General features: G+C 38.5%; 2 protein-coding genes across 2 annotated transcripts; one reads left to right on the forward strand and one right to left on the reverse strand.

The window, feature by feature from the left end:
* The first annotated feature begins 3,046 nt into the window (after positions 1-3,046).
* col28a1a (collagen, type XXVIII, alpha 1a) lies at positions 3,047-56,995 on the forward strand. Its single transcript, XM_028461226.1, has 35 exons — positions 3,047-3,108; positions 3,703-3,833; positions 4,725-5,290; positions 8,956-8,976; positions 9,270-9,329; positions 11,016-11,069; positions 11,160-11,204; positions 16,748-16,774; positions 16,992-17,036; positions 17,114-17,158; positions 24,643-24,696; positions 24,764-24,832; positions 24,915-24,983; positions 30,252-30,320; positions 30,424-30,492; positions 30,576-30,644; positions 30,736-30,804; positions 31,263-31,331; positions 31,404-31,475; positions 32,701-32,769; positions 44,559-44,630; positions 46,045-46,113; positions 46,215-46,283; positions 46,417-46,485; positions 46,576-46,644; positions 47,121-47,189; positions 49,191-49,259; positions 49,405-49,473; positions 49,556-49,636; positions 49,963-49,998; positions 50,085-50,121; positions 50,350-50,904; positions 52,820-52,950; positions 53,203-53,449; positions 56,138-56,995. The coding sequence occupies exons 2-35, from the start codon at positions 3,716-3,718 to the stop codon at positions 56,308-56,310; spliced, it is 3,474 nt and encodes a 1,157-aa protein (XP_028317027.1). The 5' UTR covers positions 3,047-3,108; positions 3,703-3,715; the 3' UTR covers positions 56,311-56,995.
* Positions 25,852-26,487, reverse strand: LOC114472120 (5-azacytidine-induced protein 2-like). Its single transcript, XM_028461228.1, is given in 3 exon segments — positions 25,852-26,088; positions 26,090-26,187; positions 26,190-26,487. Coding segments are annotated over 3 exon segments (495 nt in total). The 3' UTR covers positions 25,852-25,989.
* Positions 56,996-72,089: the final 15,094 nt, after the last annotated feature.

Raw genomic sequence — 72,089 nt, forward strand, 5'->3', positions numbered from 1 at the left:
ACATCCAAAGGCAGCATAGAGAGCTGCCTTTTTACGTAAATGGTTCTCATCTTGGGGAACTGACATAAAAACACGCTATGGGGCCAGAGGCAGAGCAGCAATGTTCCTTTGGGAGGGGGTGTGGCCTCCTCCTGCCTTACAGCGGAGTGAGACTGTGCGGCGTCTCTGCCGTACCAGGAAATAGCGATATTTAGTCATTTGGGCTATGAAAAGCACAAAATGCTGACACTTTCAAACTTATAGGTACTGTAGGCTATTGGAAATGGAAAAATAAATAATTTATATCTATATTATAATTAAAGCAATTAATCAAAATATCAATTCACCCTTGGGTGGGCACTGCCTACCTTGCTTACCCTGACTGCATGTCCCTTTACTATCCTAACACAAGTCATTATGCACTCTTTATTCTGCCTTTGCCACCTCTACCTTTACCCTGCATCTCCCTGTACTCCTGTCTACCCTCTTCAGGCCCCTAAGGGTGCATTCACAATGGTTTAGTCCAATGGGTGGAGGACAGGTGATATTTTTATTACCTTAGTTCGGCTCGGTTTGCTTTCAAAGTATAACTTCTCATCCACACCAAACAGCCTCTGGTGCAGTTACATGAGCTAACCACTTGAGTGGTGCGTTACTGGAGTAGGAACTTCTCTATGCTCCATTTGTTGTTACACAACATTCAACAATGGAGCAGCAACACGTTGCCATGCTTTTGGTAGTTTTAAAGCCCTGTTTTGCACCGTTGCCGGCTAACCACCCACAATGTTGTGCGCTGTACATCATCACCAATACTTGTGTTTGATCCACTCCAAAAATGGTTGTGCTCACACCGCTCCTCACATCGCTTTAGACTTCGTTTTAAAATGCGTCGACATTGACCGAAACAATCACTCCAGAATTTGCCTGTTTGATCTGCTCTAGACTTTGTTTGCATGTTCACACCACCCAAACAAGGACTATCTAAGCAAACAAATCTTAGAGCATTTTAAAGGTGCAGTCTGTAACTCTTAGAAAAGTAATTTTTAGTCATATTTGCGAAACCTGTCACTATGTAAGAACAGCCCTACATCAAACTAGTTGTTTGCGTGAAAAAAACAGACTCATTGAGTCGCCCCTGTTGCTCCTGCAGCCTTTGGCAGATTGCCAGAATGCACCACGACTGAGCAAAAAGAACCAATTGGAACCAGCTGTTGCTCACAGGCCCCGCCCCTTTCTCGGGCTGGAGCGCCGTCTTTTTTACAGTGTATGGTCTGGAGGAGTAGAAGATTGAATTGGTGACTTTTCTGCTTGAAAGGTAATTACTGCTGCTTGATTTACATTATGTTTGATTTGTAATTGTTACACTAGAACTCTGTAGTGCATGTGTTGTTTGTGTGAGCACAACAGCATCCGTTTGGGCTGTTGTATGTGCCACTGTGTTGTTGCGGCTGCTGCTGAGGTGTGTACACATAGAGAGAAGCGCTGCAATAATATGCATTTAACAGAGCATGTTATATTACTGTGATGATGCTGTCGAACTAACGTTAGCTTGTTAGCTCCTCTGAGGAAGGGACTTTGGAAAGTTTGGAGGCAGGGCAAGAGAGCAGCGGGGAGGGAGGAGGACAGAGGGATCTGAGAGTTGCGGACTGCACCTTTAAACGCTTTAGGATTTGAGTGTCCCACTTCTTCTCCACAAACCTCTTTCTCTGTATGCAGTCCTGCACTTCCTCATTCTACCACCAAGTCTCTATTTTTTCCACGTTATTTATTTTGTTCATTTGTATTTGTGATCATTTTGTGCAACTTACATTGGTGTTTACAGTTCATTTATTTATCTTACTTTGAAAATGTTTTCCTCTATATAATAAAATAATATAAATAACATGTTTTTGTGTTTGTACATTTTGTGGGGGTTGATGGTGGCGTTTTGGGTTTGGAGGAAAGGGGGCGATGAGGGATGATTTGTCCAGGGCGTAAAAATTACCAGGACCGCCTCTGCTCACCACACACTACAAGCATCCATTTACACATGTTTCCAAAGTATAGACCAGTGAGATAAAAGCAGAACAACATTCATCAATCCAGAAATGTATCACATTAAATTTCTCTTACAACGGCTTCCTGCACATTTCAATTAATTTGTAATTTTAAAGGTTTTTATTTTTTTTAATATTTGATAGCGTGCATTACTATTGCTTCATTCAAACTGCTCTTTTTTTCTTGACACCACAAAACATTTTTTGCAAAGGCTGCACTCCAAAACAGGAAACATAAAATGTGGCAGGTTTGTTTAGGCTAGGTGGTGTCTGTGTTTGACCTTGGAATGAAGCAGTTGCAAGACACGAGAAAGAGTAAAAAGCGAAATACAAACAATTTACAATCTATTTCACAGTAATTCCTCTTTTGTTGATTAAAACGCAACAACATCAAAGAAATTAGCGAACCAGAAGAATCAACCAATAAACAGAACTAGAGTCACTCACTCCTACTCAGTATTATGGGCAAACACTCAACAAGAACGACATAATCAAATTACCAATATCAGAGATTATCAATGTAAAGATGAATAGACTAGATATTCAATGTGGGGGTATTGTACAACTACCGCAAACATCGCACAGGATGTGTACATGATCAGTTACCATGAAGACTATGTTAAACCATATGTAACACATTAAAAAACTTGACAAAAATGAAATTTTGACAATGTAAGTGATACATTAAAAACATTTATAAAACATGTAATGACATTATTGCATGTAAAAAAATATGGATGTCCATAACGTGGTACACATTTGGAAATATATTTTCAACACCACAAAAAATGTTGGACCACAAAACTATTTGTTAAATGAATTGAACCATAGGAACAATTTGGGAAAAATTCAATCAAATTCAAAGTATATGCTAATAATTTAACATGTACCGTATATGGGTTCTGAAATATTTTAACTGGCACTTGAATTAAAATTAAAAAAAATGTGTGTGTGTGTGTGTGTGTGTGTGTGTGTGTGTTAGCAGTGGGAGTGGTTGCTCTCGGAGCCTCTGGAGTGGAAGCAGCTGCAGTCAGACGCAGGAGCATTCTGACCCTCACTTATTGAATCAACTGGAGCTTTGACCAACTCACAGGTATGCAATGCTGTTATTTGTTATTCATATGCATTATTGCTTTAACTTTACAAATGTTTGGCAAAAGGTATGCCCATACATTCAGATAGATTCTACAAATCATACAATCTCAAAGTGCAAAGTGCAAAATTCAAAACATTGAGACAATTTCCAAAATGAATCGGTAAACTTCATCAGTTAAGTTATGAGTTAAAGAAGTTATCTAACTAAAGATTGCTGATTTGATGTTGCTAAGAATTAATGTTAATTAACTGTATTTTTGTAGAAGTTTTTCTAACCCTGTGTTTTCCAGCAGTGACTAACACAACAGGGAAAGAATGGTCATCATACAAAATAAACAATGACACAAAGCGACATTTGTTATGTTGAGTGGGGGACAAAATAAAGATCATATAGATAATTTTGTACCAAAACATAAAAATGAATTCAAATTAAATTGAATAAATCACGCATGCATAAATTAAAATGTGAGCAAGGCAGCACATGATAAATGGTGTAGATTTAAATATCTAAGGGTCTTCTCCAGTGGTCTCCAGATTATAGATCAATAACCACACAGTCTAATTCAGTTCTGATCTTTTCTTCAAACTGTAGGTGGGATTCAACAATGTGCCTCATACAGCTTTTCTTGTTCATCCTGATGTTGTCTGGACCAACCAGATGTCAAACCCGGCGGCGGAAGGGACACAGGGATGAGAATCAGGTCCTCCACAGAGAGGCCAAAAGTAAGCACCCTCTCATTCCCACTGATATGCTTCAGCCTGTTCAAAGGTATGCTGCTTGTGGTCGTGATCTCCTCGTCTGAGATAGATAAGTGGAATCTCTTGTCCCTAAAACTTTGGAGATCCATAAAAATATTAGGTTTTGGGTACAAGTCTCAGTAAGAAACCAAATATCTAATACATTTTACCAGTACACCTTGTGAGGTCAGTGTATGTTTTGGTCATTAGATTTTCAGTTAAAAAAAAAGAATATATAAAAAGAATCTTCATAAGGTTCAAGAAGGGATAAAATGTTCTGTTTCTAAAAACAATAACTGATTGTTAGAAAACAAAAACAAAAAACAAATGCACTCATGTTTATATTTGTGCAATTGGAAGCGGTAAGTAAGAAACGTTTGGGGACAGTGCTTGGGGAAGTTGATGGACATGGATCAGCACATTGTTTTTCAAAACAATAAAAGAGTGTGTCTCAGGGAAGAGAACATGATTGCAGAAAAAACTCCTCTTTTTTTCTGCAGATGACAAGCCTTGTGTTGCCTTGTCAAAAGAGAAAAGTTCTAAACATTTTAGCCTGAGCTAGGGAAACCACAGGTCGAACTCAAACATGCTCTTATGTTGAAAACAACCAAAACATACACTGGGGATCTGGAGGCGAGAGAACCTATAAACAAATTACCAAAGGAAGGTTTAGCTCCAGATCCCACAACATTTTTAAAGCCTGTATATAAAAAATGTTTTCCCAATGTCTTCATAAACAGGCGAAGAAGCTACATACACCATAGGCTGATCATTTCCTAGAGAAAGAAATATGCTTTCCATAATGTGACAGGAGTTTAATATCATGTCGTAAAAGTTCAAATGGATAAGACAATGAATCTTTCGTTTACTCCTTAGTGATGGTCTGTCCGGTGGAGATCATGTTCATCATCGACAGTTCAGAGAAGGCCAAGTCTTTGCTCTTTGAGCAGCAGAAAGCATTTGTCCTGCGCTTCAGCACGAGGCTCATGCAGCTGCACTCCCCAGGCTGGCGTCTGCGTGTCCGCCTTGCTGCTCTGCAGTACAGCAGCATTGTGTCTGTAGAGCACAACTTCAGGGACTGGCAAGACCTGGATGTCTTTCAGAGCAGAGTGGACTCCATGGTCTTCATTGGCCATGGCACTTACACTGCACATGCCATTACCAACGCCACAAAGGTGTTCACCAGAGAAACGTCTTCCAACAGCCTGAGGGTGGCGCTGCTGCTGATTGATGGAGTGGACCATCCACGAAGCCCTAATGCTGTTACAGCTGCTGCTGAGGCCAAACAGCAGAACATCAGGGTGTTCACCATCAGGCTGTTTGGACTGCCCAGAGACAGCGCCATGGAAACCAAGTTGCGATCCATTGCTAGTGCACCTCCAAATCAGCATGTCTTCACCCTCACTGACAGCCAGATGGAGGACAGGCTCTTCAATGAACTGGTCAGTGAAATGATCTGCTCTGATGTATCAATATAACTGTAGGCCAATGATGTGCGGTGAGGTTTATGGCTGGTGAGGCACTAAATTTTAAGGAAATGTGATTTAAAAATGCTGGCCCATGAACATGACAGAAGCTCAGTAACCAACAAATTGGTTTGATTTTATAAAAAAAAGAAAAAACATTTTTTACGATGTTATTTATTCTTGTTTCTTATTCGTAGCATGCGAATGATGGAAAGTAAGGCTCTGTGTTACCTGTCTTTTCTGACTACATGTCACTGTATAGACTGAACATTTTCAATTTGTCTATGATAAAAAAAAAGGATGATTCCTAACTGGTTACAGTCAAAAGGGTTCATAACATGTTACATGACTACAAACAGTTTAGCATGTAATAGATGCTCTGTCACAACAATAAACATGCAACCCCAGGGATCTGTTCATGGAAGAAGAGTGGATGATACGCATAAATAAATAATAATTATGTGAACACACCTGTAAGCAGAGGTGGACAAAGTACTCCACTTCATTAATTAAGTTAAAGTACAGGTTCTCCTTGTCAGAAAAGACTCCAATACAAGTAGAAGTAGCTTAGTCAAGATAGTGTATCAATATTATATCATTTTATTTAAAAAAATAAAAAAATAAAAAATTTAAATATTGAAAGAAAGAAATGGAAATTTTAGGTGCTAATAGAAAAACACTAATGCACAATTTGCAACATGTTTACCATAAGATTGCAACCATACCACACAGAATTTTGTGACATTGTCACAAAATTTTGGCTGACTGCCTGGCACAAAATACACTTTGGTTGGAAAAAAGGTCAAATAGAGATTTGACCCTAGATGCTGCTGTGTAAGACAGAAGCTTTAAAGGTCCAATGCCATGCTATTTTTCACCCATCCCCATTGGTTCTAAGAACAAACTCGCCTGTTTTCCATAGTTTTAGCCTCTGAAAAGTCACTTTCTGAACAACTCTACATAAACAGGCTGATTTGCGGCTTACTTATGCATATTCATGAGTGGGCATGTCTATAGACGGGACACTGACTTCCTCCTCCCCGCACGGTGACGTAGGGCCAGAGGATGGCCCACCCTCCTCCCACCCACTCCGTAGCCGAGCTCATGCTGCTTTATAAACACGAGACAGAGTGTGGGGGCTAATATTTTAGTTATTCTTATATAGTTATTTCTTTTGCAATCTGATTACTGTTGGGTTTGGTGTTTTGATATAAATAAGTGTCTATTTGTACGGTTGCCGTACAGACAACCCCCAGTGCTATTGGCACAGTTACCGAAGTACAAGTACGTAGAGCCTTAGGGTTAGGGTTAGAGTTAGGGTTAGGGTTAGGATATAACCCAATTTTGCAACAATTTTTAGATTTAGGTTTAGGGTTAAGGTCAGGTTTAGGGTAAGGTTTAGTCTTAGTCACGCGACCAAACTGGCCAATGGCTGATCAATCACGTGAGCTAAACTGGCGAAATAGGGCCGCTGCGTACGGACAGAATATTGGTATATTGATACGACAACCGTACGGATAGCCACTGCCAATAAATAAAGAAAATAGTGACACATTTGTTTGGTTACTTTATAGACTCATGCCTTGTTTAAAAGTGTAAGTAGCCACAAAGTGGGAAAAGAAAAAAGATGCATAAAAAAATTGTGATAATTGTTGATTAATCGAATTGTAGCACCCTAAATCTTAATCAAATCTAATCTTGAGGTTTTCGGCCTATTTGGGACTTTTCTTTATCTCGACAGTGCCATCAATATTTCAAATAAGGTGTGTTTTGCTGCTCGTTGTTGGAAATGTGAGAGGCAATGGGTGGCTTTGAGTTACTGTTACTTTTATTTTCACAGCTTTGTGATAAATAGAATAAGATTAGCGTAAAAAGGTGATTTTTTTAATCATGAGGGAAAGGCTAGATAGATTGGGGTCTGCTCATTGAGTTCAGTAAATTTAAAGTTTTAATTAGTAGGATGATGTTATTTGGTCAGTGTTATTTTCAGTACCCTGGGGTGCTTTTGACTTTTTTTTTATTTCACTATTTCTCAATGAGCTCTGCAACCCCTGCAAACCTGTGCAGGATAATCAGGTATAGAAGATTCAACGAGACTTCACATTATCGTTTTCCAAAATCTGGGGTTATTTACTTATAGTCAAGTGATAAATGGTTTATCACAGGGGCCTATACTTCAAAGCTGGATACATATATCCAGAATATATCTCTGTTAAAAGGCTTCACATAACCAAACATTCACAATCCCAGAGCAGCTGTACTATGAAACAGGTTATCAACACGTTAACTTAAGCCAGGTGCACCCATCTTGGCTGCCTGCACATTCACACAAAAGGGGTGGAGTTTGTTGCATCTGACCAATCATAAACATGGAGATCTCAGCTCCAAAGCAACCTACCTTAAGTGCTTTGGAGGAACAGGAAGGAATGCTGGCAGACGATTGCAGACTGTTATTATACCATATTATTTAATTGGTTAATAAATAGACAGCGCTCTGATCTGTCACTTTAATTTTATTACAGCACCTACGTGTTACTATTCATGTAGTCTGCCCTAATTTTCTTTTCCAGTGATAGCAGCACAGGGTGCATTCTTGCTGATGCTCTCAGCATCGCCAACTGCGTGTGAGAATGAAGGAATTCATCAATCCACGGTCACAAAGTGCACCAATAGAAATGATGTCTTTCTGATAGGATGTCATCGGTAAATGGAGAGGATTGCATCTATCCATAAAAAGTATTTCGCTCCACACATCCGATCCAACCTGCCCATTCTCCAAGGGAAATTATTTGTCTGGAGGCAGTGCTGTTAAACTTGCTCATATCCCAGCCAGAACTTAACCTGGTGCCGACCAGGTTAGCCAGTCAGCGTAAGTTGCCATGGTAATTTACCCTGGTCACCAGGAAGAAATTAACCACCTTCATAGTATACAGAATAAATCCCAGAAGCTTCAGTCCAGGCCAATAAGGTGACATTTTCTTGTAGTTATTTGTTTCCTATTTTATATTGTCACAGTCTGGGATTGTGGGTGTTTTTCTGGTTCATTTGTCATGTTTATGTTGGTCGGATTCTGCTTAATGTAAATTTGCCTTTGACCTGCTCAGTTGGTATTTTGGCAATTTGAGTTTGTCTCAGAGTTTAAAATGGTCTCATTTTTTAAACTACATGTGGTTTCTTCTTTCAGTTTATGTTTTTAGTCAGTTTATGTTTTTAGACAGTTTTGTTTTAGGTAGGTTAAGTGTGTCCCGATCCGATATATCGGTTAGTACCGACATCAGAAAAAAAGAGATATCAGACTATATTGGAATGCTTCTAAAATTTCTAATATAAGCACATTGAAAAAAAGCAGTTCATTCTTAACAATGCTCTAGCCTCTTCTATCCTACTGTTGCTGACTGTTGTTCTCTGTTTAAGTAATATCACTTGATCAAGTCTTTACTAACATTCCACACTACAAAATAAGTAATAAAAGAAAGTATGATTTGTATTGGATCAGTGTCGTATCCAAAGTAAATAGTTGTATCGCGACACCCTTGGTAGAAACCAATAAATTGTCAAACTAACAGGTTTTAATGACAACTGACTGTACTGTTTTGTTGAGGTGAAAAAATTCAACTCACCCCTCTTTTTGATTCTTTCAGAACACAGTGGTTAAATATGGGGTAAGTAACTCAGCACTTTGTCTCTATTATGTTTCTGGGATTATGTCACATTTGCTTATCCCTACTTGACATTGTGTATATAGCATCTGCAGTTATAATTTATGATATATTGCAATGCATTGTGTATTTACTCGTGTTAGTCTTTATAGCACTACTTTGTGACTGATTATGTAAACTACATCAATCACTAAATGACAAGAATTGAATTGAAATATGTTTTTGAATTGAAATATATTTTCCCCCCCAAAAAAATCAAAATGTTTTATATGGTCTGTTCTCATCTTATGTTTCAGTGCCCACAACCAAAGACTTGTTATTGTCAACACGGAGAGAGGGGTCACCCAGGAAACCCGGTAGGCCCCTGGATGGAATTTGACTCATTACAACATTCTCTGTCAAGGTCTTCCATAATATGCATTTGCTCATTTTGACATAATGCACTTAAAATCGTTTCATTCATTCATTCATTCATTCATTCATTCATTCATTCATTCATTCATTCATTCATATCCTGGACCACTTTATCCTAAACTGACAAGCATTGGGCAGAAGTGCTCACTACTACACCACTGCAATGTTTTTCCTGTGACTTTTCTCTAGGCCGTTTGCATGTTCTCCCTCTGTCTGCATTGGCTTTTTTAGGATAGTTCTCCCCCATGGTCCGAACACATACATTTTGAAGTTGATTTGGAGTCTTTAAATCGCTTGTAGAAGTGAATCGATGAGAGAAAGTGATGTTTGTCTCTATAGCTACAAGTCAGAGTTGAACAGACTGCAGAGAAAATCACATGGTTAAAGAAATAAACATTACATTTAAAAAGAATGTAGAGAGAGTGAACTGCTCAGTGCACCAGAATATGTTTTCCAGCAGCATGAACCTAGTGCAGCATAACTATTAAAATGCTAAAATTGACACCTTTCGTACAGAAACTGGTAGCTGGTTTCACCAGTGAGGAGCACGACAGCTGAATGCTAATCCTACACACTATAGGAACATTTATTAAACCTCTGGGAAATTAGGGCACTAACAGGTCTTTAAGATACTGTATGATTTGATTTCAATTAAAAAACTTGATTAATATTTTGCTGTTTAGAGTGCAAAACATTTTTTTAAAACATTTTCTATAATTGAATAATCACAATTAACACAATAAAGTCCAATCACTAATTTGAATTACTCTTAGCCAAGGTGTTTCAGCAAATTTTCTGCAGAAGTTTGAATCGGAGAACTCCAGCCAACTTCAGTTCCCCTTGTTCCATAACCTGTTTCAACTCTATTCATTTCCTGGACCACAGACAGTCACATTGTTGCCTTTAGTAATGACTACATTGATTGAAAATCTTGAAGGTTTTCTTGCTTGAACAAATCAACATTTAGGACATGGTCACTTTTTAGGTGCTTGTTACTATAACCTGTTAACTAATTGGTTAACTAAATCCGGTAAGTGGTAAAAATGTAAATCTGAAAGTATTGTCTGAATGAGATGCTGCAGTAAGGCCAGCTCTTTGGCTGACTCATCATTCTTGCAGTCAGTCACTCAAGCAACTCTGGTTCTCTAAAGTCTAAAGCGTCCCAACATCTGTTACTGGTATTATTGTGACTGCTGACCTATGTTCCCAGGATCACAGATAAGACTTGTAGTGGTTTTGTTATCTTAACTAAGCTACAGCCTCTACTAACAGGTGCAATGGGTCTCTTTCTAAAGCATGACAGACTAAAGATGTGAAAAGCAGGAAATGTTTCCCACAATGCAAGTGTAACAGGTGGTGAGATGGCTGGTGTTCTAACAGCCCAACTAATGCCAGTCCCTCAAAAAGCAGTAAAGGTCAAGAATGGAAGATTAGACATAAGCAAACAGTCAGGCTGTGATGCGCTGAGAATCTGCTGCAGTGAGGTCCAGGTTGATGTAGGATGGAGGTTACAGACAGGGCACACCAAGAATGACTGACCTCATATCTCCCTTTTCACACACCCATTCAAACTGAAGAGGGCCCCAAACACTCCCGATCAGAAAATCTATCCCTTCGCTTTCATCCAGGGAAAACAGGGCGAGCTGGGGACTCATGGAACTCCAGGTCCAAAGGGATCTCGCGTAAGTCTCTTTTGTCTGATAATCCATTGGTGGTTACAGGAAGAATCCATGAAGTGTTTGATGTGTTTTGTCTGTGTCTGGTCACTGTAGGGGGAAGCTGGCATCAACGGACGTCCAGGAATGGAGGGTCTCGAGGTAATCATCAAATGCTTTTCTCTGATCTTTGCAGTCTTTTATGTATTCAGCTTTCTGTTTGAATGGCCTAATGCAGTCCTTCAAAATGTGGTTGTCTCAATGGAATGGCAGATGGGACATAGAAGATCATTTGGAATGAATACGCAAGTATTTAGCAGTCACTTCTGCAATAATACAAACTATAAATGTCAATTTTTAAGGGTAATTAAAACTAACTAAATCTCACCAAGTTTCAATCATCTTGGTGTATATTGATTTAACTGGAGATGGAATGGACAATTTTTTTTAAATAAACAATTTCTGAGTTGATTGTGGCTAAGTTGAAGAAGCTGGAGACATTTTTTGTAGGCCTCATAGATGAATTTAAAATAAATGGTTACCAAAAAAACATGTTAATAAAGACTGAAATTGTTGCTCAAAAGTTTGTTTTCTTCTCTACTGTAAACAATCTCTTATTGACAGTGTCGGAAATGTTTGACGCATTGCATTTTGGTAGATGGAGTCCCATAGACAGATGCTTAGAAGTGTTTTTACGTCATTCTTATTGTGAGTTCTTCTGTTTCTTCACCAGACATGGAGGGCAGTGATTGGCTTGACTCCATTGTTTGTTCTAATTTGTTCCTGGTATTCACCATGATATCACCTCACTCCGTAAGACATTCCATTTTTGTCGGATTCTGATCTTTCTGTGTAAGCCCTAAAATAATCAAACATTGATTTGCTGCAACTTTCTATGAAAACACCAGAAATGTGTTGGGAAGTCACTTAGGCACTGAATTCGGAGGCAAACACAAAAAAATCACAGTAAGAATCAAGTAAAAACACTTCACGCAATGCAATGCACAAAATGTTTTCGACAATGTTGATAAGAAAGGGTTTACAGCGGAGATTCAAACAGGCAGTTTTAAACTTTCTCATCTTTTTCTGAGCACATTTATTTCACTATGGGCTCTATTTTCCCCTTGGCGTAAGTCAGAAAAGCCATGCAGTAGCACCGTTTTTAACTGCACAATATTCTCTCCCTGTACTTAATTCAGTCGTTGCGTGCCTTGATCCCAGTTACGCACTCTGGGTGGAGCGACCCTGAAATGTGGGCGTTCCCATTCAAATCTGGCCTCACAAGCATTCTCTGGGAGGCTTAAGTTCTTTTCCTCTTACGCGCTTCTGAACCTAGAATATGTGCAACGCCCGAGGAAGGTGAAACATATTGCACTAGAAGTCTGGACTCAGTTACAATTGAAGCCACATGAATTCTATTGGCAAAAAGACTCCCAGAAATAATCTATCCAAACTGACACTGTCACGCTGTCACAGAGGCAGCTAGAAGCACGCCAAAAGATTGACCATCAGCATTTCTAATATGTAAATGGTAAATGGACTTGATTTATATAGCGCTTTATCACCACATTGAAGCAGTCTCAAAGCGCTTTACATATCAGCTCATTCACCCAGTCACTCTCACACACCAGTGGGACAGAACTGCCATGCAAGGCACTAGTCGACCACTGGGAGCAACTTAGGGTTCAGTGTCTTGCCCAAGGACACTTCGACACATAGTCAGGTACTGGGATCGAACCCCCAACCTCTCGATCAGAAGACAACCCTCTACCACCTGAGCAAGACAAAATGTGTTACATTTCAGTATATTTTTTCCGTGTCGTCCACTCCTTTTCCTGGGAGGGCCGTAAGTGCTGCGTCGCAAAGCTGAACAGTTGTGTGCACCCGAGGTGTGCACGTCGGCTGCAGCTGCTTGTTACGATGAAACTCTGACAGACATTAGAATGATGTCCAACTATTTTAATACTGTGTACAAGGTAGAGCCATAATTTGATCCAGTGACGTGCCATGGCTACTAGGATTGGGTAGGTACATCAAGACCACCAATGACAATTTCATATGTTTCGGCTCGCAAGTGTTAATCAAACACAATCAACATCATAAAACAATATTAAAGAAACATAAACAATGATTTAATAGCAGCCTCCATACTCTCCCAACAAGATATATCTCATGACACGGCAGCGCATCCATTGTTTGTGTTGGAAACACAGAAACAGAGAAAATGACAACAACAACAACAACAACAACAGCAACTCAGAACAGCCTCAGTGAGGAGCATCCACAAAGCCAATCCTTCCTTTTGTATCATTCACTGTGGAAAATACCAACAATTTTCTGACCTTACCTTTGCTGAAGGTCTGGTAGCTCAGGTGTTGGTCTCCCATCTTTTAAAAGCTTTTGTTTTTCCTCAAAAGAAAGTTTCTTTCTCGTCTCTAGCGCTGTCATCCTTCCTGTAGTGTTATCTCGCCCACTTGCTACGTATAGCATTTAGCATCGCACGGTTACGTCCAAAGGCAGCGTAGAGAGCTGCCTTTTTACGTAAATGGTTTTCATCTTGGGGAACTGACAGTGCATGCGCAAACACATAAAAACATGATATGAAGCCAGAGGCAGAGCAGCAATGTGCTTTTGGAAGAGGGTGTGGCCTCCTCCTGCCTTACAGGGGAGTGAGATTGTGCAGCGTCTCTGCCGTACCAGGAAATAGTTTAGTCATTTGGTCTATGAAACGCACAAAATGTTGACACTTTTAAACTTATAGGTACTTGAAATTTAAAATTAAATCATTTATAATTATATTATAATTAAAACAAATAATCAAAATATCAATTCACCCTTGGGTAGGCACTGCCTACCCTGACTGCACGTCACTGGTTTGATCACACGACAAGAGTAAATAACAAGTGAAACATTAATGACAGATGATGATAACGACTAATGCACGCTGATCATTTCTGAATGCAAGGATGTAAGAAGTTGATGAAATCAGGCTTTCCACACAAACACACATTAATCTGTTATGAGGGGGCGAAAGGAGATATTTTAACTGGTTCGGACAGAAGATTGTGGCCGATCTTCACTCTGCAATAATCTGATTAAATCCACCTGTTACATTGTTTATCAACAAAGGTTTTTCAAATTACGTTTACAAGTGTTGGGGAAACTCCAAGCTCCGTGATTTCTAGACAGTCCAAAAAAAATGATATCATGTCTCAGTCCTCTTCCTTTACTTCAGACCTCCTTCATTCACAGACTACGCAATTTTGGTCGATTTACGCGGAGTGGGTGTGTCAGGAACCTGGACCGGAGAATACGCGCAGTAGATAGGCGCATAAAAGCGCTTAAGTCCATACCGGAGAATACAGCTCTGTCTATTCCTGTTTAAAAAAATTATCATCTTCAGCAGCTGTAAAGTTTGATGACTGCAAGTTTAGGCTTTAAAGAGATTTAGCATATGTTAAATCACATTCTTTAAAGTATTTTCCATATCAGAATGAAATTTAAAGGCCTTCCATAAATGAGAAGTGTCTGAGATGTGACTTGATTTAATAGATTACAAGGACATACCATTACGAAACATCATTATATTTAGAAAATACTGGATTATGCATTATTTTACTAAAGAAGGCATCTCAGAGAGGCTGACATGCTGCACGGCTTCTTTAAATGAGTGCCTTTAGAGGTTTCATAGTAAGTCATGTGCTTCCTTCTCTTCCTATCATTTATATCAACCATGCAAACACCAATCATTTTTATATACATCCTCATCTTGTAACTTCCTTTGTCTGCTCACCTGGCAGCTCCATCTGCAACAATACTGTATGTCCACAATCTGTCCTCTGCACATGTTGAAACCATCTGAATCTGAGCTCTCTGACATTTGCTCAACTAGCTGTCTCTGATGTTGTTTTTAATCCTGTCCATTCTTGTCCCTCCCAAAACTCAGCCTGTCTCTAAAGCAAACTTAATGATACCCTCGCAATTATCGTACACATCTTCCCTTTTCATTTGAGTTATTCACCACATCAGCCACCTGCCCCATGCACAAATATGTAAATGTTCAGCATTATATAGCTCATTTCCTAAATCCCCCGGTTGACCAACACTGACCAAATTAAACTCATATACAGTATATATAATAGTAATAATGCATTGGATTTTATATAGTGCTTTATCATAGACACTCAAAGCACTTTACAGAATTAAGGCATTATTCTATCATTCAACACTTAGTGGTGGTAAACTGCCCTGGGGCAGACTAACAGAAGTGAGGCTGCTATAGTGCGTCATCGGCCCTTCCGACCACCACAAGGACACAATGACAGATGCCACTGGAGCGACTGTCCCCCACTGTGACACCTGGAATTCTCAGTGGTTTCCCATCCAACTACTAATCAGGCCCACACCTGCTTAGCTTCTGAGATTAAACGAGATCAGGCAATGACAGGCTGGTGTGTGCGTGTGCGTGTGTGTGTGTGTGTGTGTGTGTGTGTGTGTATACATACTGTATATATATATATACTATTACATTTTTACACAACAGTGAAGTTATCAACAGAAGGTGATTTTGGAATCAAAACGGTAAAGCAGAAATACAGAATGTTAAATTAATGCTAAAGTGCATCAACTAGCAAAAGTGCATAATTAAATTGCAGGGTGCACAAATGATGTTATTCCACAATTCTCTATTGTTAGAAATATTTTAAATTAGATTGTTGCAAATTTTCCTATTCAATAGTTTTACTGTTATTCTCTAAAAAAAAGAAAAAGGGAATTTTAAAGACAATTAAATAGTAATCATAGGTAACCTAATGCTTATGTGTGCATTTATCTCATTAAAGAGTAACTAAACCCCAAAACTAAAGTATAAGGGTTTGAAGTGTTGTTGATTGATCCGAGCCCAACTCTTGACATTTCAGTCAAAGTATTTCAATTTGTTGTAAAAATGTAAGCGTGACTGCTTTCTATGTGTTTAACTCAGCTATTACAATTACATTTTGTTAATGGCTGAGAATGATAGTTTGTGATGTTTTGGTGGCTTCTCACGTCACTGTTAGCCCTGCCCTGCATATAAAAACTAGCACATGTGGACTCTGCAATCTGTGAATAGAAAGGTATAGTGAGAATTGAGTAGGTAGTTAGCATAGCATAGATTATTTTTTGGAGATTTTATAGTATCGACTAGACTGCTCTGGGAGTCCTGCCCATTATTAAGGCAGTTTTTGAAGTTCCTCCTAGTGGCAGGTCAGCCAAAACCATGGGTTTAGTTACTCTTTAAATGGAGACCTTCAAGATTCAAAGGTACATGGAAAACAGATATAGGACTATAAATTAAAAAATCACCCCATAAAGAAAATTAAAAACATATATCTTGATTTTCTTGGTCCTTACTTGTCAGGACCAGGCTTACAGTTCTGCAAAGTCAAGAACAGAACGTCATCAAGATGCATTTGGTTTTTCTCTGGATAATAACTAAAAGCATGTGGAAATGTTCTAAACTAAATTGTTCTGGGTTGATTTAAATGTTACTGCTGTGGGAATCTGTACTTGAGGAATATTGGTTATTTCATGTAAATCTGATAAAATGAGAAACACATGTTTAAAAAACACTTAAAATCACCATATTATCCTACTTAGAATAATCACGTGCAAGTTTGCTTGTGATCGTGTTGTAGTAAGCATTAATGCAATCTTTATTTCGGCAGGGCCCACCAGGTAACAAAGGAGAGAAGGTATGATTTCATTTTTTTTTGTTTAATGTTTTTATACCTTAAATCACTACAAAGCAAATTCATAATATTGATATGTATCAGTAATCATCAAAGCAATATTGTATGTATTTAGCTATTTATTTATTTACTCTGTATTTTAGTGGAGAATAATGTCCTCTACTGGGTTTAAAAGACACTAATTGATAGTTAATGTAATCTTTTGGGCTGAATTTTCCAGGGGGAACAAGGTGAATGTGGGGCCCCGGGGACAAAGGGAGAACAGGTATGTGTTTTATTGTTCTGTTTGTCCTTGACAAATCAATGTTTCTTTATTTCATTTTAATTTCAAATCCTTTTTAGGGTGTGAAAGGATCAGCAGGCCCTCAAGGTCCGAAAGGAGAACAGGTGAAGTTTGTACCTTTGTCATTTAAATCTAGAGACGTAACATGGACATAACTACCTATGCTTTTTTACAAACTGTATATACACAATTTTGTATTACTTGTAGTTTAAGGTATACAAATATGAATAGTCTGTTCAACTGTAGGTCCATATTTTGTACAATTCAGTTTGTAAATGTTGTACAACTCAGCACAATCTAATTCAGGAGGGCAAATATCATTATGTAGTTTATCTCACTTTCATTCATCAGCCTCATTTGCAACCTCTTCCAATGGTACTGGTAAAAAAGTAATTATTATTACCAGAGCCATGAGATTGTTAACAGTTAACCTTAATATAAACCATAAATATTCTACTATCTCTATCTGATGAAATTAAAATAAGTGGGCAGAGAGATTTGAATACCATCTCTACTCAACACTCTACAATTTCTACCTTTGATGTTTGTTTTGCTTGTAAATCCCTTTTGAAAACAACATTTGGATGATATACAGCCAGTTACAGGGTTAAGCAGGTTTAACTACCAAATTACATAACCTTATTAGTTATGAGCAGTAACACTGACATATCTGAGCCATTCCTCCTTTTACTACCACGTGTAGAGAATGAAAAGACATGTATGACATGTGTGACACTGTAATACTACCACCAATCAGGAACCTGATCATAAAAGCAGGTCTGGACCAAAGAATGTCAGCAGAACAACACACTACCAGTAGAGGATGACTCGCCATATCTTTCTCCCATCACCCCCAATCAAAAGGTGAAATGTTGTTTGTAGTCTAGCCTATCTAGGCTCAGTTCATGTCCAGTGAAGGTGTTCTTTAAGGTCGCTGCACAAAACAGTCTATAGGTGTTTCTTGGTTAGAAGGAGGCCTCTCGGGCACCAGACATATCAAGCAGTGCTTTGGGCAACAGGACAAAAACAGGAAAGGCTCAACCATAGTTTCCTTCCAGCATCATAGATCTTTTTCAACAGTTTATAGCATAATGCATTAAAAGTAGTGTAATGTGTCTCACTTCTGCCTAACCTTCAACATAATCTGAAGCAACTGAGTAAATTTAATTTTTATCAAATTTCTTTAGACATACTGTATATCAGGGGTCACCTTTCTGAAACGGCAAGCTATTTTAAAGGTAGTAAACAGTCCGAAGGGTTACCAGTTTAAACATTAGATTTTTAGTGTTTCACTTTAGTTAGAGGTGACTAGCAGTATCTTAAAAAGACAAAACATGTTTAAGTTTCAACATGCAGCACTTTATTTTTCTAAGTGTGCGCAATTAATTTTTATTGCATTTCATAAAAAAATCATTGTGTTCCATTTACTATTTTAGAAAAATCCACATTGCAATTTTTCAATGAAAATAAACATTTAAAGATGGTTAATTAAATACAAAAACAGCAGTATTTAGCTCTAATAAGGCTCTCATTACATCTGTCATCTGTATTTATCTCTGAATTTGAAACCTGGCAACTGAGTTAGATTTAGATGAAGCTCATTGGTGACTAGTGCTCTTGTTTGTTAAATTGTCTACTTAAAACTTTCCAAATTGGTTCTAAACTCCTGCACAGCACTGAAACTGTTCTTTTTAAATGATACGTCTTGGGCTTTTAGATTTAACTGCAGTTTTTGACACTGTATACCATAACATCCTGATTGCACGCTTAGAGCATTGTGTAGGGGTTAAAGGAAAAGCTCTCAAGTAGTTCTGGTCTCAACTGACAAACAGAACCTTTAACGTTAGCCATGGCGATTGTGTCCTCCACTGCCTTTTTATCATGTGGAGTCCCACAGGGTTCAGTTTTAGCCCCTCTTCTATTTGCCCTTTTACCTCCTACCCCTCTGCTCTATATTCACAAAACATTGTTATTCGGACGACACACAGATATAAATCCCTGTCAGGACTGAATCATACCAATCTGATCACTAGAGCGAACATGGGCTCGTCTGTAAATGGTCACATTTTCTGGTTCAATAAACAGGAAGAGATTCAAATTCTGATGTAGCTGGTTATGATTTACAGTCCTTATAAACAGGACTGAATCATAACATAACCTAACCACTACAGCAGACATGGGCTCGTCTGTGAACGGTCGCATTTACAGACTTTGGAGTTGCTGTTAGCTTACCAATAAACAGAAAGAGATTTGTCACTTTTATAATAAGTGTTGACTAGGCCACTGGGAGTGAGGCCCAAGGCCGAGGCGAGCTGACTTGATAATACTGTATCACGTTTTTCTGCAGTCAGTTCCTTCTCCTCGCCCTTCTCTGTTTTCTCTATTTCTGGTGTCGTGAAGCTGATGATGGCAGTTCCTGATCTGTGGTTCAAGGCTCAACCAGTCTGGGACACTCTGATGTTCAATCTTTCTATCCTGTTCTGTTTGTCCTTCTGTCCACTAACCCCATCCAGTCGAGGCAGATGGCTGCCACCCCTGAACCTGGTTCTGCTGGAGATTTCTTCCTGTTAAAAGGGGGTTGTTTCTTCCCACTGTCGCTAAATGCTTGTTCATGTGGATCTTGTTGGGTTCTCTCTTTCTTATTATGAATTTTATATTTTGATAGGCGCATTGAGATGACTTTGTTGTAAATTGCGCTATACAAATAAAGTTGAACTGAATTGAATTGAATAGGTAAAACTCCTAGTCTTTTAAACCCCTAACAGACTGCCTTGAGGATATAATGGCCTGGATGTCCTTAAATTTGTTACATTTTAATCATAAGAAAACTGAAGTAATTGCTTTTGGCTGTGCCACTGACCTTGACCTGAATTCCTTTGGTGATTATGTAAAAACAAAACGTCACAGATCTTGGTTTTAAATTAGACGACACCCTCATTTTTGACAGTCAGATCGTAGCTGTTGTCAAATCAAGCTTTTTTCATTTGTGACAACTGGCCAAAATTAAACCTCAACTCAGTCAGCAACATTTTAAAACGGTGATCCATGCTTTTATTTCCTCACGGCTGGATTAATGTAACACATTGTACATGGGGATAAGTAAATTCTACAATCGCTCGTAGTCAGATGGTACAAAACGCTGCTGCACGTTTTTTAACTGGCTCAAGGACATTTGAGCAAATTTCCCCAGTTTTGAGCACTCTGTTCTGGCTGCCTGATCATTTTAGGATTGATTTTAAAGGTCCAGTATTATGCTATTTTTCACCCATCTCCATTTGTTCTAAGAACCTCAAAAACATAGTATTTGAGGTTTATTTTCCCAAAGTCACCTGTTTTCCAGAGTTTTAGCCTTCTGAAAAGTCAATTTCATGACGCCACTAAAAACAGGCTGTTTTGGGGCCTTCATACATATGCATAAGGGGGCGTGTCTGTAGACAAAATAAAATTGTATTAAGAGGGAAATTGGGTCCTGGGATCACGGCATAAGGGGAGGGGCAGACCTGGGAGCTCATTGCCCTGCTAATCAATGCATCGGTCCCTCTCCGTGTGAGCACAAGCGACGAGTGTGAGAAGCGCTGCTACCTGCTAGAATCAATTGCGGCAGACAAACAATGGAGCGAACAAATCATGCAATAATACAAGGCTGTGAAAGGCGCTTTAATCTGACTGAGCACTCTGCTATTACGTTACGTTGTGCCAGAAAAGTACACGTATTTGCGGTCAAGTCCACCACAAACATTATCTCTGCACGATCAGTCAGAATCAGAATAGTTTTATTGCCAAGTAGAGTTTAAAACAATACAAGGAATGTGACTTGGTGGATGGTGCGAAAAAACTAAAACAAACCAGAAACACGATAATAATAACAATAATAATAAACATAAGCCGGTAGCTTCTTATTAAATCAATGTCGTTAAAAATACAGAGAATATATCTCCTTCCTCTCTGTCTGTTGAAGACACTTTCAGGCTTCTTAAAAGTCCCCCTCACTCCTGCTAATGGTTTTTCACCTTAGGAGCTCTCTTAGGCCCCGTCTACACAGAGACGGGGTTTAACACTAGAAGTCCCACAGAGGTGTCAAATGAACTTTTTACCTATAAAACCCAGAGAGGGGTCATTCGACCCAAAGGATTTGAGCTAACGCCTGTCCTCAGCTGCTTTTGTTATGTCAATGAGGCAGTAAGTGTCGCACCACAGGAGGGGTTCCTGGGTTCAGGAAGAATTTCAGTTAATATATAGTTATATACAGTTGCATTGATATTTTAACTCTTTTTGGTTTTTTTGTTACATGTGTTAATGAACTATGTAAGAAATATATATTTAAAATTCTCATAAGGTGGAGGCTTTAACCCTCTATGACACAGCAACCTTTTTTCCTGATTTTGTCATTTTTTGTATAACATCTACAATTTTTCTGGTTACTTTTTTTATTTTTAAATGCCAACTTTCCAACACAAGCTTCATTCAAAAAGAACACAAAAAATATTTATTTTTAATGACTGTTTGGTGGAAGCAGTCAGCTATTTATTCCCCACAGCACAAAAGGCTGCATGAAAATAGGCTATTCCTATAGGTATGGAAATGATCCCAGCTCCTCCCTACCCCACCCCAACCTGTGAACATACTCTGAACACATTCTGAACATGCTATGATTTCATCAAAGTTCATAAATTCTGATGCACATCAGTGTCTTGACCAGGTTGTGAAGGGATTGTGATAATAAAAAAATATATATATATATAATTTTACACTATGGCCCTTATTATACAGTTTATTGTTGAGAGGCACACCCAGGTTCTTGAAGTGCTCAGTAACAATGTCCTTACTGGATTTGTCTCAGGCCCCATTTACACTACACATTAAATCTGATGTTTTTTTGCCCTCAAGTGACTCTGTTTCTTTCAATGTTTGTAGTCTGTGTTTGTTCTCCCCCAGCATCAAGCAGAACGAGTTAATAAATGGGGCATTGTGACTTTAGCTTCCAGGGCACTTCCCCCTAACATTCCAGACTTCCATTGTTAGAGTCAGGCTCTCCCCCCTGCTGATTTCTCAGGTGATTCATTTACAAATGAATAGATGCAAATTGTAGCCATCAGAGTCGTCAGTTTGGTCCTAGAGTTCATTTGACCCTGCTCTGGGACATCTGGGGGGATATAGAAATCCCTGGGACTTCTAGTGTGAATATAAACGGTCAAGTTTTTTATTGTTTACGCCTTGAGTTCACACGGCTACGACAATTTGGAAGCCGAATACGATAACTTCTGATAACGGGTCCAAAGTCTGTGAATGCCATCCACTGAGGCGCCATGCCGAAGGCGTACTCGCATACTCTGCAAACAATGACAACAACAGTAACAATGGCCACAAAGCAGCAGCTCTACCTTGTCGTCGGCCCACAAGCAAATCTCCTGTCTTATCTTTGTCTCAATCCTTTTCCTCTTTTCTTTTGTATGTCCTCATTAAGACCTACTTTTAGCCTTAGGGTGCTTTGTGAATATGGGCACATGGTGCTCTGTAATGGTGACATTAGGTCAGGTTGCAAAACTATGTGAGACGGTGTGTTCACTTGTCCTACACTGTCATGATGGCAGCTTACTTAACTCTCTGCTGCAGTGATGTTGCTAGGTACGCGTTCTGCGTCCCTGACTCATAAAAATCTAAAAGGACACAGTAAATCCACTATCCATGCATCCCAGGGACGCACCTCATTTTTCCCATGAAAAACGACACATTGTGAACAACAACTTATGTTTAAAATCACAGTAACTAGCAAAACAAACCTAGCCATCAGCGGACCCCTTTACGCATTAAATCAGCGCAGACATGATCCCCTTGAGTACATGCTAGTTTAGCCGCTACAACACCTAGCTGCTTACAATACACCACAAACATATCTGCATCATTTTATTTTTCCCAACAGACTTTGCACTGTGTTAGTTAAGTTACATTTTTGTGCTAAAAGTTTCATAGTGATTGACTCAGTTCATTTGATTTAGTTGATCTTCAGACAAGAAGATTTTGGTCTTATTTTGGTGACAGTTTATTTTTTGACTGTCATGGTGATGAGAATGTTTTGTTTGAGTTAAAATCAGCACTTTTATTGATAATTTATTTTTGTACAAAAGACACCATTTTGTTTTCATTTGAATTGTTTTTGTTCAATTTCAGATACATTTTGAACATCCATGAATATATCTGCTAATTATAGCCATATCATACCACCATTAAGAGAGTTTAACACTACAATTTAGAAAATAGAAGAATATAAGAAATAGAAAGAAAATCATTTTTTTATTGGGGAGCCATTGAATTTCTCAGAGACCCACTCAAATCACCACCTGTGGGTCCCGGGGACTCACTACATTGAAAACCTCACTGCTGCTGTCAAGATGGTCTGTGAATTTCTAGAGACATTGCACTGAAACATTATCTGCAAATGTCTACTTATCATAGGAAATATATAGATTCCCCTTTCAATCTAAGACTCCAGGATCATAAGAACCCCAGCTAGTATGTAAAATAGTCCAGTCAAGCTCCTTTAACCTCTCTTCCTAAACAAGGCTTCCTGTTATATTAGTGCTTTACTCTACAAAATAACTTTGTCAATGTATAATACAGGTGGCCTTATTTGTACCAGTTTTCTATAAATAAAAAATAATAATAAAACAAATTAAAAAAAGCTGGCCATGCTATTTCCTGAGCTGAAAAGGGCAGTATTATTCTTTAATTTATCTTACATTTGACAGAGGTTGTTTATCAAAATATTTCCTATATGCTACAAACCAAAAACACTTGCAGTCTTTCTGTGACTGTACTCTCTATTCACTGACCAGAGGAAAGGGGCAGATCCACAGCAGGTATGTCAGATGTGCAGCCAGCAGCTTTTAAAAGTAATAGGAGTGTGTTTGAATTTAAAACATGCTTGTGTAACTCTAGTTCATCCTGAAACAATCAGTCCAGCATTGAGACCTGGACTCTCCGAGTCCATCCGTTGCTCTGCACATGTGGAATGTGAGCTGTGGATTAGGTCTTATCCCTCTTCAATTGTAGCCCTTCCACAGCAGGGGGATCCAAGCTTACTGTCTTTGGTTGTAGTCTCTGAGTCATTGTTGTTGGGGAGGATTAGCATTTTGACTCATGTTATCTATTGCTTTTCCACTTTAACACTTGGTGCTCCCCTCAGCCAGGGGAGAATGACAGCAGTAGAAAGATGTTCACAAAGATGTCACATTAGCACTAGAAAAAAAACATGCACCTACATCCAAATTCACTGCAAATAAGTATATGCAGCTCATCCTGAGAGGATTGCTGCCTGTTAGTATCATGCTGGAATCAAGTCATTCCAAAAAGTTAGTACACCTCTACACCCAGTCCATCTTAGGCAAAGTGAAAAAGTATGGAATACAAGAGATTCAAGAGGTAAACTATCCATAGCGTAATCAACAGTAGGTGATGCTACTATTTAACAACTTTCATGAAACATTTTCTATATTGAGTATAAAAGGTCAAGGTTGCAGGTTCATGATAAGTTCTTCAGTATCTCTATATTCAAATGTTGTGTTGCCTTTTCTGTTTTGTTTGATTTTAGGGATCCAAAGGGTCACCCGGGGATCAAGGCAGTGAGGGGGCACCTGGATCTAAGGTAAGGTCGCCCTACAAAGTGGTCCCCAATATGTAGGTGTTTCTGTTTAAATGTCTTTCTTTTAAAGGGAGACCGTGGACCAGGAGGTGCACCTGGGCCACCGGGAGACAATTGCATTGGGTATCCTGGTCCAAAGGTAAGGTCATGCCGAAATGATGTATATGTTGCAGAGATTATTCTGCACCAACATGCCCATATCATTTGTAATCCATTAATAGGGGGACAAGGGGAACCAAGGAAGGACAGGACCACCTGGACCAGTGGGGAGGGGTGAACCTGGGACTTCTGTGAGTTTTTCGCAACAAATCAGGGCAGACAGGCCCTTTTGAAAATGTTCAGGTGCAGATGAAATCCTGAATGGCTCTTATACCTCTCGTACGGTGTGATAAATGTGGTGAGCGAGGACTAATTCAGGGTGTAGAGGTATCTGGAAGAATCCTACAGTTGCATCCAGTTTTGTAAAAACAAAGCTTAGCCAGAGTTTTGTTGACTGCAAGCAAAATGTGTCTCTCCCGGCAGTATTTATATTTATATATTTAAATGGGACATAGTTTAGTTTATTTGAGCAATTTACTTTCATATTTTTTTTATAAAACACAAGATAATTTTTTTTAATTCCTGTAGACTAGCAGCACTTTTTAGGTTTTCACCTGAACTATTCCATAGGTTGACACCTTTTCGTGTGATACGATGACTCTTCAGGGTAGTTCAACCATGCTGTACCTTCTGATTAAATGTTCCCCTAGGTAGTATCTCCCCTCTCTATTAGCAAACTTTAGTTGAATGTTTAGAGGAATTTACTTATTTCTGGCCTTATATCATAATAATGGAAATTTCTTTTTATCAAGTCATCATGTTGAGTGATATTAGGAACAGTGAGTTTGTATGGTCCAGAGCAGTTGTCACTGTCTGCTGAGTAGCTCTGTGAGGGCCATGGCCCATTGTACCAGCAGTCCTCCTTCAGACTGTCTGGCAGCATGTTGCTTGACAGGTTGCTGACAGGGCGGCATCAGGTGGAGGATGGGAGAGGGCTGGGGAGAGGAGGTCGAGCTACTGATGCTCGAGAGATTTGGTGGTTGTTGTTCTTTTCCATGTCATCCAAACACTGGACTGTAACTTGCCACCTCTCAGTGACTGATGGCTTGAGTATCTTGATGAGGACTAATTGGAGCTTGAGCTCTGCATATAGAGGGTGGGCTTCACAGCACAGAGCTTTATAACTCTGCTGCATGCTTCTCTCTCTTGTATTATAGTATGCATCACTGGACTGGTCATAAATCTGGTCCGTTAAGGTCATTGGGTTCCTCCACGCTTTTCTCTAGCAGTTAACTGTTTTCCAGTCACTCTCTCCAGCTCCTCTTGTAGTTTGTTGATCTTAAGCTCAGTGTCGGCCCAGGTCCACCTGCCAGTAGTCATGAATGCTGTTCATGCTTCTCATCACTTGGGTGATATCCATCTCTGTCCTTAGCTGAAGCAGCTGTTCAGTTAGCAGATGTAGATACCTTGGTAACCACTAAAGGCTTTGTTTAGGTACTGGGGGCCCTCAGATGGAGGAGCATCTGGTTTAAAAAGCTTTTCTTCAAGCTGCTTAACCCTCTTCCTCAGCAGCGTATTTTCTCGTTCAGTGTCTCTGAGCGTCTTCTTGATGTCCTCATAGGCTGTGATCAGGGCAAAGTGGGAAGCAACAGACTCGTCTCCAGCACACACCGACACAGGACTCTCACCAGGGGCTGTGTAGGCTGCCTCATGTTTAAGGATGCAAATGCCATCAACCAGTGCTAGAGGGTCCATGTCTGCATAGGCCTATGCTGTAGCAGATAGAGGGCCATGTTAAGATAGTCTTAAATTAGATGTTGAAAACCTACATAGGGTTATCATTTACTCTTGAGAAACAAAGAGCTATGTCATGGAGAAAACAAAGACATTGGCAACAACATTTTCAAGTGAAAAAGCAAATGTTTTGTTGCGTTTTGGCCATCCGTTTACACGGTAACAGTGTTTTGGTGCTTAGGACCCTTAGTGGTTACAGATAATGTGAAATTTTGTAAATATATGATACTGAGTGACAAAAAACCGTATTTTAAATATAGAACTCCGTAGTCCGAGATTTACATCAAATATAAAGTCAATTCTCATTAACTAAGGCTATACAAGCAGAAATAATAATAATTAATGTATGGACATCAACTGCAGCAAGTTTGGTGATAATAATAAAAATTAGGCCAAAGGTACACGTTTTTGTACAAAAAAGTTCAGGCGGAAGCCCACTTTGCCACAACTGTGCCAAAGTTTTTCACAAGCTTGGGAACAAGTTTGTAACTATAATATGTCAGTGAAATTGATTACAATCATTGTTAGTCTTATGTTTGACCACTTTGTGTTGCAATTTGGCTTCAAATAAACACCATACGCCATACGTAATGCTATTTTTAGTTCCACTCTTTGAAGCCATTACGCATGGCTCTTATTCAGCAATACTTTGACCAATTAAAAAGATCGACACAGCGTTGGAAAGCTGAGAGCCTGTAGAAATTGGTGATATAAAGCACTATAGGATAGGACCAGGCTTTAGCCCAGACAAATCAGAGCTGGATAAAGGTCATTTTACACACAGGCGCTGTGCACTCATTGGATGGGATTCTTGACTTTGAAATGGCTGGCTATGTGTAATGGTGGTGTTTATCTGATGACACAATTTGTCATTGTGTCATCAGACACAAAATAAGGAGTTTCATGCACATTAAAGGAACTTTTGATAAGAAACAACAAAGGTAAGACACCATTTGTCTTCATTGCTGACTTTTTTCGCAGTTAAGTTTGTGGCCTTGTTTTGGTACGTAACATACCCGACCTGTATACCAATGGATTCGCCTGTAGTTTCACGCATGCTCTGTGTTTATTTTGTGACTCACAGTAGTGGAACAAGGCCGAGTTGTCGACTTTTCCCTCTTTGAACATAATGACCGGGTGTGTGTGGTCTTTTCTTCTGAATGTGGGTTAACTACAGTTGTAGCTGAGTTTCTTAGAATTGCGGAGAGGTCTAGAATGTGCAATTTCATTCATTCTTTACAACATTTAGACCCGTGGGAGTCACGGAAGCTGACGCTGCCTCGCCCCTGGGTCCGTAGGGGTTGAAGGGGAAAATGGGCTCCAGAGTGGAAGTTTTTGAAAATGTCTCCGTGTAAACAGAAAACCGACACTTTCTGTTTCACGGGCTGGCGCACTGCGGCTGCAGTGCCGCAGGCACACTATTCATGTGCCTCACTCTTTGGAATTTAACTGTACTTCTCCAACAGTGTATTATAATATATATATATATATATATATATATATATATATATATATATATATATATAAAATATTACATTATATTACACTGAAGGGGTGTGTGTGTGCGTGTAGGTGTGTGGGAAAGGAAATCATTTTAAATGATGTCATGGAACAATAGAGGAACTGGCCAACGAGTTGATCATCTAGAAAGTGTATGATTGTCATGAATGTGTTGGAGATGTGTTGGAGTCTGATATAATGCATTTCCATTGTAGGATATTCATATAAGCTTTTCATTTCCAGTTCATGAGTATAGGTTTTTTTAAGACCTATGGCTACACATAGAAATTTTCTCTCTGGTGGTAATGGGGTAATAGTTGATAAGTTTCCAAAAAAGAGTGAGGGGGACAGTGGGATGTAGCAGTCCAAGAGGGTAAAGAGGGATTCTGTCACCTATCTCCAAACCAGGTGAACCAGAACCATAAATGTGTCTGAGGTGTTTTGGGCGCAATTAGTGCATATATCTAGAATGGACATTTTAATTGTTGATATTATTCGGCCAGTTAGTGAAAGAGGTAGATTCACATAAATTTGACCGTTTAATTGTAGGAATGCAGCTGGCATTGAGAAGAATAAAAATTACTATTGTAAATACACCACTACTCTATAGGGGCTGATGGTGACATCACACTTCACAGTAATAACACATACTCATAATAATCATGTTACCACATCATGCAGGGCTTGATTTGTAAAGAAACACAAGACAATAGCCTAGCACTAACTGTAGACAGTAGGCTATCTGTAACTAACTGCACATTCATTAGTAAGCAATGATTATGGATGTTGTTAACTGACTATTATCCTAGTCAACTACACTAACCCTAACCAAAACCCTCCCTACATCCTTGATAACTGCTCCTACTCTGCCTGATGTACAGGTTGCTGCAAAATGTAATTTCTTATTATGTTTTCTGCATTCAGCATCTCAATCAGCGCAGTTGCTAAGGGAGTGTGCTGGCTCTTTACCACATCGCCCACAGCTCTTTTGATCCTTTTGGAAGTCCTTTGGACCCTTTTAGGCTGTTTTACCAATCTGGTTTTCCTTTTGAAACGATTTCTTATATGTCAAAAAGTCCACATTTGCCTCTTTCTCTGTAGCATTTATTTCTCGCACTATGGGTTGCTGCTTTTCAATTTCTTCATGCTGCCTAAATGCAGTTACTGCTTATTCCAGAGTTTTGTCGCTGTCCAAATATAAAACAAGCCCTTTCAAGATTTTTAAATGACATGATACTTTCAATAATATAATATCAATGCTTCTTTCACTGATTTGTACTTCATCAGAATCCAGTCGGAACATGCTCAAAATATCATCAGCTTTATACCACATAGTGTAGAGTACTGAATTTACATGATATTTTTCTTCCCTACCGTCCAGACCGGCTGCAACTCTGAACTGCCACTTTGAAAAGTCTGTGAAATCAAACTTCTCCGGTGAGCTTATAGAAAATGAATGGTAAATGTATAAATAAATACAATAGTAAATAATAAATTAAGCGAAAGCCAAAAGTTCTCCTAATGTATAGCAATTTCCAGTGAAAATTTAAGGAACGTCCCGGGACTTGTTTTACTTACTGTAGGTACTTTGTTGTGATTGACTTCCTTGCGGCCTCTTTGCGATCCCCAGGTACTTGCAGCTGTCCTGGATATTTCCAATGATCGTCTCTGGTAGGTCATCTCCCTCAGTTCTGATCACCTTGCTCTTTTAAACATCACCCAGCCACACTTGTCCAACCTGGATAAGATCAAAATTTCTTTGCTGTAAATCCTGATGTATAGATCAGTGAGTCGGTGTCTCGCTCATTCTTAGCATACAGCTTGATGTCATCCATATACTGTACAGCTGGTGATTGTTGCTCCATTTCGGAATTGGTATCCATAGCCAGTGTTGTTGATAATCTGACTGAGGGGGTTAATGCCTATCCATTTATGTTTTGCTCCAGTAGCCCATTTGCCATCAGGTTGTCCTGGTTCCCTACATCCGACAAGTTGTTGACCTGGGCAACATGCGATCCGGTGTGAAAGTGATTATAGGTATCGCTCATATCCGGGGAGTAGCATTCGAGTTCATGCCTAAGACAAGACTATATACAGTATAATATGAAAATGTTCTGGGGTTTTAATAACTGTTGTTTTACGTAATGAAAATGTACAAAGACACATTATGAATCCAAATATACCCTTGTATGACAACTAATGTTTGTGGATGTGTGTGTGTCCAGGGTCCAGCTGGACCTCAGGGTATTCAAGGGGCTCCAGGGTTTCCTGGTGATGGTCCCCCAGGACCAAAGGTAAATTCCTTATTCTGCTACCTTCTGCTTAACCCAGTTAGTAGGTTTAGTTAAAGGGAGTTCAGAGATTATTTGGCTGAATCAACATAATGTTTTTTTTAAGGGTGACAGGGGGTATGAAGGTCCCAAGGGCAGCCGTGGAGCTCCAGGTATTGGACAAAAAGGTGATAAGGTATGTTTAGCTGTAGCTGAAATTGTAAGAAGGTGAATTTCTTATTGTTGCACTAACTGACTTTATACCTGTCCGATTGTTAGGGAAATACAGGAGTTCCTGGGTTGCCAGGTTTGGTGGGGCTTCCGGGTACAGGAATCCAAGGAGAAAAGGCAAGTCATCAACATGGCTTCATATTTCAATGTGTTTAAGTGTTTGACATCGGAGTTAATTATTACTATTATTATTTTTACATGTTCTTAGGGTGACCAAGGGCCTGTTGGGCCTTCTGGTCCCAGGGGACCTCCAGGACTGGGCATTGTCGGACCAAAGGTTAGTTGTATTGTCAGGTCACGAAAGATGTGACAAAAATTGACAGATAATATATCACCTCTTTATGCATGGATCTTTTAAAATATGGTTTCAGAAAATCTTGTTCCTTGTATATAGCCATTACACATCTTACTAATGAGTTATGCAAAGCAAAGGATGAGAATCAATATATAGGTGTTTTCTTGGAAAAAGCATTTAACACTGTGAATTTAGAATCCATTGTTGTTATTATGGTTGTTGTGGTTTCTTTTTTCCTGTTTTCTGCTCTATTTCTGATTTTTGATTCCTCCCTTTCCTTTTTTTGATTGTTTTTTATTTTTTTATTTTACAGTTCCTCATGCTTTTTAAAGTGTAATCGCTTATTGTTAATGTCAGTCCATTGCTGTTATTGTTGTTGAATTCAGTCCAAAAATTAAAATAAATAAATATGCAAATAATTGTCTCACATGCTTCTCCAGGGTGACCAAGGGTTTCCCGGAGAACCTGGACCACAAGGAGAACGGGCTGTCGGTGAACCAGGATTAAAAGTAGAGTAATTTACTGTGAAATAAATACTTATTCACAGAGAATCAGCTGGTCAAGATTGGTGTTTTTTCCAGGGGGAACCAGGAAATGACGGAGCTCCGGGGATACCTGGGATACCCGGTGAAGATGGAGCTGTGGGTGCAAAGGTGAGCCTGCCAGGTGGTTGAAGAAATGCACTCCTCTGTCAAATGGCTTCTTCAATGACAGAGATGAATAAGCCCTGCAAATACAAAAGTGCAGCTAAGCAGAAGCTTGTAACTCTTACTAAAGCTAAAGCATACACAAGAACATAGAGAACAAATATAAATGAGCAAACTCACATGAAATAAGTGGAACAGCTCACGAACAGCAGCAGGAGGGAAGCAGCAGAAAACATGGATGCCTCCTGACTAACTCAGACACAGTGGCCTCTAGTGGCCAGTGGTAAACCCTGCAGTGGTGTCGAAATAAAAATGCGGGTCATATTTTGCCACTTTACATTGGTGTTTTTTGTTTGTGTTTTTTTGGTGAAGGACATACAGAGATACAGAGAGAGGACATAGAGATTTAATTGTCATGGTTATTGTACATTTACCTATTAAATTATTATTATCACCATCAAGGAGGCAATATTTCCATCAGCTTTCATTTGTTTGTTTTTCTGTTTGCTGAATTACTTCCGAAGTAATTACAAATTTTAACAAAAAATTTAACCAAACAGGTTTATAATTGACTGAACTATATAAATAAATAAATAAAAAAACACTGCCAAAGTGGTTTCCCAAAACATTTCTGGTGTTTTCACAGACCTAGAAATGTGGCAAACTATGACAGATGTTTTTATGGGCTTAAACAAAAAGATCTGAATCTGGTCCAAATTGAATGTCTCGCAAGGTAACATTACGGGAAATACCAGGAACAAACTGGAACAAAAATGGTTTCTAGGGAATGACTGTCCTCCTTGTCTTGCAAAGAAACATGGCCCAGTATCCAGGTCGTCTTGATTAAGATTAAGATTAGATTAAAGATTAAGATTAAGATTAAAGATTAAAAGATTAAAAATCGGGCTTTCGCCTTTAATTGGCCATGTAATGTTAGTACATTATTGGAATTTGTCTTCTGCACTTAACCCATCCCTGAGGATGCAGTCGGCAGCCATTTTGCGGCGCCTGGGGAGCAGTTCGGGGTTAAGGGACTTGCTCAACATCCCACAGTGACGGCCCCGGTGAGGCTTGAACCAGCAACCCTCCGATTACAAGCCCAGCGTCCTTAACCACTAGGCCACCACTCCCCAGGGACTTGAAAAGTGGAGTTGTCGGGGCAAAACCGGATGTATGGTCACCCTAATCTGAATAGAGTGTGTAATTATGTTATTTTATGTGTTTCATTAAGGGGGAAATGGGATTGCCAGGTCTGCGTGGAACTGAGGGAGCAATTGGTAAAGGCATTCCTGGAGAAAAGGTAATCTTTAGTTCCCTACAAATGTATTTACTGGCCAGTTGTGATACAGTTACTGTCCACTACTGTACACCCTTTTCATATAAGGTTGGAACACTTTTTCACCTTCAAAGCTTCCTAATTATTGGTGATCAAGACCCAGTGAGGTGTAAACGTCCTCAGAGGAATTGGGCCATGTGTACATAATGATTTCTGTAGAAATCCCAAATATAAATGTTTGGTCTGCCACATCAAGGATGCTTTATGATAACGTGGGAACAATATTGATTCAGGTAAATATTGCAATTTCTTTGAATACGGATATTTACCATATCTGCATATGTGGTCAAAAGTTACCAATACATGTAGAGTAGTGCATGTTCATGTGTGGTTAAAATAAATGTCAGAGCAACTGACTGACTTGTGATGTTAATGGTGTATAGAATTATAACTCTTATATTGTTTATAAAAGTATGATTCAACTTTTGTTTTTTGAAGGGAAAATAAGGAAATTAAAATCACTGTTATTGTTACTATTGAATCACAATACTTATAGAATTGCAATAAATCAGAATTACAATATACATATCGAACATAACCAAATCGGAACAAAAGTATATTGTCCCAGCCCTACTACATTAATTAGTGACCTCATGCACAAACGGTAAGTAATAGTGATGCATGGTATCATCGGCCCGTTATCAGTATTGGTGGATATCGGCCTTAAAATGTATTATCGAATATCAGCCATTCCGTCGATATACTATCAGGCTTTGCTTCCTTGTTCAACCCATTGACATAATATAGCAGACGCCTCATCGCCCATGGAGAAGCTTAATAAACACTGCCTTCTTGTGTGTAGGGAGCAGAGGTGCTCAACAATTTCAAAGTAGAATTATTCACTGAGTTTACCGATTTCCAAACGGTTTGATTTTTGTTCACATATGCTTGGATGTTGTAAATGTATTGTTTTTAACACTCAAATAAAATAAAAAAAATTAAGTGTTATAAGTAGGATAGGCTACAAGTGTATTAATTTTTTGGTTTAAAACAAATTGTCATGAATAAAATAAAGACATGTTTTACACAAAGTAAGGTTTTACTGATCATTTTTAGTTTTGTCTGCATTTGCCAGCAGGACAACACGATAGAGTATGAGAATAATTCTGTATTTTAATTCTGCTACAGAAAATAAGGTATGCAGGAAAAATCCAGTATCATGAATCCCTAGTGCGTATGCACAAAAATATGGCGTGCGTCCTTTTCTATGGCATATGTTACGCTCATCAGAGACATTTGATTGTTATTGCCTGTCCTCTCATGTTTCATAATCATACACAGACATGTTTTTTTATATACTCTAGTACATTTAAATTAAAATTCTAAGCCTTTTTTTCTACCCAAATAAAACTAGGCTTACATGTGTAAGGGGATTTTGATGTAAACAGACTGTACAGACTAAAAAGGAGAGCAGAATGGTGTAACCAATAAAGAGAACCACTTATGAAAAATTACCAAATTTTATTACAAAAATTTAAATATTCAACTGTGTTTAAGATTAAAAAGTGACTAAAATTAATTAAGATTAGGAAGGCCAAGGAGAGGTCCAGCTTCCTCCACCAGGAGGCACTGTGGGTCTGCAGGAGGCGGGGGGTAGCACTCCCCAGTCCTTGGGGGTCAGGGTTCAGGCCGAGTCCAACTGGGTCCGCGACAGAGAGCACAATCGCAGACACGAGCGGCCCACACATAGAATGCCGTAGGCGATGTACAGAGGCAGGAAGGAGACTTACTCACTGGTAGGGCTTCTCACCCTACCGCTGCGTTAAAGAGTTATGCCTTGCTGATCGTCTCGAGTTCCGTCTCGCCCGGATCCTGCACCGCTCCCAATCCACCAGCGCCGCACCTGGGCAGACAGCCAGAGGGACCAGCACGACACGTCTAAACACACTAGACGTCCGATGCCCAAGGCCAGTGCTTACTGACAGGGAGAGCTCCTCGCTCTCCCGCTGCTTGATCTGGCTTCACCGTACTCCCCGCTTCTACTGGACTTGCGCTCCGTTTTCCTCTTGTCCAGCGGTGATCTCCCGTCGTAGTGCACAGTGCTTACACAGACTGATGAGGCAGAACCTGATCGCCCTGTCCTCAGTGTCAATGCTGCCTCACTGCACCCAGTGGTTCCCCTCTCACACTGCCTTCCTCTCTGCCTGCATTAACCTGGCTCTTTTTTTGTTCTCCAGCCCCCAAAATGTGGACTATCAGAATGGATGCGCACAGGACAGCCAAACTGTTGTATCATATGCTTCCAAAGAATTTTTACGGTTGTTTGTGCAGGCTGGTTGGTGGTGGGTATAGCCCACGCAAAACTGGTGAACAGGTCAAAGACAACTAGAATGTACTGAAAGGTGTCGGTGGGTCGGCCTAAAGTTAAAAAGTCTAACCCAATCATCTCAAACGGATAGGTGGTTGCAATTGGGTGAAGTGGAGTCCTAGGCTCAACGCAGCTTTTCTGTTGGCAACACATGACATTTTTCATGCAACGCGCGTACCTCCCCCTCCATGCGAGACCATAAAAACTGCTAGGGTATTGTCCGCACCGAAATGAGCCCCAGCCTCGTGAGTTCTCCTCCAAACCTCCTCGCACCTGGAACTTGGACACACAACTTGATGGTGCTCCTCATGGGACAGTTTATATACACTAGTGGGTACAGTATGTCATCCCTCACCAACAAACTTTTCCATTACTGAAGAAGCTTTTGGGCCTTTGCAGGAAATGCCAGGCAATCCGAGCGCTTTGGGAAGCTCTTCCTCACCACGTCATACCTGTCAAATTTTGGATTTGAAAATAAGGGAAATTTTCTGGCGCCCACTACGAGCCGCCCCACCCGCCCAACCAAGCTCCAGTATCCCTTATATTTTAAGATAGATGTACAAGAAATCTAAAATACCCACTTGTCAACCACTTACTAAATACAATTATGTGATTAGAATCTGGTAGATGGACCTTTATTAACATTGAAATGCTGTGAACATTCCTGGAGATATGGACCAAAACTCATATCTCAATATGTTTTCTCAAAATGGTGATATATGATATAAATCTTGATGACTTTATCAAATGAAGTCTGACCAGAAAGACAATTCTGGGTTAAATTTGCTGATGCTAAATGCTACACAGGAACATTTATTAACAAACAGATGCACAATATGTGACACTCAGAAATCCATTTAACTGAGCTTTACATGTTGTTCTGAGAAGTAAAAGCAGCGACTCCTAAAACTAGTATTTTGTTTCATATGATATATGAAATATTATAGTTTTCTATATCGCCAAAATAGAAAACTCGATACATCTTGAATCTCGATATATCGCCCAGGGCTAATTCCTAAATTATAAAACAGCCTAAATGAAATCATAAATTGTGTCTTTGAGTGTCTGGAAAAGCGCCTTTTAATCAAATGTATTATTATATGAAGTACATGTGTTTATTTAATATACTTACAGTTTATATACAAGTCAACACGTTGCATATTTACTGTTAATTTCACATTGCTTGTCTTTGAGTTAAAGATTAACATTTTATTTTCGTTATATATTTTATTTTAATTTCTCATACTCACTCATGTGGTTCTCTGGTATTCACTAATGACTTATTAGACACATTTGTTGCAGACTTTACATCCTTTAACACTTTATAAAGCAGTGTGCATTTGTGGCGCTTGTAATTGGCTGATTTTTCATGGTGACTTACGTGGTTCCTTCCGCTGTGGTAAACGTTAAAATCTCAGTTATTAATCTAACAGAACGTGTAACTGTGTCAAATCCTGCTGCTCTTTAGGAAGATAGACTCTCTGTCACATTTTACAACGTATTTACACCAGTTCTTTGTTTTTTTCGCAGGAACGTCTTCATCATCTCTCTTCTGAGTTGTTTCCGGTTTTGTTGCCACTGTCGGCACTAATCTCGCGAGAATTGCCACCAAGCAAGGCCATTTCAGGTCGCAGTTCTCGCAAGGCTAGTGATGGTGTTCAGTTTAGTAATCATCTTTTAATTATTACTAGAGTAAAATACGGGACATTTACGGGAAAATACTAATACGGGAAGATAGCAGGAAAGAGGGGTAAAATACTAGTTTCCCAGCCAAAATGGGATACTTGACAGGTATGCACCACGTACTCCTTGATAACCTGGATGTCTGGGTCAGGGTTTTAGGCCTCCTTCCATCCTGTCTTGGGCACCACCTCGACAACTGCTGATGTGGTTGGTTCTGTGACCTGTCTGACAGGGGCAGGTACAGTGGCTGGGAAGTGTCAGGTGAATACATCTACAGAAGCGAACACAAATGCAAAATGGCCACAGTGGAAGTGTTTCCGCAACGGAAGTGTTTCCGACGGACAAGTATTATGATATGATAGCCTGATATGAAAAATATAAGAGTATCCTAATCAACTTTCACTTACTTTCATACGTGTTTCGATCTCTTCTTATTGTTCTTCTCTGTTCTGGTGGGTTAAAAACATCTGCCAGAAACGTGTCCGTCTGTAATACCGGTCCGTCGGAAACACTTCGTCGTCTGGATGCATTTCCACCTGCCAGTAGCCACTGGCAAGGTCCAGGGTCGAAAACCACTCAGACCGACTTAAACTGGTTAATGTTTTTTCGATACAGGGTAGCGGAAAGGCGTCTTTATAGGTTACATCATTTAGTTTCCTATAGTCCACGCAAAAGCTCCAGCTACCATCCTTTTTGCGCACAAGAACTATAGGGGCAGCGAAGGGGATACAACTCTCCTTTGTAACTTCTTTTTCAAGCATACTTGCTATGAGGGTCTTAATTTCTTTGTGCAACATGGGTGGTATCGGACGGTACCTCTCGTACAGGGGCAGCGTCTCCCATAAGGATTCTATGTTGTACTAAGCTTGTCCAGCCAAAATCCTCCTCATGCTGGGCAAACACTTAGCCCCATTTCTGCAGAAGAGCACATAGCTATCCCTGTTGTTGTTCAGACAGATCCGGCCTATCTCCAAATGAGCTCACCTCTGCAGGTGGTACCAAACTACTTACCGCGTTTGCGGCATCTACTAGGGCCACTTGAATGACACCATCCTCCTCCAGAGACAGGGCCAGATCGTTGGAAACATGCACATCAGATTCTTCAATGCAGCAGAGCCGACCTAATTTTTGGAAGCGACCCATGGAAACACTATATGGCTGAGGATTACAAATGAGCACACAAACTCTTCCTTTTCTCACTTCAACCAAGGCCTTCGCAAGACCCACGTCACCAACGCAAGCATCTGACATAGCCTACAAAAAAACACAGTAGTCTGACCCACGTGGACCCCTATTTATTTACCTCCACACCAACAACTCACTCTTTGCAGGTACCGTGATAGAGCGTTTGGAAGCTAGTCTGACATATCCTACCAAACCATCCTTAGCAGGGGAAATCTGAACATGGTGGCAGGTGGCAAATGCATCCCTCCAAGCCTTCTGTTTTTTAAAGGCTTGTGAACAAGCAGACTCCCTAGAACATTTAAACCGGTTATCCCAACAAGCTACAATGACGTTCATATCAACAATTAAAAGGTGCGTGCACTTCTCATCCTCAACAATTACCACTCCTTGTCCCAGGACTTCAATACCCTCAACCTCTAAGTCTAATATGGCATTACCAACGTAGGGTATTTCTAAACAATTAGAAGCCCTTAGTCTGAACAAGGTAGGGGTCTTCCCAAGCTTAGCTTGTGTGAAATACTTATTAAACACACTCTCTGCCATCAATATAACCTGGGTCTAACAGCCCACTTAATTTAATTCCCTCAACGGGTATTTGTACGGTAGAACATTGGCCGCCAAATGTTTCAGAGGCCCTAGTTGGTGGTGGTATGTTAACGAGCCCTGCTACTCGGACCTCAGCAGCAGGGGTGGTTAGTTTAAAGCTGGCTCAGGCGTAGTAGCACCTCTACTATATCAGGCTATGTGGCCTGCTTTTCTACAGCAATGGCAGATAGGTCTACCTTGCTCATCCCGATCGTTGTTTGGTCTGGGTGTGTACTGCCGGTTCCATATTGGATTAGGAGAACTTGGTCGGGGGTGATGTTGACTGCAGCAGTGGTTTGATCTCTGCAACAATGTCCTGTGTAATCCCTTTCATCTGTGCTTTCACATTGTCCATGATCTCACGTTTTAATTGGTCCTTCCAGTCAGCATCGGGTGGGGGTCTAGGAGAGCCATATTGTTTATTGATGACTGAGCATGTTACCTCTGGTTGTGTATGGCCATATTCTCAGTCCATTTATCAATCACCGTCAGTCACATGATTGACTTACGTCACATGATGTCACTTCATTGAAAACAAATATATATTTAACAATAACAGAAAATGGGAACACATCTCAGCACCCCCACTTGTTTGCTCTTTCTGATTCCCTTTGAACCAACATAAGTAGGCCTGTACAGTGTACACCCGAATAACATTGGCATTGTGTTTACATATATCTGTCCCTGATACAGGTATAAGTTACACATCAAATAAAATCATATCAAACTTTGACAGTTGAGATTTAGTTGCTGGCTTTGTCAATACGTCAGCAACCATTTTATTAGTGGGACAATAGATCAGGTCAATCCCGCCTGTATTAACTTTGGATCTTACAAAGTGATATTTGATATCGTGTTTACAGCGTTGTCTCTGTACAGGATTCTTGGCTAAAGCAATAGCTCCCTGATTGTTCTCGCATAGACTACATGAGTATTTGCGGCCATCAAAACACTCCAAGAGCTGCTGTTGATAGACACACTCTCGCGGCTAAAGCCATATACTCAGCCTCGCATGTGGGCTGTGCTACAGTAGGCTGTCTTTTACTTTTCCATGACACTAGTGGTCCATCTTTGTTTAGGCTAATGCAGTAACCTGTGGTGCTTTTCCGGTCACTCACATCTGCAGCCCAATTGGCATCACTGTACGCATAAATGACATCATTATCAATGTACTTTCTGAAACAGGGCTCTTTGCTTACTCTCCCCTTCAAGTATTGCAGAATATGCTTTACTGTAGTCCACTGTTCAGATGTAGACCTTGTAAAATACTGAGACAGTTTACTGACCACAAAATTCAAATCTGGCCTAGTACATGTGGCTAGATAGATTAAGCTGCCGACTGCCTCTGTATTTTCTTACATCATTCTTTATTTCATCATCATCACTGTATTCTAGTTTCTGCTGACAAGGCGTAGCTCTGGCTTTACAGTATACCATGTCAAACCTTTCCAATATTTTATAAATATATCTGGATTGGGACATTGTGATATATTCATTAATCTCCTCAAAATAAATCCCCAGGAAATGTTTTAGCTGTCCTAAATCTTTCATACAAAACTTGGACTGGAGCATTTGTTTCACACATTTAAGTACATTCTCATTACTGGTGGCAATAATAAAATCATTAACCCATATTGTGATGTGAATGTTTTCATTCAATCAATCAATCAATCAATCAATCTTTATTTGTATAGCGCCAAATCATAACCAATGGTATCTCAAGGCACTTTACAGTAGAGCAGTCTTAAGGACAGACTCTTCATTTTATGGATACACACATATGCATATATACGTATATACACATACATATGTATCCCACACCCAACATGAATTCATCATGGCGGCAAGGAAAACCTTCTGTTAAGCAGCAGGAACCTTGTGTGGATCCCATTCCTATGATGAACAGCCATCCACGTTATGCTGTGTTGGGTGTGTGCAGAGAAAAGGGTGGAGACAGAGCCGCTGAGTCTCTGTAACTCCACACTGAGGATCCCACGGACCTGCAAGACAAAAGCCAGAAGGAGTACAGGAGCAAACACACAAGGGAAGAAGCAGACATAGAGGGAGTGTTTGAAAGAGGAATGGGACCCTCTCCGGTCCCTCTCTAACCTAAATGACCTCTCTCTTAACGCCCTCTCCAACCTCTCTCCAACCGAGCATGCCAGACCCCCCCCCCCGGCAGTCTATGCCTATTGCATCTTAATTATGAGCTATGAGCTGGTTCCTAACTAAAAGCTTTATCAAAGAGGAATGTTTTGAGCCTAACCTTAAAGGTAGAGAGGGTGTCTGCCCCCCGAACCGTGGTTGGTAGATGGTTCCAGAGAAGTGGGGCCTGATAACTGAAAGCTCTTCCTCCTATACTACTTTTAGAGATGAATGGAACAACGAGTAGTCCAGCATTTTGAGAGCGTAGTGTTCTGGGGGGATTGTATGGCACTACAAGCTCCTTGAGATAGACTGCTGCCTGTCCATTTAGGGCTTTATAAGTGAGAAGAAGAATCTTGAATTCTATTCTATATTTTATGGGAAGCGAATGCAGAGAGGCTAATACAGGAGTAATGTGATCTCTTCTCCTAGTTTTAGTCAGTACACGTGCTGCAGCATTTTGAACAAGCTGAAGTGTCTTAAGCGACTTGCTCGGGCAGCCTGCTAAAAGAGAATTACAATAATCCAGTCTAGAGGTAACAAAAGCATGGACTAGTTTTTCGGCGTCGCCCTGAGACAGGATTGTCTGTCATTCTGCTATAAACACAGTGGTCAGCTGGGTTCTGTACAAAATTGTTCTCTCATAAAAACTCCTGCAACATATGGTTCCAGTTACGACCCGACTGTTTTATTCCATATAGTGATTTTTGCAGTTTACACACCAGTCTGTCCTTAGATTTCACTTCATAGCCTTGAGGTTGTTCAATGTAAATCTCACACTCGATTGGTGCATGTAAATAGGCGGTTTTCACATCCATCTTATGTACTATGAGATTCTCCTGAGCTGCCATTTGTGCCAGCAGTCTGATACTGGTCATGTTTGCAGTAGGAGAGAAAGTCTCATCATAGTTCACATCTTTCTTCTGACTCTATCCCTTAGCCATGTAATGAGCTTTATATTTGTCTGATCAGTCTGGGTTCTTTTTGAGTGCATAGACCCATTTACCCCCACTACATCTTTACCCAGTGGTAGTGTGGTCAGAGTAAAGGTCTCATTGTACTTCTCAGTAGCTTGCACTGTGTCACTTGTTTTTCAGGAAATACACAAACATTGCACTATAATAATCATCTGTAAATGCTAGTGCATATCTATGACCTTCTCTGGGCATTGGGTCAATCGGACCAGCTAATTCTGTGTGCACCATTTCCAGAGGTGCTTTAGCTCTGGCATCTGGACCTCTATTCCTGGTTTGTATAAACTTCCCTTGTGTGCAGACTTCACATTGTGGTATAGTTTTGTTTCTTTCATCTTTCAATTCCATACCATCAACTACATTCTTCAGTTTCATGATATCTCCATAATTGCATGTCCTAGGATTTCATTCCAAGTCTGTAAATCATGGCATTTGTTACACTGGTCATTGCTAGCATTGTCCTCAGTGTGCAGATAGTAAAGTTTATTGTGTACATTTATTGGGAATTTGGTACTGTCTTTAGCAGAACATTCTTCCCACTGAAGATGATCGTAGCTCCGCAGGACGTGGCAGACTTAACAGAGAAGATATCCTGGGGACATATCGAAACAACACTCCTCAGTGTTGTGTTGAAACGACGCCCCCTGCTGTTGACAACCCACGCCTCTACATCCCCTCTACGCTTTGCGACCCCACTCCTGGTACCATTAGCCAGCTCAACGCAATGCGTCCCGGCTTGGAAACTTTCGTCGAACTTCCTGAACGTTGTGATGTCTGTGATTATGTGTGACGTTGCACCCACATCCACCATCAGACCTTTGCGCTTCACGTCTGGTACCGGCATCTCCCCGTCACTTATGCGGAAAGCATACTCCTTCTCTGCTGCGTTAGACACTCCCCATGCGTTATCCCGCTGCTGCTTCTTCCTTATCCACACTGCACTGTTGTGTGTGGTACTTTTACAGCCTCTGGATATCAGAATCAGAATCAACTTTATTGACCAAGTAATGTATTGAATACACACGAGGAATTTAACTTGGTGAACTGTGCTCTCTCTGATAGTATAAACATTAAATAATAACAATCAACTAGAATAAAGAAAAATAAATAAAAAAGAAGTATAAACATATATATAAAGAGTAGTTAGACTAATATGTGCAAACTAAATAAAATAACAAGATAATAATAATAATAGTAATAATAATAATAATAATAATAATAATAATAATAATAATAATAATAATAATAATGAAATGAAATAAAAATACAATAATAATAATAAGATAATAGTGCAGTAGTGCATTGATGAGTAGTGCAGGTGAACATTTAAATGAAAATATTGTGTCCATGAACATTCACAGTGACAGGTTGATCCAGGGTTGTTATGTTTAGTTCCAGGTTATTTCACAGAAACAGGTCTGACACTCTTTGACTGTTTAGTGTTGATCAGAGTGACAGCCTGGGGGAAGAAACTGTTTTTATGGCGGGTAGTTTTGGCGTACAGTGATCTGTAGCGTCTGCCGGAGGGGAGGAGTTTAAACAGGTTGTGTGCAGGGTGTGAGGGGTCTTTAGTGATGCTACCTGCCCGTTTCTCCTGAAGTCCATTGCCATCTCCACAGTCTTGAGCGGGTTCAATTCCAGATGGTTCTGACTGCACCAGAGAGCCAGCTGTTCCACCTCCCGTCTGAAGGCAGACTCATCCCCATCCCTGATGAGACCGATGACGGTGGTGTCGTCTGCAAACTTCAGGAGTTTCACAGAGGGGACCCCTGAGGTGCAGTCATTGGTGTAGAGGGAGAATAGAAGAGGGGAGAGAACACACCCCTGAGGGGCGCCAGTGCTGAGTGACCGGGTGCTGGATGTGATGCTTCCCAGCGATATGTGACACTTTGCTCCTCATTTGTAGCACACAATGTCTGGATTGTTCTTTGTGCTCTCCTGTGTGCGTCTCGTGCCAAACTGTGCACTTGCCTTCATCACATTGTCTTCAGACGTAGTGGCTCGCATATTCTCAATGTCCTCATAACTTCTAAGTTTAGTCTTGAACTCAGAAAAAGTCATTTTGTCCTCACTCTGAGAAGCATGAATAGCAAATGGCTTAAATGAGTCAGAGAGCCCTTTCAAAATCATTGCAATTAAAAGTCCGTCACTCAGTGCCTCGGCCGCACTTCTGTGACTTTTGTAATGAGGTCAGTTCTGTGTATAAGTTGATCACTCGGGTCTTGCCTTTTCCAGCGTAGAACTCACGGAGGATCTTTAGCACTGCTCTGCCGCATCGTGCATCACCAGCGACAGGCTTTTGTCATCCAAAAACTGAATGAGCTCTGCATAGGCATCTGCATTTTTCTCCTCATCCTCCCTATCGTCTGGAGCGGGCTCTTCTAGGATGGTCTCTTTAAGCCCATGGAGACGGAGGTGGCCCAAAAACTTTGTCTCCCACAACTCGTACCCCTTCTCATCTCCATCAAAAACAAGCCTTCCCCAGTGAAAAAAGTTTGCAACATTTCTTCCTTTAGCACACATTATAAGAAATGCATGAATATTTTATTGCCTGCCCAGGCCGCATGGCACTTCTCGGTTATAACCACTTGTTCTTGAATTTTAGTGTTGTTTTTTTATGGTCTTGAACCAGTTTTCAACAAGGCGTTTTGATCGAGAAAGCTGTTGCTTATTGGGGATGTCCTCTAGGACCATTCACTGTAACCCCTAGAGGTATTAATGAAATCCCCTTTAAAATCTTGCCATACCACTTTAAATGCAAACATTTTGCTCTTAATTGTGCACACCATTTCAATAGACTTGAATTAACATGCAGTGGTACATGTATACATAATAATTGGTGGCATATGATGTGTGTGTGTGTTTATTCACAGGGGGATAGAGGGGACCGTGGCACAAGAGGACCTACAGGGTCTCCTGGTCCTGTTGGACCCTCTGGAGCTAAGGTACAATTACCTCACACACAAAGGTCTACAGAGCAGAGATTCAACACATTTTACAAAACATTTGGTTCCGTTTATTTACCAGGAAAGTTTCATTGAGATTAAAGTTAGAGTATTAACTTTGAGTTAATGTGTCAAAACTTCAGAAATCAAAGATGTCAAGATCTATGAATCAGTCTGAGCTGCTTGAAATTATATCTGATGTGATGATTAAGATTAAATCTTTCGCCTTTAATTGGACATGTAATGTTACTACATACATGGAATTTGTCCTCTGCATTTAACCCATCGCTGAGGAGCAGTGGGCAGCCATTTTTGCGGCGCCTGGGGAGCAGTTCGATTTGTTGCATTTGTTATATAATTATTAATAAATAATTTAGGGGAGAAAACAATCAAAACTGTGTTATCTTTTATTGCAATTAACTAACAGACATACCACATAATCTACACAAGAGAAACCCAACACTGAGGATGGACCACTCTAAAGAATATACTTGAATTGCTGTTGAAAATAACTTTCAATATAAAATTCTTGTTGCAGATTACCTAAGATCTTAATTAAAGAGTGCAGAATCTTTTGTGTGCTTAAAGACTTTGAATGCACTATTTTCTTCTTTGCTGCTGCTCATCTGCTAAGCTGGTGTCCCCATAAACCGACAATCATTACTAACAGAAAACCCACTAAAATCAGCCTGAAATGTTTCTATAGAGATGATAAAACCTGCACATTATTGGCCCATTTGAGCACAGTCCTCAAAACAAAACCACAAACATATTGTGTAAATGGGGTTCCAAAAGTCCTAACTGGATTAGCAGTATTACCTAAATGTTCAGTATTCATTGAAGTGCAATTTTGTCTGTTGAGGTTTGATAAGCCATTTTATTATTTTTATTTTATTTTTATTTTTTATTGGTTGAGTGTGGTTTTATATTTCAGTGTTTCCTTCTTAACAGTGATCGGGTTTATTTTATTGTTTTTGGTTGTGATTTTTATTGAAGTGCAATTTTGTTTTTCTTTACAAAGACTGAAAGTCAATTTTTTTAAATATTGTTCTTTTTTTGTTTGTTTTATTGAGGATGTTTAAAAGTTCTTAAAATAAAGTTACTATAGTAATGGACACTGTTTATTGCATTTGAAAGGGTGTGCTTGCATTATTATGATACATTATCATTGCTTTAGTGGTAAATCTAGTCTAAAAAAATAGTTGTCATTAATATTGTTTATCATCAATAATTTGTGGGGCATTAAATCTGTTATTGACCCAGGCCTGTTGTAACATCTATCAGTGCACATTGTGATGCTTGCACGTTTTTACAAGCTTAGAACTTTAGTTGGTCTGCTCCTTAGACTTGAGTGTTACTTTTGTTAATGTGTTAATTCTGTGTACATGTTCATATGGGACTTTTTGTCACTTAGGGAGAGCCTGGGATAACTGGAATGGTGGGCCTTCCTGGACCTGCTGGTCGTGGAGTACCTGGACCAAAGGTGAGACCATTCATTGCATTTGTAACACAAAGAAACATTTACACATGCAGACACAAATACACAGTCATGTACAGATATATAAAATGTTTTGAAATGTGCAGGGAGAGCCAGGACCTGTAGGACCAGCTGGACTGGTTGGAGAACCTGGCATAGGAATCATTGGACCCAAGGTAATATGCTCTTAGAAAATATAGTGATAAGTGCTGTTTATTAAGAGGTAGATACTAAAGCAAAGAAGACATGAAAACAAATCTACAGAGCATTGTTCGTGTAAAACATCCTGCATAATCAATTTCTCCCCAGGGTAATAAAGGAAATACTGGACCAATGGGCCCACCAGGGATCAAGGGAGATGGACTGCCTGGAGCGCAAGTGAGACAAACCAAAATTGAACACTCAGCCAAGTCGTCCTTTTACGAAAGCAGATTTTACTGACTAATACTTTATTTCTGTACTCACGAGGGCCCACCGGGGCTACCAGGAGTTCAAGGAGAGATGGGACCTGAAGGGAAAGGACTACCTGGACCTAAGGTATATGTATTTTAGTTAACATATGAGACAACTCATCAACTCGTCCAACAGATGCAATACTAAAAAAATCAATCAATCGATCAAACACTACTGAAGGCAAAGGTATTAATTGTGGATGTGAATTGCATAAAAACAGTTTAAACAGTTACAACCATTGCTGGGGAGTCTGGTTAATGCAAGGTGCGTTATATAAATGCAAGCTTTTGGCTGCTCGGGGATGTGAGAAACTTTCAGAAACTTTGAAGTCCGTTTTCTCCCCTTTTGTACTTTGGAGATGCCAACATTCAAATGGCCATAACTTCTTCAATGATGGATACGAATGGGTAAATTAGAAGCTCATAACACGAATAAGATGATCGTCTGATCATTTTAATCAATAAACATTCATCATGGCAGTTTTATAAAGGTGTGATTTCATTAGAAAGTGTCTGTGCATGATTTTAAGGCTATTTGTATTTGTCTCATTTCTACAAAAGGGTGACAGAGGCCTAAAGGGTGCTCCTGGTTTAATGGGTCCTCCTGGGATCGGACTTTATGGACCAAAGGTTAGTGTGTAGATACTTTACAGAGCAATGAAATTAATCCAAAGGTCATTGTGCATTTTGTTACTTTTAGTCAGGCTGATGACTTAAATGTGTCAAAAATGGTCACAGCAGACAGATTAGGACACAGATGCAGTAGTCGCAGGCCCACATGATGTGGTGCGCTGGTTCCTCGGCTCCTTGGGGCTTTCTCGGGTGTGTATGGCAGGTGGACGAGCTGCCCTTCACTGTACACTCCCGCAACACAACAGTGCAACACAGTTATTGAAATGTATTTTAATGCTGTAGTCTGTCGATGTGTGTTAATTTGATGCAAAATGCTGAGATCTCCTGCTTCACATGTGGTTACGGTAGCTGAATAGATAAGGAGGTGTGCTTGAAAGCCTGAGGTCTACGGATCTAGCCCACCATGGGCCACCTCTCTAATTTTGTCTTTTAAATCATTAAAATAAATTTTAATAACTGTGTTGCACTGTTGTGTTGGGAATGTACTGTGAAGGGCAGCTCGTACACCTGCCATGACCGCGCGCTCGATCCCCGCCGCACGTAGAGAACCAGCCATACATGTCACCCTGGCAAGCATCGGTGAAGAGGTGGGTGGGAGCGGTTTTGTGTGTCTCTGCTTGTGTATTGGTTGAGGTTACAAACATTGCGAAACATTTAAGTTCAACATTTAGGTTTAGATTTAACATTTAACATTTAGATTTAACATTTAGTTTTAACATTTAGATATAACATTTAGATTTAACATTTAGATATGATATCTAACATTTAGATTTAGATTTAAACATTTATATTTAACATATATTATTTAGATTTAGATTTAAACATTTAGATTTAGATTTAAACATTTATATACAAGATTTAACATTTAGACTTAGATTTAACATATAGATATAATATACCATTTAGATTTAGATTTAAATATTTAGATTTAATGCATTTTTTTATCTCTGTATATGTGGTCAAATGTTATGTTAAATGTAGGAAAATGTGATAAATATGAGAAAAAGGAGATAAATAATGAAAATGTGTTAGCTACCACATTTATACTACATTTTTACACTTGGCACCCCATAGATTGCACTTCATGTAGTGTTGACCTTCGACAGCATGTGCAGATAAAGCAAAAAATTTTAAATAAAATGAATACATTTAAAAAAAAAAAACATCCCCCGCCCTGGACGGGATGTAAAACTTGGAGATTCCTTGATTAAACCATAGACTGTAAAAAGAATGGGCAGGACAAGCTCCCCGTTGGAGTGAAGCTTTTATTTTTAGAGCTCCCCCTGCTGACTGGCTGCAGTATAAGTCATAAACCCCGCCTCCTCAATGACAACAGATGGGATGTGGGTCAAACTGTAAAGTTAAAATACTTGTCACATAATTTTTTTCCAAACCTAAATTCTGCTGTGATTATTAATTATTATCACTCTACATTGTGTTCAAGCACAAATTTTTCTGTGAAGTTTGTTTTAAATGAGTTATTTGAGGTTGAAAAATGGGATTTTACATCATGTACGATATATGATTGACAGCCGCGGATCTTGCGTAGCTTTCTTTGTGTATAGCAGTTACGTTGTGAAGGGAAGCTGAGCATTTAACTAGATATTTGAGTTGAAATATGTTGTGGTTTTTTACTAACCGCTCTGATCTGAACCAATTCTACCAATGAAGCTATTGGTAGAATTTCGAGCGGGAAAGATACTTATGTTCTTGGCGTAGCTGAGTTGCGTAAGTCATCAAGGCAGTACTCTAAATGGGCGGGGAGTGTTACTAGGGCATATCCCACCAGACCCTACTGCGCAGACTCTGGTTCCAGATGAAGTCAATTTGCAAGATGGAAGCACTCCTAAGCACCATATTTTGGCTTCAAGAACATTGAGTGGGAACAGCTACAGTGCATGCCCACTGGGTTAAACCTAAAGTATGCTTACCCTATCCCAAGCCTACGAAATACAGGGTTGGAAGGTGAAACCATGACAAATTGCTCTCTTTTTCTAGGGGTCCATAGGGCAGCCTGGCCCACCTGGTATTCCAGGATTGCAAGGAGAGGGCATTCCAGGACCAAAGGTACAAATAGTACTCAGGGCAAGGAAAACAATTGGTTTTGGGCCAAATGCTCACCAATGTGATCCGTTGGCATATTATGTAGGATTACTTCATTTAGGTATGTATTACCATACCAAACAGGTAATATCATAAGTTATTTTACTAGGGTGAACCAGGGTTTCAGGGGCCTGTAGGCCCACGAGGGACATCAGGTGATGGTCTGCCAGGAGAGAAGGTAAAAACTACTTGGCTTCTAAGTGTTGACTTGTGTTTTAAATTCAGGTACCTTGGCACTAAAAGTACTTTTGCACATGCAGGGGGATCGAGGTATTCCAGGAATCAAGGGAAAGAAAGGAGACAGTGGTGAATATGGCATACCTGGATCCCCTGGACCAATGGTAAACAGGCATTTTCTTAAGTTCCAACAGAATCCTAAAGATGTTGACTCATGAGCCAGAGTGGCTAAATGGCTATGTGAGTGGCCACTATTAGATTAAGTGAATCCATGTAGAATTTTATAATTTTTGAGAGTAATTGTAAAGGATTTTTTTTAACAAAGCACATTATTATCAAGATAATTATTATCTGCACATTTCCCACTCATAGATATAGGTGTTCTGGTTATTTAGGTTGATATAAATTTGATGCTACATTCAGTCAGTGAGAATCATTGCTTTGGAGGTAAGGCTGTATAGCAGTATTTGTGGTTCTCATCCTCTTGCAGGGTAAACCTGGAGAAAAGGGAGAACCAGGACTGACAGTGAGTCACTGATTAGTACAAATCATTCAGCTGTTTCACTGACTCAGAATAAAAAACTATATTTTGATTATGTTCTTTGCTCACAGAAAGAAGACGTCATCAGGATCATAAGAGAGGCCTGTGGTAAATCAAAGCTTTTTTAGTGTTATTAGAAAAAATGTTATAAAATTATTGTCATCACTTTACAAACAAGTTATAACATCCTTCTCGTGCCTCCTTTACATTTGTTTTTGCTGCTGAAAAAGAAAAATATCAATGTGCTTTTTAGAGCTGCTCAGCTGTTAGTTATTGCTGACATGTCTCATTGTTTTACATAACATATTGTTTCTTTTTTTCCTATCTGTTGTTGAGGTTGTGGGATCAGGTGCAAAGGAAGCCTTCTGGAGCTGGTGTTTGTAATCGACAGCTCTGAAAGTGTGGGACCAGAGAACTTTGAGGTGGTGAAAGACTTTGTGAATGCTCTTATTGACCGCATGACAGTGAGTCGCGAGGCCATCAGGATTGGCGTGGTGCTCTACAGTCATGTGGACATGGAGGTAGTTAGTCTGCAACAAGAGGCCAATCAGGAACATGTCAAGGCAGCGGTTCGGAGGATGCCCTACCTGGGGGAAGGGACCTTCACTGGCAGTGCAATCCATCGAGCCAACCAGATGTTCCTGTCATCTCGGCATGGTGTGAGGAAAGTTGCCCTGGTTTTAACTGATGGACTGGCTGACCGACGTGATGTCATGCAGTTTGAGAAGACCGCCGCAGAAGCCCATGCAGAAGGCATCGAGGTGTTTGTTTTTGGAGCGATGAACAGGACCGACCCCATGTATGAAGAGTTTGTGGCTGAAATGAACACTATTGCCTCTGAGCCTGATGAGGAGCATGTCTACCTCCTGGATAACTTCAGGACTCTTCCCAGTAAGCAGAAGCCATATAGCTCACAACCACTGAAACAAAGACACGCCCATTTTAGGACTTGTCACAGGTTTCAACATCATACAGGTTTTTCTAGTTGCTGTCTCGTAGCTAGTAGGGCTGTGATTTAAGTTCTAGCTTTTTGCATCCTTTTTGTGCAGTGTTTGCTCATTCTTCCTGTGTGTGTGTTGGTATCAATAGGGCATCATGTCCAAAAACATGTATGAGAGGTTTTTAAGAGCTCCTCATTTGACCAAATGAGTGAATGTCTGCTTGTGAGTTATTGTCTGATTTTATGAGTTAGTCCTGTGATGGACTTGACTTTAGGTAGGCTTGAATCTTCCATCCAGGGTGGATAGATAGATAAAGAGCTCCTGGAGGTTGGGATATATTTCGCAGTGTAGTACATTTGTAAGTACTTTTGCAATACGGATAACACAAAGATGCGTTTTTAGGCTTTAAACAACTTGCATGAACAACATTGCTGCAAAGACACAGAGATTTCCAAAGAAAAGTCTAGTTTGTTAGAATTTTTGCATTTTTTGGTGAGATGGTTTGCTTTCTAGCTTTTTGGTGCATCTCTTGTTTATACAGGTGTTGCTGAAAGGGAGTCCCCGCTCTTAAGGGGGTCTGTGAGCGAGGGGTTGCATTCTTTTGGGTGGTACTAGCCTTGCTTTGCATGGGTCCTAGGTGGTGCTCTGGTCTATTAGGGAGGCTCAAACATTAATATTTGTAGAGGACTCTGACAAGTCTGCTGACCAGGTAAGAGTTCCATATAAGGCACACAGATGGGTTGCAGGTTGGCTAGCTGTTTTTTTTTCTTCAGAATGTGCACATATCACCAGTTTGTACCCAGTGGGGTTTGTTTGGTTTTTGGTCTGCTCTGCAGGAGTTTAGTCCAGTCCGAAGTTTGCTTCCTGCAGACCGCTGGTAGCTTTCCCATTCCAGCCGTTCTTTAGAACATATAAAACAGGTATGAATAATACCATGCACTCCCACCCACCCATTCATTGAGCCTGCTTACACATGCACACCTCACAAGGACATACGGCTTTGCTTGGTGCTTTGTTCCATTTCTTGCCAAAATGTAAGTTTGAGAAATGTTTGCCACTAGCTGCAGCACTTTGAAATCACACAATACCCATTTTCTGTTTTTACCTTGATTCTCTTAGAATGTACTTGTATCCAGCAGGACTCCTATATCATAAGACATAAAAGCTTTGGGATATTTATCTACTTAAGCCCTGACAATGTCTCCTCACCTTTCACTACAGTACAGTTATTACTGTATTTCTCCTACATTTTGTTTTACCCAAACATTGTTTTTTTCCCGCCTTCAACTCAAGTGTAGCCCTATCATTTTTGAATATATAACCTTCACAATAGTTTGCTACTCAAAATTCACTTCCTGAATGGAAATGGCATTATTTTTTATTATTTTTAAGAACGAGTGACTAGTAAATAAAACTGAGTTAGTAAATAAACTTGCCCCGGATCAGTCAACATGCGTTTGCACAGATGTGAACAGCGTCTGGTTGAAATGGGTTTGGGCTTAAAGAGACATCAGTTTCATTCAGGTCGGACGTGTTTGGGCCGTGTTCTGGTATAGCTTTGATATACTGTTGCATTCATGTGATTTGTGAGGAGTTCTACCTGGTCTTGTATAAAATGACATTTGTTTTTAGAGTGTGTTGAATTTTAACTTAAATTCAAAGTATAAAACTTTACATGGAGTTTTGTGAACATCATAGACTTGCACTTCCACTGAATAATATTGAGACACAAGTGCTATACTAAATAATGCTAAGCTTATTAGTTTAGCACTCATTCTAATATCAATGACTTCAATAGCTCATGAATGTATCATAGCCAGGACACAGTGTTTACTTATGCCTTCCTATGTATGCTCTAAATACAGGTCTGGAAAGCCTTGTCTTAAGTCAACTTTGCAAGCAGTCTTTTTTACCAACCTCTCTATTTCTACCATTGGATCCCCATTCCAAGATTTCAGGAGACCAAGGCAATCAACAGTTAACAGAAGACTTACAGGTAACACTGTACTGCAATTTAGTTAAAATCAAAAGCAGCAAATACAGCAGTCCAGAAAATATTTACCCCAATACTTTATTTGTGAAGCTATTCACTTATGTTTTCTAAAACTGATTTTAAAACCCTCGATTTTGAAAGAGTAAAATAAGTGATTATAAATGGGATTTACATATATCAATTTTCACAGACAAAAGATGTGTCAAACACAAAAAGAAAAGCCCTAAATCAGATTTTTATTTTTATCTTTTCCAGCTCAAACACCTACCAAGGACGGCAACTGTCCGGGCTCCACAGTCCACTAAATCTACATCACAGGATGAAAACCAATTGTCAGTGGACCCCTGGAATCTACCAGACATCACATTTATATTTACTGGCAAGAGAGGGAAGTTAGGTCCAGTGGAGACCTCGACTATGAGCCCTCAGACTCCCATCAACAGGTTGCACGTGGCACAGAGCACTTCTTCATCTCCTCTTGTGATTGGTCCACTGATGTCAGGTAAACAGAAGGAGAGGCTAGAAGTAAAATATATGTTAGTGAATGCTGTGATAAAATGGCCGATAAAATAGCACAGTTCAGTTCTGGAGTTTTTGATTGCTCTCTATTTAAAAACTCACCCTACATTTGCTTGTGAAGAAAATAGAGGAAAGTTAAAAGAAGAATAATAGGTACAGTCCACGTGAAACAAACTGGTTTTTGGGAGGATTGTGGTACTTGTTCAAGTTCACTCCAAGAACTGAGTGAACTCGAGCTAGATAAAGCTTTTAATTGTAGATGAAGTGATATGTGATACAAAGACCAGAATGCACAAATTGTATTGTGCACTGAACTAAATAGAAAGGAAATCACAAAGCACAAATCCGCCAAGCAGAAGTGCAGTTTGTGTTGGGGACACAATTTATGGTTAAAAAATAAAAGAAAGAAAATCACTGACACAGTTTTCCATCAAAATGATCAAACATCCTGATAAATTACATCTGTGTCTACATTTCTAAAGAATATGAATTTTCAAGCAGAATGTTCCACCCAGTTGTTATCCATCAACTGTAATTCAATAGATCAGTGACGTTAAAAACACAGCAAAGCAGCAAAATGCCTCAGTAGTCATAATTAAGCAATGTCACACCAGAGAGAAGTACATAATCACACCTGTCCTGATATTTCAGCACATCTTCGAGTGTGATATTGCTTTTATACAACAGTTCTACAAGTGCATTTTATAAATTAACAGTAATAAGTGACGAGAGATTATGATTTGTTTGTTTATTAAATTATTTGGCTCCGTCAACAAAAATAGGTCCACAAGTGCGACCCAAATATGATCTTTTTGGCCATATGCGACCTGTATTCGAACAGTTAAAGACAGTCTGAACAACACAATTCCGATTTTAATGAACTCTGCATCATTGAAGACATCCCTATCCCACCACTGTTGACTCTGACTCCGCATCCAAACAGTTTGTTGTAAAGATGTAGCAGCCATCGGCTCCTTAAAGTTATGAAGTGCTGACTTGTGTTGGAAAGAAAAATGTTCGTCCAAAAGTTAACAGTGAAAAAAGTGAACAGCTAAAATCTATAAAGGAATACTTTAATACAGCAATTCTCAACTGGTGGGTTGGGACCCAAAAGTGGGTCGCGGACCTGCACTAGGTGGGTTGCGGGCAGCTGATCAAAAATAAAGAAATAGCCTACTTAACGTCTCATGTGGGACTTGTCTTTTATTTTGAAAGAAACTTTTCTTTCGACAGCCATGGTGTGAAATGCATGTTGCACAGGAAAATACATAGATTTATGTTTTTAAAAAGATTATATGTGTGTTTTCAACAGCTATTTCAGAAAAACTACAATTGGTTGGTTGAATTCTCAAAAAAAAAAGAAGTGGATCACGATTTAATGACTGTGGCAAAATTTGGGTCCTAGGGTGAGACCAGTTGAGAACCTCTGCTTTAATAGGATAAAGTGGGGAAACCTAGTCACAATTTGAATGTTTGTAAGGAACCCACTATCAACTCAGTTTGCCAAGAAAATTGTACTAAAAACTAAAATGACTTTGATTACCTGTACGTCTTGCCAGCCCTCTGGGCATTTTTTTTTAAGAGCTGGATTCCAATTTTAAGGTTGGTGCTGCACATCTGTTGCAGCAAGGACTCAGGAGATCTCAGACACTAATTCACGTGTAATCGTGTGATATTGCGAGTTGTAGTCAATACAAAGAGAACCGCAAAGCCTTACAATCAGTTCATTGTTTCCTTCGAGAGGAGCAGAAGGAAATCGACTTGGTTCTGCCCTGTAGATCTTCTGTTTTTGTAGAGATTATTGGGATTCAACCACAAATAAGGTCAATATTTATATATGAAATACAATACAATCCCGCCTAGTGCCTGAAGAAAGCTGGAGATTGCAGACCCCTGCGACCCTGAAGTAGCAAGCCGGTCAGTAAATGGATGGAATTTTAATTTGAAAATAAACCAGATATTTTATTATGTGTCTGTGCATTACTTCCTGTCCCGTACGGTCTTATCTTTGTTGAATTGATTCAGCACAGCTCCAGCCTCTGGGAAAAATAGAAGGGCTGCTTATCTGCTACAGAGGGCATCTGAAGCACTTACACAGCTGTGCTGGAGCAGATTCACATGTGGTGGAAATTGGCACATTGACTTTAATGGAAACCTAACAGCTGCGTTGCGGTTCTGCAGCAAATACAGAGCATTTATGGATCCGGTAGAAATTATTATTGTAACTATATTTTCATAAGATATAATTAATTTTATTTATTAACATCAATTTGTGTATATATTTTTGGATGTGTGTAGATATAGGAATATTTGATATGTATGTGATTCCACAAAATGTATTAAATGTCACATGCCTGACAAAAATAAAAATAAAGTTTAAAAAATTTGGGGGTAATGCCTCACAGCTTAAAGACCTGGATTTGATTTTGGGTGGAATGCTGTCCTGGGACGTTTCTGTGTAGACATATTGATGATTTCAAACACCAGAAAATATAAAGATAAAGAAAAAAGAAAAATCTGTTCATAAATGAGGGGAAATGGTGTCTTCGGTTTTAAGGACATGGTCTTTTTCTTGTTTATCTTTAATTGTAGTACTGGGTAAGTTGAAAAGAAGAGCAAAGGTGTTAATGGCTCTCACCAGGTAATACAGTGCACTCTTGTGTTCTTTCAGGAGAAGGATGCAGAAAGCCCTTGGACCCTGGGCCCTGTCGGGAGTACGTGGTCAGGTGGTACTACGACCCTGAGGCCAATGCCTGTGCCCAGTTCTGGTTTGGAGGCTGTCAAGGCAACACCAACAACTTTGAAACTGAGGCCATGTGCAGGAATACCTGCGTCTACACGTAACAGTGTGTTTGGGTAAAAAGTGAGTGTGCACACTGAGCTGACACGCTTCTTGGCATCTTCGAGTCAGAGGAGTGACTGGGTGATACAGGCTTATACTTGAAAAGGACTGTTTGACCAGTACTGAGGTTGCTGCAGCTGCTCCACACTGTGAACTGCTACAGGTGAAGGAGGTGTTGGAGGGAAGATGTGATCTTTCTACCACTTGATCATTAATGATGTTGAATGCTTTACTACCTTGTGCATCTTCTAAGATAAGTAGTATAATCCCCATTAACCACAGCAAGTCATTCAAAGAAAAAACTGAATGAGAACCATTTTTCATTAGCAGGAAGAAAAAAAACACATCATGGGTCTGAAGTCGAGCAGCTACCTCACAGGACTACACAGCTCCACTCTTCTCTTTTTAACAGATGTACATTTAGAAGTTAATTGTTTTTAATGTTAATAGATGTACTTCAAACCTCCACATGTTTCTACCATTTGTTCTATTGCAACAACACATCATCAGTAGGGTAAAACTAACTTGATGATAAAATACGTTGGATTAAGTACCTGAAACAAAAGTGACATTATTCCAAAATAAACTCAAAATGCATTTCAAAATACTGTATCTGACTGTTTTCAAACAGTGGTACCTCCAGTTTTTCATCAAACGTCTTAAAATATCTTTGTAAAGTAATAATTATTGATCAACACCATTCAACACTTACTCTCCAGTGCTCTTTCACAAGTTTGCCTTTTTTTTCTATTCTTCTAGCATACATTTTACTTTAGGATTAATGTTTTTATATATCATAGACAACGTTAAGATATTAGTAAATTATTATTAGAATAAATGTTAAGTACTATAATATAATATACCAGTTGTACTCAAATACAAATCAAAACAAATATGCTAAAATAAAATAAAACACTATTTCATTTTTTTTTACCTTAATTTAAATGAAAATATAAATAAAACCCACACAAAAAATGTCTGTAAATCAAGGATATTAAGAGAGGTTAAGGAACCATTTTCTTTTTAAAAGTTGACATATGGTCCCATAAGTAAGGAGAGAAAATGCATTGCTGTTCTCATGAATTCAAAAGATAACACACTAATATAAAAAATCCAGCCCACTATAGTATCTTTTAGTACACAAATATGTCAGGATTTTTAGATGATTAAACTGTTCTAATAAACTACACTGCTGTTTAATAAGAAAAATGACATCTTGTCTCTGTTTCTAATTCTTTGAACTTTGTGTGATGGTCAGGTAGAGACACTGATGTAGGTGCTCAACTGTGGTTGTTCCCTGATTAAATCTGGGCTCTGGCCCAGCCATTTAGAAAAAACTATTGGCCCACAGGAGAAAGTAAAAATGACTGAGGAAAAAAATAATCATGATATAAATTACCTAATAATTTAGTTGTAGATATCTCAGTCCTTCCAAATTCACAAATTTCATGAAAAATATTTGCAGCGAGTTGCAATTTTCCCATGTTTTATCACATGATTGCAGTCATCTTTAATCCCAAATTATAGCAATAACTTTAAAACATTTTTTCTAAAATCCTGCAATTTCTCAAAAACAATGCCACAAAATTGTCACAAAATCAAGAATCAAGATCCTCCAGAGACTGATATAGAAAACTAGGGCAAAATGATGTAGAAGTTTTCTTTTTCCGCCTTAAATCATCTGCCAACTTGAGATCACATTGAGTAAGAAAGAGATTGACACACACATAAAGAGGATTCCTTTAGCAAAAAGTAGTTTATTCAAGTGTACTACAAGTATACTTATTTTATACTAAAACTGAGGCAGTATAATTGAAGTATACTTTTTATATACTATATTTTATATAAAAAAGTACAGTGAAGTATACTTAGACTATTCTTTATACTTTTCAGTATAAGCTAAGACTAAGTACATAATACTTAGACTTACACTTGTACTTTAATACTAATGCTTATACATTAGTATACTTTTTTTTACTTCTGCCACGAAGTATTAATATTTATTATATGTTCAATATCATATAGTGCTGGAGTTTAAAAGTTTACAGTAGATAGTCTGTGCTCATCTGCATTAACTTTATGTACATTAAAAACATACTCAAAAACAGAAAAATGTGACTTGGCTTTAGTGATCAAAATGATTGCAGTCTAGTGTATGTATGGTAAGAGTTAACTTTATTAATATTTTAAGAAGTATATTTTAAGTACATAGATAGTATGCTTAAAGTATAACAATACCTAGTATACCAGTAGTATTTAGATGAGTGTACTTGTTAGGACCAGGGTTAGGGAGTTGTCTGGAGCGGTGGCCTAGTGGTTAAGGACAGTGGGCTTGTAAATGAAGGATGACCGGTTTGAGTCTTTTATTTTTTTTTATTTATTTATTTATTGGAGGATATGCCCCTTGAGATGGAACATCTCGTTTTCGAGGGGGTCCTCAACTTACATAAAATGACAGATACAGCAGAACAGACAATACAAAAATTCAATATTTCAAAATAATAAATATAACAAAATATAGATAGACACACACACACCCACACGCACACAGTATACATTAAACAGTTGCTCAACACAGTAAATATTTTATACAAAAATAAATAAGTAATAATAGTGATATCATTAATAGTAGCTATCTAATGATAGTAAAAACTTTCATTAGATTAAATGAATAAAAAAGGTTTCGGTTACATAGCCTATAATCAAAAACACTATTCTGGAGATGGAGGACAAGAGCATTTTTAAACAGAGACACAGAGGTTAGAGAGTGGATCGATAATGGGAGAATGTTCCAGTCAAATGGAGCTTTATATTTGAATGAAAATTTACCGACTACTTTTTTGACTCTAGGGACAACAAGATATGGTTGATCAGCATGAAGCAAACTGTATGACGATCTGAAAGGAATTATATATTGTTTTAAATAATCAGGAAAACTTAAATTAATACATTTAAATATAAATAATAACCAGTGAAGCTGTCATCTAGATGCCAGAGAGAGCCATGACAAATGTTCATACATTTGGCAGTGGTGAGTTCTGAAGGGACAGCGGAGGATAAATCTACACAGACTATTGTAAGTGACATTAAGTGGTTGGAGAATCGTGGCAGTGGTGTTTTGATAAATAATATCACTGTAATCAATAATGGGAAGAATCAATTGTGAAATTATCCTTTTTCTAACTGAGTAACTAAAACAATTAACTGATTGATAAAGCAATTTTAAGTGATAAGAAATTTTGTTTGTAATAGTTTGTATATGAGTTTTAAATGATAGTGAGGAGTCTAGCCATAGACCAAGATATTTAAACTGATCAACAACTGGGACTGGTGACAAATCAGAAAAAGTAAGTTTAATCTCATTGGCTGAGACTGGGCGAACCCGCTTCTGGAACAACATAAAATTTGATTTTGAGTTATTGAGTAATAGTTAATTAGATTGTAGCCAGGATTGAACTGCATTGAAGTCATGCTGAATAGAGTGATTAATATCTGAGATATTAGATTTTGCAGAATAAATCACAGTGTCATCAGCATAAAGTTGGATGTAACAGTCATTGCATGCAAGAGGGAGATCATTCATAAATATTGAAAATAAAAGTGGGCCAAGAGAAGAACCCTGCGGAACACCTTTGTCAATAAATAAAAATTCAGAGTAGCTGCCATTGTAAAACACACACTGTTGCCGATGATGAAGGTAAGAATTGAACCAGAGGAGCGAAGACCTATCCAGGCCTATAGAATGAAGCTTGTCTAAAAGCAAATAGTGATAGACCATATCAAAAGCTTTGGTGAGATCTATAAATAAAGCACCAGTAAGCAGATTATTGTCAAGGCCAGAAAAAATATCATTGGTAAATTTTAATAAAGCAGATGTAGTAGAGAAGTGTTTTCTAAAGCCAGATTGAAATGGAGATAAGAGGTTATTGGTTGAGAGGTGTTCTGATAGTTGATTAAAAACTATTTTCTCATAGACTTTAACAATACTATTAATCATAGAGATTGGTCTGTAGTTATTTACATTACTAGTGTCACCCCCTTTATGCAGGGGGATGACCTTGTCTTACCTTGGCCAACACTGTAGAATGTTGAGAAAGTCCCTCAGGCGCCATGGGTTGAATTCAGAGAGCAATTTTCGTAAATGTGTAAAACATTTATGACAATAAATAAAAGCGTATTCTTGTTGTATACTTGAAAATGGACTTTTATAAACTTAAAATGACCTAATATAAAGTGTACTTTAAGTATACTTCTATAAACTTAAAATGTGGACTAGAAGTATAAACTTAGTACACTAGTTGTATATAGATGAGTGTACTTTTGTAAACTTAAGATTACCTTATAAAGTATACTTAAAGTATATTTTTATAAACTTAAAATGTTCCAATTTAGTATAATTTCTAGTATGCTACTAGTACATGGTCCATAGTACACTTGCTATACTTATACTCAAGCATACTTATTAAAATGAACTTCAAGTACACTACTTTTTTGATAAGAGTTAATGTCTTTTTATTCAAGAGGTTAGACATTTTTCAAGCTTAATGAGTAAATTACAGTCACAATTATTGCTCAATTCCAGTTTTGACGTTAGGTGTAGCAAATACTGCAAAACCATATAAACTCCAATATTGTAAACAGCACTCTAATGTAAATAATATGAGCCACCCTTCCATCTCACTGATAAATGGAATGGGTCCTTCTAAACTTGGATGTCATTATATTATTATTTGTACATTCTCTTGAAAACTATTAAAACAGAAATGGACCCACTTTTCCGTAGCCAGCTCTGCATTGAAAGTCAAAACTTCTTTGATAAAACAATTACCAATAAAATAATGACATTATTTAAAAAAAAAATAAAAGCGATAAAGAAAATGAGAAACAGTATTGGTCTTTTCCTCTACCTCCAAAGGTCAAAGAGATTAACTTCAAAATTCTAAAAGACATGTATCCAACTAGTGGTAATGTGGTTTTAGCCACGTTCAACCTGATAGTCAGCTGTTTGGAGGGCTGGTGGTGGTTACAGGGAATGACCAAGGTATATTTTGTAAGTTTGATTTCTTGGCTGAATCCACACAATCAGAAACCAAAAAGTTACAAGAAATGACCAGCAGATGACACTGTGGGGATGTGTTTGTTCTTTGCAGACTTCATTTCATTATTATTCACGTAAGATACAGTAAACAAACACGAGTTGGATATTGTATTGTTTTATGTATTATTATTATTATTATATGTTATCAATTTGTACTTAAATTTGCATTTATAATATTTAAATAAGTACAAGGAAGAAAACATGGGCACAATGAACATCCTAGTAAAAGGTCAGAGTTTACTATATCCATACCTGTCAAGTATCCCGTTTTGGCCGGGAAACTCCCGTATTTTACCCCTCTTTCCCGCCATCTTCACTTATTTGTATTTTCCCATAAATATCCTGTGTTTTAATGTAATAATAATTAAAAGATTCCTTACTAAACTGAATGTCGTGACTAGCCTCGCGACAACTACCACCTACACACGACTTCTGCTCTTGGAGCACCAGGGCTAACGCCTCCGTTTATTTATCTTTTACACAACACCGCCGGTAACCACCGGACGCACACTGATGACGTCACTCACATACAAGGCGCATCATAACAGCACAGCACCAATTGCAGCGCTCACATATGTAATAAAATAAAATGTTAATGTCTAACTTAAAGACAAGCAATGTGAAATTAACAGTAAATATGCAATGTGTTGACTTGTATATAAACTGTAAGTATATTAAATAAACATGTGCTTCATATACACATTTATGTTTTTATTTAGGCTGTTTTATAATTTAGGAATTAGAGCTGGGCGATATATTGAGATACAACAGCAGCTTACCACCACTAAGTGTGCAGTGAAAGAATAATCCTTAATTCTAAAAAAGTACTACATAAAATACAGGCTGGTAGCCTTTCATTGTATATTATAGCTTATGTAACAAAATACTAGTTTCAGAAGTCGCTGCTTTTACTTCTCAGAACAACATGTAAAGCTCAGTTAGAAGGATCATATTGTGCAGCTGTTTGTTAATAAATGTCCCTGTTAAAACGCATGAACACGCCTCTGTTGTTCTCTTTGGCTTTCGTCCATACCACCCTGGAAACACCCGGTCTCCTTCTTCTTGAATCTTTTGTGGAAACTAGGAGTATTGATGCTGATGAACACAGAGACGGGCTTTGAGGTGATTTAACCATGAGCCTCTTTCAGATCCCCAACATAATGCAACAGTAAGCTGAATGCTAACCGCTCTACACAGAGGAGCGTCATTTAACGATCAAACCTCACCTTCTACCGTGACTAAAGGTAAACATCCCACTTTCATGGTTTTAGAGCACAGTGTGGCTGATTTAGTAGTTATAAAACATGGGAGCGGCTGTGTTCACCAAGTTGTTAGAATGATATTTTCGCAGATCGGACTTTCTCGCACCGAAAATCACGATTATAAAGGTGCTCCATGCATGCTGTCACACTGTGTAACAAAAAGAACTGACCGTGGCCTTATGACTGGAAAAGCTTTGTCTACAATAACTCATAGTTAAACTATGATGTAAACTACAAAATGTGTTCCAACATATCTGATATTTTATTCTAGCCAAATTAGGCACAACTCATCATCTTTGAAATGTATTTTCTGACTAGAAACTCAAAACACTGTTTTCAGAAATATGTTTTGATTGAAGTGTCTATTCATACGGAAAGGTATCAATAGACACTTTAACTATTGATACGGAAACGTACGTTTTCCGGACCTTTTTTCTACGTAAGCGTAATATGCTTGTGTTTTTACACAATGTCAGAATGTACAAGTAGTTTAAAAGGCGATTGACTTAAGGACCCTTCCTTCCGCTAACGTGGGTTCGAATCCCGCTTTTGTCATATATATTTTTGACCGTGGTTACGGCCCGGGTTCGTTAAACGTATCTGTAGTCCGCCACTCCATGGATATGCAGCGCCCCTCATTGGCCAGTTTAGGTCATGTGATATGTGCACCACGTGACTTAAAGTTTCGTGTAGCTCATATTTATTTTTAGCTACCTCTTTCGTTTCAACCCGAGCTTTAACTTTATCTCTAACCGTAACTGTAAGGAGGAGCCCTGGTAACACGCCCCGCCCATTTAGCGTACTGTCCTGTTGAGTTATGCAGCCCATCTACACCAAATTCTACCAACGTTTTGTTCAGATGATCAGATCATAGTGGTACATACTAGTAGCTCAAAAAAGATGAAAAAACTGAACGGAAAAGTTTAATGGCGAGCTACGCAATCATCGTCATATTTGATGTAAAATCCTGTTTTTCAACCTCAAATAACTCATTTAACACAAACTTCACAGAAGAATGAGCACTTGAACACAATGTAGAGTGCTAACAACTAATGATCACAGCAGAGTTTAGGTTTGGAAAAAAAATGATGTGATGAGCATTTTAAGCATTGTTAAGATAAGAGTGTAGTTGCTGCTTTGTCCTTCCACTGTTGCTCATTTTGAGATGACTATCAGAGGTCTCCATTATAAGGTTATTGTCACATGGTTTGTTTATAGGTGTGTTACTTGTTTACATTGAAATGTTGCATCTTTGTTACCCACCTCTCATGCTGACACAATGCTCGGGCTGAAATGTTGCACTTTGTTGTTAGTATTCTGTGTTACTTTTACCTCTGGGATTCACATCTAATGAGTCAGCCAGACTTTTTTTTTTTTTTTTTTTGGTCCATGACTAAAGATAAATACATTGACATGTGATTTTCTTGTTCTGTTTTTGTTTTGCTAGTGCCATAATGTCACAATGCTTGGAGATATGTGGTCTTTTACATATTTGAAAAGAAAATATTACTTTATTAATATCACTTTAGAATTGGCTTCTTTATTTTATAAAATATCTACAACAAATATTTATTGTAGAAAATTGTATAGTTCCTACACTGTATCAAATCGGTCAGTAATGAAAATATATCATTTTTTTAATCAAATCGTAACTTGTGTATCAAGATACATATTAAATTGTTTATCACAGGGAGATGTGCAACCCTAATGCACAAGCAGATTAAGTGTACTACTTCCAACTGTTTTTCCAGATCTTACTTTAAAACGCATCAATTTAAATTTAAATGGTTTATAAACCATGTATAAAGCAATTGTTAAAGTTTTGTAAACATCAATTCAACTAATGTTTTTGAATGCTCTACACAGTATTTATTAATCATTTATAAAGTATTATAAACATCTGCTCCACCTTTACAATAACATCCAGATAATAATTGTAGACTGTTTATAAACCAATTATTAACCATGACTAGGGCTAGGATAAACGATTATTTTTTAAACAATCTATTTAAAGCGATTATTTTTTCGATGCATCGAATAATCTAATTATTCAGTTTTCCAGTTCGACTCAGTTCGATTATCAATTATCTCCCCATTAATTAACTGAAAGTAATTCATACATGTTGATTCACAAATTTAAAATGAAACATTGCAATATGTTTATTGTTTTTCGACTCATAATTCCAAAATGAAGTTCAAGAAAGAATATAAAAGTACAAAATAATGCATTCAGAGTCAGAAAGTGCTTTTCCATCAAAAGAGAAACTTTCCTTTTTCCTTACGAACTGTGTGCTGCTGCTGATGTCACGGCGGGTGTTTCCTCCTTGTCGTGTTGACGCACTGCTGTCTGGTCACACCCGGGATAAAGGACGAGGGTTACGGGGAATAGATACCTTTGATGAAAGAGTGTGTGTCTTCACTGCCTTGCATTTTTTAAACTTGGAGCAGCCACTCGCGTTAGTTATTCACCGGCACCACCATCTTTGTTTTGGTCAGACGTCGCATCGGCGCGCATATTTTGCATCAATGTATTTTTTGCGTTGTAGTCATCGATTAAGTCAACACTTTGTCCCGGTGTCACGTACTGAGATTATAACCCTAACATAATCCAATAAACAAAAAAAACACATGTCCGTTGACTTTGAAAACAAAAATGAATTGTTTTTTTAGTAAAAAAATATTTTGGTAGTGCATATACAATCTCAGTACATGACACCAGCACTAACTATGAGTAAAGTATTATTTATCTATCTAAAACATGTTTATAGATGTTTTATAAAGCATTAGTAAGGGATTATAATCTTCAGTTCCAACATTATAAAAACATCCAAATACTGATAATAGATGCTTCATAAAACATTCATAAACCATTAACAAATATATGGCCCATGTGTCTGTAATCTTTTGATATTTTGTAAACCAACCTTTGTTATTCATTATCAAACACTTTATAAAGTGTATAAAATGTTATAATGTGTGCATCAATAAACTGTTCCTATAACATCAATTTAACTATCATTTCATTGTTTAACAGTAAATAACTATTAACTAGAGGTTTATTAACTATTTACCATTATTTACCCTTTATAGATGATAGTTAATTTAAAGTGTTACCAAATCCTGAAATAAATAAAGAAATTGTACAAATAAAGAAGAAGCGTATTCAATTAAATTCTGGCTCAACATTAAACTATGCAAAACTGCTTAATACAATAGTTCCTTTTCTTTTTAAAAGTGCAACTGAAAATGTGTTTTGTGCCTTAACAATTGGACTTCAAAACAAATCCTATATCAAAGAAATAATATAAATAAACTATGGTTTTCATTCTTGTTTCTCCCGTTCCTCTCTGTGCCTCTCTTACCTTGGATTCCACATGTTCTTTCTTTCTCACTTCTTTCATTTTGTCTTGGGAAAGCCAAAATGCTTCCACACTTCTGATTTAAAACACCGTGGTGTGTCCTGAATTTCAAATTCTAAATAGATGGCACCCTTTGCTGTAAAAACAAATATATATATATATATATTTTTATTTTTTTTATTTTATTTTTTTATTTTTTTTTTTAAATACTGCGATTCAATTTCGGTGTATGGATGTAAACCATGACATCTTTGAATCGATTTTTAACTGCCTCACAATTAATCTTTACATCCCTACTAAGGACTTTAAACATACGGGGAACAAAAACACTAAATGTTGATCAGAGACTAGTGCTAATTTCTAGTGATGCACCGAAATTCCGGCCACCAAAAATGTTTGGCTAAAAAGAGCAGCTGTATTTCAATATATCTGAGCACTAAAGGTGACAGGACACGTCAGTGTGTTTTATGTTTCTGTGGCACGTCAACACTGTTGTTGCGTCAAAGAAATTATACCAAAAATTTAAATAGGAAATAAGAAGCTGCAATTCAGTACGTTACTATAGAGGCAGAGGATTTGTTGTATTCCTTATCTATCCATTTCATTTTTTTCCAAATTCTGTTTTATTTTTCCACTTCAATATTTAAAAAACAACTGAATTTTAAAAAAATTCTCTTTTTTTTCAGAAAATATTTGTTTTTAACTCCTGTGCAGAAACAAAATAAATAAAAAATCCATAATTAAACAAAAATGTATGTAAAAAAAACGTAAGATACAATTAAAAGGTAGATATAAGTTGTAGTGACATGGATTATTCTGACTGTTCCTTTTTAATTATTTATATGTATATAAAGATGTATGAGAACAGCATTAATGTCACCCAATTTCCCCTCAGGGATCAATGGTTTACTGAATCTGATCAGGTTTATTGATTAAGTTTTAATCTACTTAATTTAAATTAACTTAATTTAAATGATCCTGGTGACGTCATTCTAGACCGTAATGATTACACACAAATAAATGGACGCAAGGATGCATCAGTTATTTCACCACTAGGGGCCAGAATATATGACAGTATCAGAAGTTGTCATTATTTTACGATGTTTCTGACTCTACAAGCCCTGGCATCGTTTTAGAAACAATGCTTCAAAGGACTTTGTTTTGTTCCCTCTCTGATTAATCTTTAACTGTTCTACAGGACTCTGGAAGCCAGAACAAAGTGAGACTTCAGCACTTTCAGAAGGAAGAAACTGAACAAATACAGATAAACAAATCCCAGAGAAAAACTTCAGCTACTGAGCCAAGAGTTCAACAGCTGAGCCAACCTGAATATAAACCCAAACCCCATGCGTGTGATGAGTGTGGAAAGGGCTTTAACTTTAAATCAGACCTCACTATACATCAACGAATCCATTCTGGAGTAAAACCGAGTGTGGAAAGTCATTTAGACATAATTGTCACTTAATAAATCACAAAGCTGTTCATACTGGAGTTAAAAACTTTCAATGTGATGATTGCGGAATGGCTTTTGCTGTCAAGAGTAACCTTCAACGACATCAGATTATTCACTCTGGAGTTAAACCATACATATACGTGTGATGAATGTGGGAAGTCCTTTAGTCAATCGGGCACCTTATTACAGCATCAACGCATCCATAGAGGGTTAAAACCGTATCGATGTGAGGAATGTGGGAAGGATTTTAGTCATTCTGGAGACCAAAGGAGACATGTATTCACTCATCGTGGAATTAAAGCGTACAGATGTGGACAGTGTGAAAAGGATTTTGCTGAAAGATCAAAATTAATGAGGCATATGAAATCTCACTCAAGAACAGAGTTGTATCACTGTGACCACTGTGGAAAAATGTATAAGAGCAAACAATCCCTCGCTACACACCTGAGATCTCACAGTGGATATGAAGTATGTTGCTGTGACCAGTGTGACAAAGTTTTACAACATATCAACAGTTAAAGCAACACCAAATCCGCCACAGTGAGAGTGAAAAATGATTGGACAAAGAGGTGTGGCTGCTCAGATATAGAAAAAATGATAATCACGATTATTTTAGCCTTAATTGAAAACACGATTATTTGTCAACCAAAAAGTTGTTTTTTGTACAAAAAGTATATTCTTTAAATGTAAAAAAAAATCCTTCAATCACTAAAATCAAGTATGTTCACTTTTGCACAAAACATTTCTTGCACGTGATGTGTCTTTGCGCCAGGTCTTCATCATCAAACCCAAAGTGGTCCTATAGAAGAGAATTTGACTTGCCACTTGTTTACCAAGCGTTTTTGCTGCATTTCTCCTGCCATGTTTCAAGACCACTAGCACCAACTTTCCTCGTGTTGGCTGCAGGTTAGCATTGGCTTTGAGAGGGGCGGAGGGGAGGAGCTTGCACGTGTGTGGATTAAACAACTCAAAGTTAGTATTAATAACGTGTGTGTGTTAAGCTTTATTATTTGTAGCTGTCCGAAATAGTGGGTTTGTTTTATTTATCAAATTAAAGAAAAATATATATATATTTTAAAATCGTTTTTCTCTTTTTATAATCGTTGGGTGTAATACTCATAATCTAATTTTGATTAATTGAGTAGCCCTACAAAGAGGTGTGTCTGCTTTAGAGGAACTAGGTGTAGTGCTCAAAGTGTACAGCCATTGGCTTTCTGCTGGTGCCCATCAGTCGTTGGATTAATTGATTAAAGACTTTTCTAAACACGAATGTCAAGAAATTAAAGTTGTTTGTGTACAATGAGTGGAGTGAAAGAGAGTGGGACAAAGCTATCCCTTTGTTCAGTTTTGAAACATGACATTCTATACCTTATGTTTTCATGATTTATATGTTAAAAAAACCCATTATCCATTCAGGAATCCTCCTACATTACACCAGTTTACTTCTTGTTTCCTTTTTGATTCTTTTTAGATCTTCAATTCATATTTTGTTCAATATTTTCATTTGTCTTTTGGTATTTTTTGTGAAGTTTGTTTATATAATAGTTTTCCACTTAGTGTAGGAGACGCTTGTTGATGTTCAAAGGCGGTAAAAACACTGTTGTACATTTGGAATTTGATCACACTTTTATGACTCAAAACAGACAACGGAAAAAGGACCAAGGAAAATTTCTTCAAATCCTGACCTGCAGATCCCTTGCTGACACTCCCATCATCCTCCCCAAGGAACAGACACATTCCACAGAGATAGTAGGGATGTAACCCGACACCCTACATCAGAGACATCTTCTTCAACATGAAGATTGGAAAGGAAGAAATAAAAATAAAACCTACACCACCACTTTAAAGGCAGAACTGTGATTTAAAAGAATTCCAGACATGGGACCCCATTTTTAACCATTTTTCTCTACAGGAAAGACTCATCGTGTGCCTCCATCTGACATGTTTAATCACTAATGTAATCATCTTTCAAGGGAAATATTTATAACTCTTCATATTCCATGATCATTGATCAAAGTGTTTTTGTCTTTTGTTATGCTTAAAGCTAGAAATAATTCATTCATTGTGAAAGCTGCCTACTATTTATCATCACCATGCTTGTAACCTATGTGAAGTTTGTAAAATAAACATGTACTGTACATATTGTAAACACTGCCTTTTTATTGAAATTTAAACTTTTATTTAAATTTCAATAAAACAGGGAACTGTAAGAATTAAAATAAAGTGATCTAGGACACTTAAAAATTGAATTCTAGATGGCACCTCTGGCAATGAACATATCCAAATTAATAATTCATATTTTTGAATATTAATTACCCTTTGTTCCCCTACACAAGATTAATTGTGCATTTTTTTTCCTTATGATCTTTTAAGTGTTTTTTAGCCTTTGTTTGTTTATTGAAGGGGGAGGAGCTCTTGTACCGGCCCATTTGGCTTTGTTCCCTCCTTGCACCATAAATGTTTGTGTGCTAAAAAAACAAAAAAATATGAAGAATAATTCACACATTCTAATTTAATTGATATGTGACGCCATCATGCGTTTGTATACTGAACATATTTAGTATTTTTTTCAATAATCTAAAAAACTACTGATATTCCAACATGTATAACTATCACGATGGTTCAATACCTGGAATTTTACAGAATTTTTCCCACAGTGATGATTCCTTCAACGTGGATGGTGTTACAGTTTTCTGACCTACTGTATGTTTGTTCTCCATACTTGAACTGATAGATTGTTTTGAAATGTAATAAAATGTGATTAAAAAGTTATATTATGTCCAAAAATGAAATAAAAAGAATGTTTTTCAATCAAAACAAAGAAATGTTTTAAGTTAATTGCAAAGAGAACGCATTGATCCTGAGGTCATTTTTGACTGTACTCATGGAAGGGTTTAGGTATTGGTAGGCAGAGCTAGAGATAGCACTGAAATATTATGCTTAAGTAAAGTATCACTACTTGGTTGAAAATTGGCTTAAGTAAAAGTACGTAGCTTCTTAAAAATGTACTCTGAGTAAAAGTTACGTTTGAATAGAGTTTTGGGTTCTTCTGTCTTAAAATGACAGTGGAATATAAATATTAAACCAATTTTTCAAGGCAGACCATTAATAACTTAAAACACATCAAATGAACAACATTTATCAGAGATGCCTGAAGATGGAATTGGTACTATTTTAGGTTTGCTACTACTGCAGTCAGCATCACATTCCTATTAAATGGACAGTTCAGGCGAACTAGTAATACTATAAGACAACTAATGTTTAGTTGGTCATTTTGAAGTCTGTATAATATGTTGCATTTCCATTCAGGCAGTGATTTAAATGCAGAATACATCTAATTACCAGTCATTACACAATGGGCCTCATGCAAGAAGCCATATGAAAAAAAAAATTGTTTGGATTTTGTTGGTACCCATTGATTTTCAGAATACAATGTTTTATTAATTTAGGATTCTGCGATTGGTCATGACTACTGAGGTAAGAGAATATATATCCTATTAAATGTTTTTCCAATGCTCAAGAACACAGGGTGTGCCCTGCCTAACGCTTCTGTCTGCCCCGGGGCATGCTGCGGCTACATTGTAGGTTACCACCATTGGTATGAGTGAAACTCATACCAATGAGTATTTATTCACTGGTGTGAATAAACAATGGTTTCTGTACTCAGTTTGAGTCTCAGTGAAAAAAGCGCAATATAAATCTAAGCCATTATTATTAAGAGAGCTGGAGATAGGCACCAGCAAACCCCTGTGATCTTGAAAAAAAGAACAAGCGGGTCAAAAAATGGATGGATGGAAAAATTTAAAAAAACCCACAGAACAACTTATATTATTTAAATGAATTTTAACAATTGACCTCTTTTTAATTATAGTCAAAGAAATCCCATTGGTCATCCAAACACAGTCAAGACTATAGACGCCCTGAGATTATTTCATGGGTCAAAGCTTCTGAACAATGGTTTACCTGCTGCTTGTCGATGTGTTGGAGAACCGGGCTTTACAAAGGAACCTGCATGTTTAGAGATGGCACAGATCCAATTGTGTGGAGACATATGAGTGGCTTCTGAGCCATTTCAGAGATGCCCCGGTCCTGCTCATACTGCAATACAGTGTACATTTTACGACATTCTCACGGTTGCGGGGTTTGCTGGTGCCTATCTCCAGCTTTCTTTGGGCTCTAGGCACGTATCTGTCAAGTCTCCCGTTTGGGCCAGAAAACTATTGTATTTTACCCTTTTCCCGCCATTCTCCCGTATTAGTTTGATGATTGCGTATTATAATGTAATATTAAACAAATAAATAACATTCCTATGCCTCTCCAAACTGAAAGCTGTCACTAGCCTCATAAGAACAGCTACCAGAAGTGGCCTGGGTGGCAGTTCTCACGAGATTAGTGTCGACAGCAGGAACAAAACCGGAAACAACTAAGAGATGGATGGATTCAAGGCCTTTCTGCGAAAAAACAAACAAGTGGTGTACATAACTTGACAGCGAATTTACGATGGGGCACAGTTGCATGTTCTGTAAGATTTGTAACTGAGATTTTAGCGTCTCCCACGGGGGAAGGAACAATGCAAGTCAGCATGAATATTCCACCAACCACAAGTGCC

This window comes from Gouania willdenowi, chromosome 11, assembly GCF_900634775.1.
Source record: "Gouania willdenowi chromosome 11, fGouWil2.1, whole genome shotgun sequence".
Lineage (NCBI taxonomy): Eukaryota > Metazoa > Chordata > Actinopteri > Blenniiformes > Gobiesocidae > Gouania > Gouania willdenowi.

Coding starts and splice junctions, on each gene's coding strand:
- col28a1a (XM_028461226.1), top strand. CDS start 3,716: ATGTGCCTCATACAGCTTTTCTTGTTCATCCTGATGTTGTCTGGACCA. Junction 30,493..30,575: donor TTGGACAAAAAGGTGATAAG/GTATGTTTAGCT, acceptor TCCGATTGTTAG/GGAAATACAGGAGTTCCTGG. Junction 46,114..46,214: donor GTGGAGTACCTGGACCAAAG/GTGAGACCATTC, acceptor TGAAATGTGCAG/GGAGAGCCAGGACCTGTAGG.